General features: G+C 35.1%; 1 protein-coding gene, 1 long non-coding RNA gene and 1 pseudogene across 3 annotated transcripts; 1 reads left to right on the top strand and 2 right to left on the bottom strand.

Moving 5' to 3' along the window:
* Positions 1 to 18,922: 18,922 nt before the first annotated feature.
* LOC125649871 (uncharacterized) lies at positions 18,923 to 26,149 on the bottom strand. Of its 2 annotated transcripts, XR_008801995.1 has the most exons (5): positions 24,669 to 26,149; positions 24,310 to 24,571; positions 24,118 to 24,208; positions 22,647 to 22,725; positions 18,923 to 19,316 (listed from the first exon to the last, which is right to left on the bottom strand). It is a non-coding gene; the product is annotated as an uncharacterized LOC125649871 (long non-coding RNA). The 2 variants fall into 2 exon arrangements; XR_008801994.1 differs by having other exon boundaries at positions 24,310 to 26,149.
* Positions 26,150 to 29,895: 3,746 nt separating this feature from the next.
* LOC125675794 (uncharacterized) lies at positions 29,896 to 42,752 on the bottom strand. The gene is made up of 4 exons (XM_048913593.2): positions 42,703 to 42,752; positions 36,596 to 36,791; positions 33,418 to 33,554; positions 29,896 to 30,230 (listed from the first exon to the last, which is right to left on the bottom strand). Exons 1-4 carry the CDS (start codon positions 42,727 to 42,729, stop codon positions 29,976 to 29,978), a joined length of 615 nt encoding a protein of 204 aa, XP_048769550.1. The 5' UTR covers positions 42,730 to 42,752; the 3' UTR covers positions 29,896 to 29,975.
* Positions 42,753 to 45,477: 2,725 nt separating this feature from the next.
* LOC125676512 (uncharacterized) lies at positions 45,478 to 46,543 on the top strand (annotated as a pseudogene).
* The last annotated feature ends 25,546 nt before the right edge of the window (positions 46,544 to 72,089 follow it).

The following is a 72,089-nucleotide window of genomic DNA, read 5'->3' as shown; positions in this document are numbered from 1 at the left end:
GTTGCATTTCTAACAGAAACTTATATAAAATCCTAATCTAATTAACACTTTGCATTAGATCGGTAAAGTTGGCTACTAGTAACCAGCTACTAGTAACTGGCTACTTAAAAAGAGAAAAGTTGGCTACTAGTAGCCAGCTACTTGAACCAGGGAAAGTTAGCTACTAGTAGCCAGCTACTAAAAGTAAGAAAAGTTAGCTAGTCGTAGCCAGCTACTACAAAATATAAAAGTTATAATTACCGATAGCTCGCTACCAGATAAAGGTTAATGAGTTTGAAAATTATTATCTATCAGATTTATTTCTAAAGAGGACGAGGAGTCGTATGATATTTCATGCTCAATTATCCCCAGTTACATAACGTTGCAATGCAAAATACGAATAAACTTTTTCAACTGAGTGTTTACTTTAAAAGTGATACGGATTGAATTCAGACCTTCAATTATTTGATATACCATCCATTTTGAGATATCTGCTACTTTTACAATTTGATTGGAGTTACCCTGAAATTTCAACATAAGTGTGAATACGGTAAGAAACTTTATGTTTAACTTTATGTTTGTATTATATATCTGACGAATTTACGACTATACATATGGCAAGAAGTGATAGATGGTGTTTTGGTACGCCACGAATTTTCAGATATCGCTCTTTAGGAAATCAGTTACATTTTGATTATCGGTACAATGAAATTTCAAGATCCGTGTGAATACCATAAAGAACTCCGTGTTTATATCATATATTTAACTAACTTACAACGATACGTATGGCGAGTAGTGATATTGGGTATCGTGATATGTCATCAATTTTCAGATATCACGCTTAAAAAAGTCAGCTACATATACCTTTCGATGGCAGGTAAACTGAAATTTCAAGTTTTCGCAAATATCTTAAGGAACTCTGAGTTTGTATTAGATATCTGACTAATATACAATGATCAAAGTGAAGAAGAGTGATATTAGGTATCTTGACATGCCATAAATTTCCAGATATTACGCTTAAGAAAGTCAGCTACTTATACCTTTTGATTCCTGGTATCCTGAAATTTCAAGTTTTTATAAATATCTTAAAGAACTCTGTGTTTGTATTAGATATCTGACTAGTTTACAACTATTCATGTGAAGTGGAGTGGTACTAGGTATCTTGATATGCCATTAATTTTGAGATATCACGCTTAAGGAAGTCAGCTACTTATACCTTTTGATTGGAAGTAACATGAAAATTAAAGTTTTTTGAAAATATTTTAAGGACCTCCGTCTTTGTTTTAAATATCTGATTAATTTACCAATGCACATATGACAAAATCTGATATTAGGTATCTTGATATGCCATCAATTTTTAGATATCACGCTTAAGGAAGTCAGCTACTTATACCTTTTGATTCCTGGTAACTTGAAATTTCAAGTTTTTCATAAATATTTTAAAGACCTCTGTGTTTGTATTAGATATCTGACTAATTTACAACTATCCATGTGAAGTGGAAAGGTATTAGGTATCTTGATATGCCATCAATTTTTAGATATCAACTTTAAGGAAGTCAGCTACTTATACCTTTTGTTTGCAGGTAACCTGAAATTTCAAGTTTTCGACCAATATTTTAAGGAACTCTGAGTTTGTATTAGATATCTGACTAATTTACAATTATGAAAGTGAAGAAGAGTGATATTAGTATCTTGAAATGCCATAAATTTCCAGATATCACGTTCGACAAAGTCAGCTACTTATACCTTTTGATTCCAGACATCCTGAAATTTAAAGTGTTTTGCATATAGCTTAAGGAACTCTGTGTTTCTGTTAAATATCTGACTAGTAAACTACTATCCATGTGAAGAGGTATGATGAAAGGTAACAAGATACATAATATCACTCCTCTTCACGTGGAGGGTTGTAAGTTAGTCAAATATCTAATACAAACGCAGAGTTCCTCAAGATATTTACGGAAAACTTCAAATTTCAAGTTAATTAGGTCAAAAAATATAAGTAGCTGACTTCCTTAAGGGTGATATCTGAAAATTAATTGTATGCAAGGTGAAGATAACGAACAGTGATCAATCTCATAACTCCTACAAACAATACAAAATAGATAGTTGGGCAAACACGGACCCCTGGACACACCAGAGGTGGGATCAGACAAACACGGACCCCTGGACACACCAGAGGTGGGATCAGGTGCCTAGGAGGAGTAAGCATCCCCTGATACCTAATATCAATCCTTTTCATGTGGATAGTTGTAAGTTAGTCAGATATCTAATACAAAAGCAGAGTTACTTAAGATATTTATGAAAAACTTGAAAATTGAGGTGTCGAGGAATCAAAAGGTATAAGTAGCTGACTTCCTAAAGGGTGATATCTGAAAATTGATGGCATATCGAGATCCCTAATATCCCTAATATCACTCCTCTTCATGTTGATAGTTGGAACTTAGTCAGATATCGAATACAAACGCAGAGTACCTTAAGATATTTACGTAAAATTTGAAATTTTAGGTTACCTGCAATCAAAAGGTATAAGTAGACGACTTCCTTAAGCGTGATATCTCAAAATTGATGGCATATCAAGATACTTAATATAACTCCTTGTCATATGTGCACTGGTAAATTAATGCGATATCTAATACAAACACAGAGTTCCTTAGAATATTTGGTAAAAGATTTAAATTTTAAGCTTTTTGGAATCAAAAGGTATAAGTAACTGACTTCCTTAAGCGTGATATCTGAAAATTGGTGGCATATTAAGATATTTAATATAACTCCTTGTGGTATGTAAGATGGTAAATTAATGAGATTTATAATACAAAGACAGAGTTCCTTAAGATATTTGCGAAAAGCCTGAAATTTTAGGCTACATGGAATCAAAAGGTATAAGTAGCTGACATCCTTATGGTTGATATCTGAAAATTGATGGCATACAAATATACCTAATATTCCTCTTCACGTAGATATTTGTAAATTAGTCAGATATCTAATACAAACACAGAGTACCTTAAGATATTTATGAAAAATGTGAAATTTCAGGTTACTTGAAATCAAAAGGTATAAGTAGCTGACTTCCTTAAACGTGATATCTGAAAATTGATGGCATATCGAGATACCTAATAACACATCTTGTCATGTGTGCATTGGTAAATTAATCAGATATCTAAAACAAACACGGAGGTCCTTAAAATATTTTCAAAAATCTTTAATTTTCATGTTACTTGCAATCAAAAGGTATAAGTAGCTGACTTCCTTAAGCGTGATATCTAAAATTTGATGGCATATCAAAATACCTAATATTACTCCACTTCACATGGATACTTGTTAATTAGTCAGATATTTAATACAAACAAGGAGATCCTTAAGATATTTATGAAAAACTTGAAATTTCAGGTTGTCAGGAATCAAATGCTTTAAGTAGCTGACTTCCTTACTAGTGATATCTGAAAATTGATGGCATATTAAGATACTTAACGTAGTTCCACACTCCTGTGACGTCATAAGATTGTGCAAAGTCAATAATTTAATGACTGGAACATAAATTTTGTTGGAGTCTTTTTCAATAGTTATTGTAAAAAATCTTGTTAGCCATAAAATATTTCAAAAGTCTTAGTTATATTTGAATAGTCAATTATGCGTTTCAAAATATTGAATCCAAGGACAATAACTCTGTTTTCATTGAATTATTTATCAAGTCCATCATGCAATAGATTTCCTATATTTTTCACAAACATTTTACCAAGGTGATAAGGAATTATTATTTGTGTCTTTTCATGAAATTACATAAAATTTTAATCCATGAGCGGTTTTGAATAGCTCAGTTGTATGGTGCCAGACTTAGAGTTTTTATGGGGATATACATAATCTGGAAGCTATAGATTTGAAATTATTAAGGAAAGGTATGGATTTTGTTTCATAAATAACTATAACAGATGTACATCTACTAATATAACCAGAAAAAATGATATGTAAACCATGCTATAAGGAAATTGTGTCCATATTTGTTTGTTTTTTACCATTTTGGAGAGTAAGGCTAATTCAATAATTTTGCACTTATTATACTAAAACTTGATGAACATAGTGAAAATGACATGTGTTTTAGTTCTTGACATGTTTCCTGATAAATAAATGCAATTTAAAATTTTTGTTGTTGTTTTTATTTTAAAATAACAACAGATAACTTTTTCTTATGAATTTCATAAAAATCTACATAGGGGTACATTGCTTCAGTAGTGTCTGTAATGAAAATAAATCTGGAAATCCTTAACTAATTTGCCTTTTCTCATTACTCTGAATGTTAATCTATTGATTCCAAACAAAAAAATGCTACCTAAACCCCAAAAATCCAGGACTAAGGACCCACCTTAATATCACTCCTTGTCATATGTGAAATTGTAAATGAATGAAATATTTAGTACAAACGCAGAGTTCCTTAAGATATGTATGGAAAACGTGAAATTTTTAGATTACTAGGAATGAAAAGGTATAAGTAGCTGACTTTATTAAGGGCAATATATGAACATTGATGGCATATCAAGATGCCTAATAGCACATCTTGTCATATGTGGATTAAGGAATTAATCAGATATCTAAAACAAATACGGAGTTCCTTAAAATATTTGATAAAACTTGAAATTTCAGTTTACCTGCAATCAAAAGGTAAAAGTAGCTAACTTCCTTAAACACGATATCTTAAAATTGATGGTATATCAAAACACCTATTATCAGTCTTCGTCACGTGGATAATTGTATATTAGTCAGATATCTAGTACAAACACAGAGTTCCTTGAGATATTTATGAAAAACTTGAAATTTCAGGTTATCTGCAATCAAAAGCTATAATTAGCTGACTTCGTTAAGTTTGATATCCCAAAATTGTTGGCATTTCACGATACCTAATATCACTACTCTTCACGTGGGTAGCTCTAAACTAGTCAGATATCTAATACAAACACGGAATTCTTTAAGATATTTATGAAAAACTTGAAATTTCAGTATACCAGGAATCAAAAGGTATAAGTAGCTGACTTCCTTAAGCGTGATATCTGGAAATTGATGGCATATCAAGATACCTAATATCACTCTTCTTCATTTTGGTAATTGTAAATTAGTCAGATATCTATCACAAACTCAGAATTCCTTGAAATATTGGTAGAAAACTTGAAATTTCATGTCACCTGCAATCAAAAGGTATAAGTAGCTGACTTTCTTAAGCGTGATATCTGGACAATTATGGCATGTCAAAATACCTAATATCACTCTTCTTCACTTTTATAATTGTAAATTAGTCAGATATCTAATACAAACTCAGAGTGCCTTATGATATTGGTAGTAAACTTGAAATTTCATGTTACCTGCAATCAAAAGGTATAAGTAGCTGACTTCCTTAATGGTGATATCTGGAAAATTATGGCATATCAAGATACCTAATATCACCACTCTTCACGTAGGTAGTTGTAAATTAGTCAGATATCTAATACAAATACAGAGTTCTTTAAGATATTTATGAAAAACTTGAAATTTCAAGTTACCAGGAATCAAAAGGTATAAGTAGCTGACTTCCTTAAGCGTGATATCTGGATATTTATGGCATATCAAGATATCTAATACCATTCCTCTTCAGATGGATAGTTGTAAATAAATCAGATATCTAATACAAACAAGGAGTTCTTTAAGATATTTATGAAAAACTTGAAATTTCAGGTTACGTGGAATCAAAAGGTATAAGTAGCTGACTTCCTTAAGGGTGATATCGGAAAATTGATGGCATATCAAGATATCTAATACCATTCCACTTCACATGGATAGTTGTAAATTAATCAGATATCCAATACAAACAAGGAGTTCTTTAAGATATTTATGAAAAACTTGAAATTTCAGGTTACCTGGAATCAAAAGGTATAAATAGCTGACTTCCTTAAGGGTGATATCGGAAAATTAATGGCATATCAACACACCTAATATCAATCTTCTTCACGTGGATAATTGTAAATTAACCAGATATTTAAAACAAAGACGAAGTTCCTTAAAATATTTTCTAAAAACTTGAAATTTCATGTTACCTGGAATCAAAAGATATAAGTAACTGACTTCCTTAAGGGTGATATCGGAAAATTGATGGCATATCAAGATACCTAGGACCACTCCACTTCACATGGATAGTTGTAAACTAGTCAGATATCTAATACAAACACAGAGTTCTTTAAGATGTTTATGAAAAACTTGAAATTTCAGGATACCAGGAATCCAAAGGTATAAGTAGCTGACTTCCTTAAGGGTGATATCTGGAAATTTATGGCATGTCAAGATACCTAATATCACTCTTCTTCACTTTGATCATTGTATATTAGTCAGATATCTAATACAAACTCAGAGTTCCTTAAGATATTTGCGAAAACTTGAAATTTCAGTTTACTTGCCATCGAAAGGTATATGTAGCTGACTTTTTTAAGCGTGATATCTGAAAATTGATGACATATCACGATACCCAATATCATTATTCGCCATACGTATCGTTGTAAGTTAGTTAAATATATGATATAAACACGGAGTTCTTTATGGTATCCACACGGATCTTGAAATTTCATTGTACCGATAATCAAAATGTAACTGATTTCCTAAAGAGCGATATCTGAAAATTCGTGGCGTACCAAAACACCATCTATCACTTCTTGCCATATGTATAGTCGTAAATTCGTCAGATATCTAATACAAACATAAAGTTAAACATAAAGTTTCTTACCGTATTCACACTTATGTTGAATTTCAGGGTAACTCCAATCAAACTGTAAAAGTAGCAGATATCTCAAAATGGATGGTATATCAAATAATTGAAGGTCTGAATTCAATCCGTATCACTTTTAAAGTAAACACTCAGTTGAAAAAGTTTATTCGTATTTTGCATTGCAACGTTATGTAACTGGGGATAATTGAGCATGAAATATCATACGACTCCTCGTCCTCTTTAGAAATAAATCTGATAGATAATAATTTTCAAACTCATTAACCTATATCTGGTAGCGAGCTATCAGTAATTATAACTTTTATATTTTGTAAGTAGCTGGCTACGACTAGCTAACTTTTCTTACTTTTAGTAGCTGGCTACTAGTAACTGGCTACTAGTAGCTAACTTTCCCTGGTTCAAGTAGCTGGCTACTAGTAGCCAACTTTTCTCTTTTTAAGTAGCCAGTTACTAGTAGCTGGTTACTAGTAGCCAACTTTACCGATCTCTTTGCATTTGCTCTCTGAAATAGTTTTCAAACACAGATAATGCAATTGAACAGTTATCAAAACTTGAACGATATATGCTTCGACCAAATGCAGAACTGAAAGCGGGTTGTTTTATGTAATGTTCCGAAAACTTTAAATTTGGAAACGTTTTATATAACTACCATCAGAATTCAAAATAGTATAAGACCGGAATTTCAACATAAACATCTCTTCTTTTTTTTTTCTTTTTGTAAACTTACAATGACACACATCACTCGTGGAAATGATTTCACTTTCTCCTCAAGTCTAGAGCCGCATCACGATTTGAATGAATCGACAGCTCATTTAGATTTCGTTTTTCTGGCAATTCTTGATTTGGATAATGAAAGGTGAAGATAACAAACAGTGATCAATCTGTTAACTCCTGTAAGGAATGCAAAATATTGGCCTGGGCAAACACGTACATACCAGAGGTCAGGTCAGGTGCCTAGGAGGAGGAAGCATCCCCTATCGACTGGTCACATCCGCCGTGAGCCCTGTGTTTCGATCAAGTAAACGGAGTCAAAATCAGTGTGTCAAGAACGGCCTAACAATTGGTATGAAACACGTCGGACAGCATTTGACCCAGTGAAATGTTGTATTGGCAAACTAGATCAGTATAGTAACCATAAAATTTGCGAAATGCTGACTTTAAACGAGCCTGTTGAAGCCCCTTTAATATCAACCTGTTTGCTAGTAGCCTGCTTCGATTTAAAAATTGATCATACGCAGAACAAACTCTTGCGTATCGAATCAATTGAGAGATATAAACACTACATGCAGATGATAATGGAATATTGCTACATAGATATGGAAAGTTGACGATGGAGAAACTGAAATCATCCTGTTTGTCATAAAGTTGAGTTGTTAGTTTGCCGTTAATATTCATTTTCAATAGAATAACTAAGTACGATTCTGTGGTGTCTTTTATTTCGAATTAACAGAGATATGTCGAATCGACATACGAATGAAGATGATTATTGTTAATATATTGATTGATTGTTTTACGTCCAGTCGAGAATTTTTTTCACTCGTATCGAGACGTCACCAGCTGTAGATGAAGTACTATTGCCATGGGCTAGTAAAGGTAATGGGGGACCCCCCTAGGGATTTTTACAAACAAGTATTTTTTGAAAGTACATAGTCCCTAGATTATAAATCAGGTTGTTTGACATTTCTACATGGGGGCGTTTACGAGTTTTGGGGTAAAAAATATGAACTTTGTAAAAATCATAGCCAAAAACTGGAAAAACTCTTCAGTTCCGATATAGATGTCATTGACATTTGCCAACAAGTATTTTTTGAAAGTACATATTCCCTAGATTATAAATCAGGTTGTTTGACATTTCTACGTTGGGGCGTTTACGAGTTTTGGGGCAAAAAACATGAAATTTGTAAAAATCATAACCAAAAACTGGAAAAACTTTCCAGATCCGATATAAATGTCATTGACATTTGCAAACAAGTATTTTTTGAACGAATATAACCCTTTGTTTATATATAAAGTTGTTTGACATAAATAAGTGAGGGTATTTACTAGTTTTGGGGCTAAAACATGATTTTTTCTTTAAAAATCGATGAGAAATAGAAAACTCCTTCAGATCCTACAAGTATATAGATGACATGGACATTTGAAAACAATTATTTTCTGAAAGTTTGTATTCCTTTAACTATACATCAGATTGTTAACATTGAGACCTTTTATATTTTGAGGGCAAAAACAAAAAATTCGTAAACATAATAGCCGAAAACTGGGAAAAAAAACTCTTTACATCCGATATAGATGTCATTGACATTTACAAACAAGTATTATGTGAATTAATGTAACCCTTTGATTGACAAGATGTTTGACATAAATAATTGGGGATGTTTACGACTTCTCGGGATAAAACATGATTTTGTTCTTTAAAAATCGCCGCAAAATGGAAAAGTTCTTCAGATCATTTATAAATAATATGGACCTTTGAAAACAATTAATTTTTGAAAGTATGTAACCCTTAAATTGTGAAAAAGATTGTTTGACATTAATGCAAGGGGACCTTTTCAAGTTTTGGGGCAAACTCATGAAATTTGTAATTAAAGTATTGTTTAAAAATGGAAAAACTTCGAGAATCTTACAAACATGATATGGACATTTGCAAAAATGTATTTTGCATTAAAGAACTTAACCCCTTGTTTATATATCAAGTTGTTTGACATTAAGGCGAGGTATATGAATTACTGAGTTATTAGTAAGAGATATTTTTGCATGCAATATTAATCCAGAATTTTAATTGCATTGCAAATAGTAGTTTCAAACTCTTGAGTCTGTGAGTAACTTCTACAACCGGCCGCGACAAACTAAGTTGTTAAAACAGGTAATGACAGTTCCATCACCAAACCCTCGGCATCAGGTGTAGATGTCACGAGTCTTCGGAGATGACCTTAAAAACGGATGTCCCGTGTCGCAGTAGGTGTGTCACGCTAAAGAACCTTCACTGTTCAATGGCAGTAAGCGCTGAGTAAAGGCATAAATTTGAAGCACTTCACCGGTCTTGGTGACGTCTCCATATGAGTGAAAAATTCTCGAGAGGGACGTTAAGCAAGATACAATCAATCAATCTACAGTAACATAACATGTTTGATAGTGTAATTAACTTAGTACTTCTCGTCAGATGGTGCATAGTCATTTTAAACGTGAGGTGCTTATGTAATATCCATTTGCCATCCATAGCTGAGACACATATGTCCTGAGAGTACGATTTGGGAAACCTTTTCGCCATTAAAAATAAGATGGATTGTGTGATACGACTTGAGAGAGACATACAATGAGATATTATATACACATGTATTCAGAGATGATGGAGAGGTGGCCATGTTAAGTTATTGCATGGCAATTTTGTGGCAGTCAGAAATCTACCTTTTGATTATCATAGCAGATTCTTTGACTTGAAAGGGCTAACGCAAATGCAAACTCAATTCAGTAGCAACACATGCAGATTATATAAGTTCGCCTTCGGAGTTTTCCGAAATTCAACTTTGCTACCAAATTTTCTTTGTGTTTTTTATTTAGGTTTCAAGTTTTGTAATCACTGTTATATGAATCGGGATAAATGACAAGTATCTCTCTCTGAGCTTTGTCATACTTTCAACCACATAATTCTACACGATATTTATCTCCATATATTCAGATAAAGTCAAATGCCTTTCCATGTTGCTCAAGAATTATATTAATTTTAGGTTCTGACTTGTTTAGATCATCGAACTTAGTGTACGTTTTTCTACAGGTTGGATGAAACATTCCCCCCTTTAGCAACCAAATCAATATACTGAACTTTACTTATAGTTGTCCTTTGGGTATCTGGGTTAGAAGAGATAGGTCCTCAGTACCTTTTGCTTTTCGTAAGAGGCGAATAATGGGGCAAGGAAACCATTGTTCCGTGGAAATCCAGATTAGACTAGGTCCTCAGTACCCCTTTGCTTATTGTAATAGGTGACTAAATGGGATGGTCCTTTGAATGAGATCTCAAAAACTGAGGTCTCGTTTCACAGCAGGTGTGGCATGATAAAGATCCCTCCCTGCTCAATGGCCGTAAGTGCCAAGCATATAGGCTTAAATTTTGCAGTCCTTCATCGGCAATAGTGACGCTTCCATATGAGTGAAAAATTATCGAGCAGAACGTTAAACAATATACAAGCACCTAACTAATTTATTGTGTTATAGTCACTTTTATTGTATGCAGAGTTTTTTTTAAATGGCTTCTACTGTTTTTGTCACACACTTAACAAGTTTGTGTTTTTCCCTTGTACTTGAGTTTCTTCATCACAGAACAGACATTTATGGGCGGGGAAAGTGTCGATAGTGAACACAGGCTGAGTGAACGTCTCTTAGTCTTACAGTTCACTTGACTCGTCAATGCTCAAGTTTTACTGCTAGTAACTAATTAATATTTGTAAATTATTATAACAACAGCGATAGAAACCATGCAAGGCACCATTTAAAGCTAGTAAACAATATATGCCTTTATTATTCTTGGGACTCTGTCTTATGTGACATCTTTGTAAGTAAGCTGAAAATTGAAAAGGTGTCCAATATTACATATGACAATATATTTATCTATTTTACAATTGTAGATTAATACAACTCATTAATCTAAATTATTCATAAATTAGTTTATTGTTTGCAATGTCATATTCTCAGTAGTCGAGCCATTATTTATCAGGGTTCCCCCCATATTTGCATTGTATACTCAAAAGTAATCCATGTGCTTTCTTTTTATTGGTTATACACATTTATGGCCTTCCATACATTAGATATATCGTATGAGACATGGAAATGTGGACAACGATTTTTATGTTGAAAGTTATATTTACTAACTCAAGATTGTATATATATATCATATAAAGATGGGGTCTATGGATTATAGTATCTAGGAATGAACAGTTTTTCATACTGTTTATTTAGTATTGAACATGATAATAGGTACATGTTAGTTTAGGAATGTAGTATACACTGTATAATTTCGTAAGACATGAATTTGTAGACATTTAAAAATATGTATCACTTTCCTTAATACACTGTTTTCTATTTTTTATACTTATTTCTCACAAATGTCCTCTCTGGGAAGTCCCTATCCCGTTGTTTGTGTTTACAATATGTCGTCTTTAATGCGGTATGGAACACCGTAACAGCCATGCTGAATTTGCCAATTTTTTTTTATAAATTCAAATGGCCATATCTTGAAAACGCCCCAACATAAATTTATCAAACAACCTTCATTTACCTTTATTTTATACACACTTTCAAAACATCATAGCGTAGAAAAATCCCTAGGGGGGGGGGGGTAATGTGTTACTGGCCCATGGTCTATATGCTTAGCACTCAGGGCAGTAGCAGTGCCAACGCTTGTGGCGATACGGGACCTCCGTTTTTAAGGTAATATTTGAAAGACTCGTAATTCTCACTTATAAATGCCGAGCGTTTGGCGAAGGGGTAATCACTATCTATATTAACGTCTTAGGTTTAACGCGTCCATGGCAAGAGTAGGACTCACCCTCACGGTAACGAAGTGAATGCCCTACCACTGAGTATATTAAACATCGTTGGTATATTTAAATGTCGAGTTGAAGGCCACGGCAAGAGATTTTTTCTCATGTAGAAGCTTTTGAATAAACTTTGCTTCAAAAGAATATAAAAACAGGTCAGCTAACAAAGGAGCCCGATTCGTGCCCAATGAAATTCCTACAGACTGTTGGAAGACCTGATTACCGACGACTACGAAGATATTGTCAATGAGGAACTCCAGCATATTTTTTATTTCAACTTCCGAGTACTTGTGCGGGGAATCAGAGTGGTGTTTTACAAAGTAATCTTTTGGATGACTGGTCACTAAATACGAATATTTCCTTTTCCATTTTTGTTGAGGAAGCGACTGTCTATGATGTTAAAAAGTTTAATCTTTAATTTATCGTGAAGAATGGTCGTATAAAGTGTTAAAAAGCCATACGTTTTGATGTCGTTGGTTTGAGAAAAGTTTTGTGATTTCAAATGTACTAATTTTTTGTTTTAGACTCCACATTTGATTTACACCACTTCTGGCATATGCTGTGACACAGTACGTTTGAAGTTTCTCCTTTACAACAGTTACTATTTTCGTAAGGAACAAAGATAGGGATTGGTAGATCAATTACTCGATCCAGCGATGTATCTTTGTTTGTAAGGGTTTTTGTGAAGTTTAGGAATCCAGTATAGGTAGATAACTCATATTCATCAAACCCATTGACTAGGATATTAAACTTGTCTAAAACTGGAGCATGACTTTGAAGAATTTCATCTTTTGAAAGGGTACTTGAAGTATAAGAACGATTACCAAATGTGGAATTACTGCCAAGTTCGTTCAAAATACACTAGTAATAATGAGCCTTACAAAGACAATGCCTGTTACAAGCTTGAACCAAAACATATTCCCCTATTGACAATATCTTCGTAGTCTTTGGTGGTCAGGTCTTCCAACAGTGTGCCGGAATAATTCCGATGAGCACAAATTGTGCTCTTTGATTAGCTGACCTCTTTTTATTCTTATGAAGCAGGTTTTATTCAAAAGAAGAACAAATAATTTGCTGCAACCTTCAGCACGACATTTAGATATATCGATGATGTTTTATCTATTAACAATAATTATTTTCAATCATATGTCTATTCAATACATCCCTGTGAACTCGAGATAAAACAAAAACACCAGAGTCTTCCATATCTGCTTGCTACTTACATATTTTATTGAAAATGAATATTAACGGCAAATTAACAACTCAACTTTATAACAAACGGGATGATTTTAGCGTCTTCATTGTCAAATTTCCATATTTATGGAGCAATATTCTATTTTCTCCCGCACATGGTATTTATATCTCTCAACTGACTCAATACGCAAGAGCTTGTTCTGTGTATGATCAATTTTTAAATCGAGGCAGGCTACTAACAAGCAAGTTGTTGTTACAGGGGTTTCAGCATTCTCGTTTTAAGCCAGCATTTTGCAAATTCTATGGTCGTTATAACGATCTAGTTTGCCAATGTAACCTATCATTGGGTCAAATGCTGTCTGACGTGTTTCATATCCATTGTTAGGCCGTTCTTAGCACATTTATTTTGAATATGGATTACTCCGTTTTACCTGATCAAGACATAGGGCTTGTGACCGGTCCACAAGAGATCCTTACTCCTTTCAGGCACCAGCAGGCATGTTTACGAAACTATCTTAGGACTAAGACGTATCCTAAGCATGTTACTTACTCAGGTTATCGAAGCTTTCCTTTTAAGACTCGCTATAAATTCATCCTATCTTTAGGACAGCATAACCCTTCTCCTAAGATCATCCTAAGTTTGTATAGACATGGCTACAACCATAATAGTCAAGCGAAAAGCTCACAGAAACCGTGAAAAGATATTTAAGGACAATAAAACCTCTGGTGTTCATAGTCTGAATGTTTAGATCATTCAAACTTCAAATCATGTGACTAAACCGTGTTAATTTTGGGTTTGCTCCTAGTGGAACCCAACCAGTGGAATTTCCAACTTGATAGTTTTTCTTATTTCAACGAAACTGTTCGGAGTGCATGCCTAAACTTGCGCGTAACAACCAATCAGACTCACTGACAACTAGGAGTATTCCCTTTTCAGCGCGTTAATTTTCTAGCTTAACACAAAAACCCCAACTTTTTCCAAAAACTTTTAAGGTTTTTGATTAATCCAGGTTTTTTTCTTTTGTAATAACTTCGATCCATAACCTCCATAATTTTGTTGTTGTATAAATGTAAATAATTTAATTCTTATTGTATCCTTGTTTCTGATTGGTCAAATTCCAATTGAGGAACGCAGGTTATTTTTGTATAACCTGGTTTGGTATGGGGACACACCCCCTTGACAACCAGAGCCGGAACTATTTTTTATTCTCTCTCTAAATGTACATTCCAGCACTGTTTTCAGCCTTCTATGGAATAGAAAGTCAACGTGTACAATAAGTTTCTTCGATTTGATACAGATATCGGTTTTTTTTGTTTTTGTCAAGTATTAGCATCTACTTGTACGCAAATCACTGTTGTAAAACATCTTTCTCTGTATGTATGGTCGAATAATAGATTAAAACACAGATATTATATTCCAAGTAAGCATTACCCTGTTCATTTTGAAATACATTTCTCACTAGGGAAGGGGGGGGGTGTTTCATTGCTTGATCCGTCTTTCAACAAAGCAAACAAAAATTCATACGTCACATTTTTATCACATGACGTCAGACACATTGACATGTGGATCGCGATTTGTCACTTGCTTACATATTTTCTTGTGTCGGATTTACTATTAGCGACACCGTTGCATACAAGGGTAAGTTTTCATGTAGTGGAAGTTTTGACAGAGTTAAAAGCCGCAAATTATTGCATTTTTGATATTTGAAGACTTACTTTGGGTAGATCTAGGCTTAAACAATGCATTTCCCCGTATTTTCTCAATCTGTCGGAGATAAGCGATTTCAAAGTCGATCTCTAAAGGGCAGCGAAATACGCATTTCATGCATAGCCTACACATATTTTCTGTTATGACAAACTTCACCTTCGATACAATAATTTAATAAATAGGCTAGGCTCTGTTGAACTAAGACAAATTGACAACAATTTAAGATGGCGACTTTCACACATATGTTGACGCTTCATCGTTGTTGCTAAGTGAATCTTTGCGCGGCTCAGTTGACTTGTATTTTTCCAAGTTTATGTACATTTTGATAAACGAAGGTTAGCATCTTTGTCTCCTGCATTAAATTATAAGGAATTACTTTAATTCTGGGGCAAGTTATACGAGTATACCTGGTTTGAGTCAGTTTACGCTTTATAACCCGCGAAGCGGATTATAAAAAAGCGTCATTCCTTAAATAATTAATGGAGGAAATACGCATTAGTTCACATTACTTTCCACAAAATATATACTTTTTCTTCCGTTATACATACTGTATGGCTGTTTGTCAATGCATATGTCAGCATTGATCAAAACCACAAATTGTTGTTGACATACATGTACCAACTGGATATCTCATTAAGCCATAGTATATGTCACAACTGGACGCAATTAGACACATTATCTTTAGCTCATTACACTAATATTTTATTTAATGACTCGTTAAAACACCTCTTATGAAGTATAATTTCAACATTGAACAAGTGATACAAGCTCTTAATTATTTTATATGATTTTGTTTTTGTAATTTTCCCCGGAATTATAAAAAAAAAGGTGTTTTGTTTGCAAATAAGAGATTCTGGAGTCCAACTTTTGTTGTGATTTGCTGCTTGATATGGATATCTAATAAAACATACCTAAAAGATTCAGATATAAACGTTCTAATTGTTTAGAAGAAAAATATTTATGAAAATGAAAACGTTACATATTTGTTAGCATTTTCTAAATCTACGAATACAATCTTAAAAAAGACATGCCAGTTAGAAAACAGATATATCGAAGAAATATATTAATTATTTTAGAATATTGAAACGAAATGAACAAATTTCAGATTAATCATTATATTCAAACGAGAGAGAAAAGTACCAATCCCGATCAAAATTGATAGAAATTACTAAAAATAATCATATATGTTAACTATATGCACTGTTCATCAAGAAATTAGTTTCCTTTATAAATTCGTTTAATTTGTAAACCATTTTACATCAAGGGAATGTAGTTTTCTGATCATAATGTTCGTTATGACTACTCTTTTATAATTCCGATCGGGCTTGGTAATAATATTTCTGAATTTTGACCATTTCATTTCAATTTCTTTTAAAAATATATTTCTCTGTTGTATCTTTTTTTCTAATTGACAAGTGTTTTTTTTTTTTTTTGAAGATTTTATCCGAAGATTAAAAAATATTAGCAAATAATGTTTTCAATTTTCATAAATATCATTTTATTTCAAAAATTAAAACGTCTATCTGAATCGTTTAGTCATGTTTTCTAAGATATTCATATTACACACCAAATCACAGCGAAATTTCGCCTCTAGAGTATCTTATTTAGAAACAAAGTACCTTTTTTATCATTCGGGGATAAATTACTGAAAATATCATATAAAATACTTTTAAAAGAGCTTTTATCACTCTTTCGGTGGTAAAATCATATTTCATAAGAGGTGTTTTAACGAGCCAAAAGATACAATTTAGTCTAATGAGCTACCTTAACTAGACGAGAAAAAAGATTATTATTGTCGATATGGCACGAGTGTTGTCTTGATGAGAATACAATCGTGACTAGACGATAGAAATGTGTTGACCAAAAAGATTTGTGAATGACAGAAAAAACACCACCACATTGTGAATTTCCCCAGTAAGTGCATACTGATTTCCCTATATCATTAAAGTGGTCTGGAGGCTGTACCGATGGTGACACAGATTTGGGAAGATATTTACGTAGATTGGGTAGTTGAGGGACAGAATGTCCATGAGTGTAAATACGACTACAAAAGAGATAGAGGCTGGTCGTATTTATATGATATTGAGTGATTTTTCTTATGCTTTTGCTCCAGCACGTGCTTAAAATTTGAAAGAGAGGGAGAGAGAGATTGGGATCGTCCCTACTGCTAATTTCAGCGAGATACTATGGGTATTTGAAGACTGTCGCCATGGATAAGCACGAGTAGGATGTACTAGCTTGGAATTTCGTGTAACAATTATGAAATCAGTCATGAAATAAAAAGATCGTGTCAGCAAAGGTTATGACTGACATCAGTGTTAAATTTCGTGTTCCAGCGATACGCAAAGGGTGCAGGTTTTTATCATGCTATTGTATTATTGTTCTCTAGTTCGATGCATGGCGGCTGTTACGTTTAGAATAAGTATCGGTTGTTAAAGTTAAGTACTTCGTAGGGTACAGAATTAGACATGACCGTTATGGGTCTCTCATGTGTCCTTTAAAGCAGCTGATGTCCCGTGTTATGGTAGGTATTGATATTACTTGTGGGACTTCATCTACAGCCGATGACGTCCCTTTGAGTGGACAATTCTCAAACCAAGAACAAACAAACAAACAATTGTTGATGTATGATTTTCATCTTTTCTTTCATTTGAAATCGGTCAGTGTTCAAATTGTTCAATTCAGCAGAAATTATAATCATACATAGAAATTAAAATTTAAAAAAAAAAATCAGATGCACTTGTAATGTGTAGGTCTTTGTGTTGATAAAGTTAGCGCTATAAATCTACGATGTATAATACGGGATTATCGAAGAGTGTGCAGTCATCGATATATACGTAAAATACATAAAGCTAACGCTTGTGTATTTCCAATCGGAGTCTGGATAATAACCCATGACTGGTGACATGTTGTGTACTACATCGGTGCACGTGTTGGCGACTTTGGTGCAGAGAAATACATCGAAATATAGCGCTTAACTCAGTTTATTAACAAAGAATACCTGCAATCAACCATTAATGTTTCCTTACCTTGTTTGTATCAATTATAGTCACTGGCACTCAACGCTTTTACGTATTTTTGCTGTATTTATAACTTATACAGCCTACCGAATCGACATTGGTAACTTCATACTTCCGGTTGCTAAATTTGGCACGATCACCAAAGAACGTGACGTCATGTGTGCAGTACGTCACTGTGTACATTGGTAACGTTGGGTATCCGGTGAAAAAAGGTATATATACCGGCGCCAGACGACACTCGGGGGATTGCGTTGGGGCATTGCGTTACGTTGAGTTGAACGCCATAGCAAATTAGCAGAGATAATTCAACATGTAAGTTGGGCAACAGTTATTAGACACCAATATCTCTTAAATTCTGAAATGGAAATTATTACCAAATTACTATGCAGATGCTACTTCGTTGGGTGCCAGTCGACCTTTTAACCCCCCCCCCCTCCTTTCCGTCCTTTAAAAAGGCTTTTATATAACGTAACATGAATATTGCTCACCAACTGAGACCAATACATATTTTTATTGTTAACCTGTAATTGTGTTTTTACCTGAGCACTGTAATAAATGCAGTAAAATTTCGGAGCTATATTTTTATTTCCTCATGAGAGAGATAGACCTCGGGCACGTTACAATTTTTGGTGGCAGCGGTGGGATCCTAAATTTTTAGATAAGGATCCTGTGATCGAACTCAGCGCTGTTGGAACTTTTTGGAGGATTTTTTTCTCTGGAATTTATTCTAAATAAACTCAGAAAATAAACTAGATTGATCTAACTCCGGATCTTTCAGAATTTATTGGTCAAATTTTTTTTTAAATCTATCCTATATACAAATGACTGACACAAACATTATTCAAGAATTTATTTTACAACATTATGACTGACTCGCCAGATTTAGAAGTGCAGTTTAATCCTGCAGTCCAGGATGATAGCAGACAGGAGAGGGGTTTTTGTCCTGATGCACACATAGGCCAGGGTGATGATGATGACACACATACTATATGTGGTCAAGATGAATATTTGAACAAGTTTCTTGCTCCAGCCTCATCACAGGGTTATGCAATAAAACGTCCTCTTTCTCTCAAGCCAGAGAACTTTGATGGTACGGCTGACTGGGACGAATATATTTGCCATTTCCGTGTTTGTGCAGAATTGGGGAACTGGAATGAAAGAGAAAAACTTTTAGCATTATCTGCAAGTTTGAGAGGTGCTGCAAGAACATTTTTTATGAGTTTGGCAAATTCAGAAACGTTAACATTTGAATCATTAATCAAGAATTTAAGTCAAAGATTCGGAAGTTTGAGGCAACAAAATCGGTGGCTCGCTCGATTTGAATCCAGGAAGAGACAGTTAGGAGAGTCAATTGCGGCACTGGGGGATGACTTAAGACAAATGGCACAAAAGGCTTATATAGGTCTTGATCAGACAGCAATCGAGGCCATTGCATTGAATCAGCTATATAAAACTATCTCTCTAGACATGAAATGCCGGTGCATTGATAGAGATTGCCGAAATGTTTCCGAGGCTGTAGATGTAATAGAGAGATATGAGGGAATTTTCGGTGAACAGATTGTAAAAAAACCTGTTGTGCGTGCTACCTCTGAGGGAAATGCTAAAGGGGAGAGTCTTGAAACACAAAAGATGTTTAGAGAACTGATCGATAGGATTGAGAAACTTGAAAGAAATATCAGCAGATCCTCAATTGAGAAAAATTGTTTCCTATGTAAGAAACCAGGGCATTTCCAGAGAGAATGTCATCTGAACCGTAAGAGGCAGGGTCCAATGGAAAATCAGAGGTATATGATCCAGGGTTCTCAAAGTAATCCGTATAACAGAGGGCCGATGCAGGGAAACGGGAGACCATCCCCTCAATGTTAGGCCACGGGGGGATGGATGAAAAAGGGCCTGCTATGGAGGACTGCCAGCGTTCGAATGTCAGATTGGGATCGTCTGGTGAACAGTTAGGAGAATGGGATAATGGGTTTTATCTAACTGGACTTGTATCTGGGGCAGATGTTTCATTTTTGCTTGACAGTGGATCTACTTCATCACTTTTATCTTCAAAACTGTATCAGTCTATTATGAAGGAGCACAACCTTCCCTTGAAGAGTGTTGCTAGAAAAATACGAGATGTTAACGATAATGAGTTGTCTGTCTTAGGAAGATTAGATCTTGAAATTCAGTTCAAGGAAAATAAGTACCCACTCACTGTTTTAGTTTGCGATATATCCCAAGATGCAATTCTCGGCCAAGATTTCCTATTAGAGCATGTCCAGAAAATAGATTATCGGAAATTACAGGTTTTTATAGGAGATGAAATTCTTAATTGCTGGACGGGGGGCAATGCCGCTATGGTGTGTCGAGTGACGGTTAAAGAGGCAGTCACTATTCCACCATGTTCACAGATGACAATTCCCGTGGGCATTCCGAACGCTTGCAGACTCTCTAAAGCAGCCCTGATCGAACCATCAATAAAATTGATGGGTAAGAAAGGTGTTTCAATTCTACCAGGAATAATTGACAGCAAATCTAGTTGTCATAAAGCAAATATTGTAAACTTTAGCACACAGGAAATAAAGTTGTTTCCAAAAACAAATTTAGGATTTTGTAAATCTTTATTAGAAGAGCCTATAGATTGCACTACGCATAGATGTGCCAGAGTACAGCTGGAGGACCCATGCAAGAAGAATGACAATTTTCCAGAACATCTTCAAGATCTTCTTAGAAGAAGCAGCATAAATTTAACAGAGGAAGAGAGGGGTAGATTTAAACAACTTTTAATGGAAAACCAAGATGTGTTTTCAAGAGATAAGGACGACATAGGGAGAGCAAAAGGGATAACTCACAGAATTGAAACTGGAGATGCACAACCTATGAGAACTCCACCCCGAAGGCTACCAATAGGAAAAAAGGATATAGAGCAACAAGAAGTGAAAAAGATGTTAAAGAACGGGATAATTGAACCTTCAAAGAGTGCCTGGTCTTCCGCCATTGTTCTGGTCCCCAAAAAGGATGGCTCTACAAGATTTTGTGTTGACTATCGTAAATTGAACGAGATAACCATTAAAGATGCCTATCCTCTTCCCCGAGTGGATGACTGTCTTGATGCACTTGCCAACTCTAAATGGTTCAGTTCAATGGATTTAAATTCAGGATTTTGGCAAGTGGGAATGGCAGACGAACACAAGGAAAAGACAGCATTTTCTACCAGTCTAGGACTTTTTCATTTTACTGTTATGCCATTTGGATTATGTAATAGTCCAAGTACCTTAAGTAGACTTTTGGAAGATGTTCTTAGAGGACTGCAGTGGGAAGAGTGTTTACTCTATATGGATGACATCATTGTACCAGGATCATCCTTTGAAGAAAGCATCAAAAGACTTCAAAATGTTTTCCAGAGATTAAGAAATGCTAATCTAAAGCTTAAACCTTCTAAGTGCAGTCTTTTCCAAAAATCTGTTGAATTTCTTGGTCATATTGTGTCTGAACAAGGGGTCCACACTGACCCGAAGAAAACAGAAGCTATCGGTAATTGGCCCATACCAAAGTCTGCCAAGGAGGTCAGGTCCTTTTTGGGTCTTTGCTCCTACTATAGGAAATTTGTATCAAATTTTGCAAAAATAGCTAGACCCTTACACAAAATATGTGAAAAGAACTCTCAATTCTCTTGGAACCTTGAATGTCAAGAAGCATTTCTTCAACTTAAAGAAGCCCTTATGACTTCTCCTATATTAATTTATCCAGTAACAGGTAAAAAGTTTATATTAGATACAGATGCCTCCGACCGAGCAACTGGTGCTGTCTTATCACAAGAACACGATGGACAAGAACATGTAATTGCTTATATGAGCAAAGCTATGAATAAATATGAACAGAATTACTGCGTAACCAGAAAAGAGCTGCTTGCTGTAATAAATGCCCTGAAACATTTCCATCCTTACTTATATGGCCAGGAAGTTATCCTGAGAACAGATAACTCTGCAGTAAGCTGGGTAAGAACTCTGAAGAATCCAAGTGGACAGGTAGCCCGATGGTTGCAAGAACTTGGGAATTACAATCTCAGTGTTACTCATAGACCAGGCCGGCAACATAGAAATGCGGATGCTTTGTCCCGAAATCCATGCAAAGTTTGCAGTAGACAAACCAGAGAAGAAGGTGAAGAGTATTGCACTCTTGTCCAAGGAAAGGAGTGTGAAGCTGTTAGAGTTGTCACGAGGGGGCAGACCAGCAGTGACCAACCAAACACAGAAATGCGAAAGGTTCAGCTCTACATTGAGGGATGGGAACCAGTAAACATAAGACAAAAGCAAGTTGAAGACTCAAACATAGGACCAATTCTATTAGCAAAAGAAGAAGATGACAGACCTTCATGGCAATCTATATCCAATAAGTCTTCAGTTCTGAAAACCTTATGGCGCCAATGGGATCGACTTCATGTTATTTCAGGGTTACTTTATTTACAGTGGATAAATGAACAAGAATCTTCTTACCTTCTTATTGTTCCTAAGTCACTGCAAAGAGAGGTTCTTCATAATTATCATGATATACCATCCGCAGGTCATCTGGGTACTGAAAAAACATTAGAGAGGATAAAACAAGGGTTCTATTGGCCTTCAATGAAAGACACTGTATTAAGCTACTGTAAGTCATGTGACCATTGTGCAGCTCGCAAACAAACAAAGAAAAGTAATCATGCCCCTCTTGGTTCATACCATGTTGGAGAGCCTATGGAAAGAATAGCCATTGATATCCTTGGTCCCCTACCTTTAACGAAAGCAGGAAATAAATACATCCTAGCAATGATAGATTGTTTTTCCAAATGGGTGGAAGCTGTTGCTCTTCCAAACCAAGAGGCAAGCACCATTACCAAAGCTTTTGTTGAAAACTTTGTGTGTCGCTTTGGTACTCCATTGCAGATCCATTCCGATCAAGGGAGAAATTTCGAATCGACCATATTCAAAGAAATGTGCAAAATCTTACAAATTGATAAAACAAGAACTACTAGCTATCATCCACAATCTAATGGGAATGTGGAAAGGCTTAACAGAACTTTGGGTGATATGTTGGCAATGTATTGTCATAAAAATCAACATGAATGGGATATTTTCCTTCCCCAGGTACTTATGGCATACAGAGCTTCAGTACAATCCAGCACAGGACAGACTCCTAATGCTATGATGCTTGGGCGAGAGGTAACCTTACCCATGAAGGCTTTTATTCAAGAACCTGTTGTTAGGAACAGTACAGATGAGTTAGATGAAGAAAATTATGTTTCTAAATTAAAAGAAAAACTTGCCAAGATTCATGAGTTGGGAAGGAAGAAATTAAACCAGAGTATAATATATCAAAAGAAACAGTATGATATTAAAGCCAAAACAAAATCTTACAAAGAAGGACAAGCTGTGTGGCTGCATGATACTTCAAGAAAGGTGGGGGTGTGCCAAAAACTATCCTACAGATGGAAGGGGCCTTATGTGGTCATTAAGAAAATTGATGATCTCACATACTTGATAAAGCGATCAAAGAATGCTATTGCCAAAATTTATCATGTTGACCGACTTCTACCGTACAATGGTGGTAAATCCATAAAATGGTTCAAGCAGTAAGGGAGAGATAAAAACCATTCTCAGTTCCTGTGATCTATGTATTAAACGCTCTACATGGATGAAGTTATTTTTTTTAAATTTTATTGTTGAATTGGCCAGTAATTAAGTTACTGAGTCGGGTATAGGGGCTGCTTGAATTGCAAGAGCCTCGGGAATAATGCTGGCGGTTTAGGGTAGTGTGAGGCGCCACATACTACTCTGTGTACCCTTGTGGTACGGGTAGACTTATACAGTGGCCTGATCATCCACTTGGTATAAAGTCGAGTTATTAATCATTTTGTAATCTTATTTATTTTATTTTTCCAATGAAGAGGAACTGAGGTGTGTGAGCAAAATTTTTACAAAAGCATCTTACCTAGAAGTCGAGTTGGTCCTTATTTGAACCCTGTTCATCAATACGCCCTTGATTAAATACTGGCATCCAACAGCAGTAGCATCATGGCATCCTTGAAAGAAAAAAAAAAAACAACTTACATTTTATGTTTAAATTATATCCTAATAATCATGTTGTTATAGGTGGGACTGTCGGGCCTGTAGAAGGACGTACCATACTAGGAGACAGATGATGCGTCACTTCCAAGATATACATGGAGACGTCATTAAATGCAGTCACTGCCAATACGAGCTCCCAGGCAGCAGGAAGTACCTGATGGCACACCACTTTGAGAGGCGTCATCCAGGACAGAAGGTATCCTACTCCTTCACTTCTAGATCTGCAACAGAGAATCGCTCCCCCAGTCCTGTATTTCCAGAGTACCATCCAAAACAGATTTCCCGCTGCCGGTCTCCTGTTTCCTCCAGAAAGTCAACTACAAATAGTAAAAGTCCACCCAAGACGAAATCTCATTTCAGGCCAAGACCAAAAGAGCAAACAGACATGCCAGAAAAGGAAGCCTGTCCACCTACTCTTTCAACTGGGACCCATCCTGAGCTGACCCCTTTACGCAGTCCTTCTCTATCAGTATCCCTAAGGAGCAGCCCGGCACCCATATCCCTATACGGGTTGGACCCAGACACAGTTACCAGCCCTTTGTTATCGATGCCAGTGATATTTGAGCCTCCACGAAAAGTTGTGCGGAAAACCCCTGATGCGGTTCCAGATGCAACAGCCATGAGTGAATCTGCCTCTGTACCCCAGCTTTGCTCTCCTGAAACCAGTGCCATTCTCTCCTTGTTTGAAGCCCAAATTCCAAACTTGTCTCCTTTGAAGGATTCCGAGTTAGACCATCGATGTCCCATAGAAGTGCTTCCAGCCACAGAGAAGCTTGAGGGAGTGCTCCCTACTGCTACGTTGGAGCCTGGACCTGCTGTTGTCCCGGAGACATCACTTCCCAAGTCAGTGGACACTTTCTCCTCAGCTCCACAGTATGTCCTTCACAAGTGTGAGACGACTTCCCCTACGGACGTATCCTCCACCCATGCTCATGATCCAAGGTTGTTCTTTGCCGGAGCCCCAAGCAGCACGAGAAATGACTTTGTTGCATGTCTATTGAGAAGAGCCAACATTGAGGCAAGGAGATCATCCGGACGCACTGTTTCTTGGGTTCCTTCAGGGGCAGCATCCATAACGAAAGTGGAGGAGCTTACTTTTCCTGATGGTCGGGTATATCGCCTAAAGAGTATTTTCACACCTGACCCTGAATACACCTTGACCGCGGAAGCCTGTTCTCAAACTTCACCAGCCTGTCAACAACAAGTCTTCCCTGATAAAAAGGATATGGCCACACAAGTGTCTACAAAACAGACTTATACTTTAGAGTGAATACTGATTGTGAAGTGCGAACTTTATTGACTGTAACATTATGGACTTAGTGAACTTTCAAAATTCTCATTGTATATATACATGTATTCCACAATTTATTAGCATATTGTTAACCAAGATTCACTATGTACAGTTCATTGTCTTCATCATCATATTGTATATATTAATCATAATGTGAAATATCTGGTGAGTATGTGTAAATGCTCTATTTACATTGCACATATTGTATATAATCATAATGTGAATTGTTTAATGAGCATGTTGATAATTATAATTAATTTCACTTACATTGTATATTATTGTTATGACACGAATATCTTAGGTGGTGAGTATTTTTAATAATTAATTGTAACATTCGAGGACGAATCCTTTTATTTTTGGAGGGGGATAGTGTAATGTGTAGGTCTTTGTGTTGATAAAGTTAGCGCTATAAATCTACGATGTATAATACGGGATTATCGAAGAGTGTGCAGTCATCGATATATACGTAAAATACATAAAGCTAACGCTTGTGTATTTCCAATCGGAGTCTGGATAATAACCCATGACTGGTGACATGTTGTGTACTACATCGGTGCACGTGTTGGCGACTTTGGTGCAGAGAAATACATCGAAATATAGCGCTTAACTCAGTTTATTAACAAAGAATACCTGCAATCAACCATTAATGTTTCCTTACCTTGTTTGTATCAATTATAGTCACTGGCACTCAACGCTTTTACGTATTTTTGCTGTATTTATAACTTATACAGCCTACCGAATCGACATTGGTAACTTCATACTTCCGGTTGCTAAATTTGGCACGATCACCAAAGAACGTGACGTCATGTGTGCAGTACGTCACTGTGTACATTGGTAACGTTGGGTATCCGGTGAAAAAAGGTATATATACCGGCGCCAGACGACACTCGGGGGATTGCGTTGGGGCATTGCGTTACGTTGAGTTGAACGCCATAGCAAATTAGCAGAGATAATTCAACATGTAAGTTGGGCAACAGTTATTAGACACCAATATCTCTTAAATTCTGAAATGGAAATTATTACCAAATTACTATGCAGATGCTACTTCGTTGGGTGCCAGTCGACCTTTTAACCCCCCCCCCTCCTTTCCGTCCTTTAAAAAGGCTTTTATATAACGTAACATGAATATTGCTCACCAACTGAGACCAATACATATTTTTATTGTTAACCTGTAATTGTGTTTTTACCTGAGCACTGTAATAAATGCAGTAAAATTTCGGAGCTATATTTTTATTTCCTCATGAGAGAGATAGACCTCGGGCACGTTACACACTTGTGAAAATTTAATTTTGTGTGATCAAATGTTTCACGTGTTGATCTAATCGTACAACGTTTCCTGAGCTGGATGATTGTGTTATTTTTTCTGCAATAAACACATTTTGTTGTTGTTTTTTGTTTTTGTTTGTTTGTTGTTTTTTTTTTTGTTTTTTTTTTTGTCTATGACTGGTATTTTCGGATTAACATTTTTTCCCCGTATTGATTCTTTGAGCCTCGTTGAAACGGAAAAGAAAGGCAATCCTTGGATGCTTTATCTACCGGGAAGTCTCTTTTTTTCTCGTTCAGTGCCGTCCATTGCATAATTCTATTTACGTGTTGTAAAAACATTTTTTTCTTCATTTTTTTAAACTGAATAATGTGCATTAAATATAGAAGCACAAAAATCCCTTCAATTTCACCTGATCTTCAAACAAAACTTCCTTTTTAAAAATTTGAATTTATTTTTTCAAGTTATATAATTAATCAAGTAAAGAACAAAAATATTCCTTCACACACGTTTACATGACGCGATAACACTGTCTCATTTTTTCTTTCAGTTGATAGAGTAGTGATAGTAGAACTATCCCCCGGGTATCAAATTGGCTATTTATCCCCCACGAGAAATATTATCTCCTACACGCAGATTTTAGCTTGCTTCAATTTGATTAGTTGATCAGATTCTATGAAATTCTCAATTGCGTCATTAGACCGCTGCTTTCTCAATTGTTGATTTCAATTCAATTTTTCATCGGAGGTAACAAAAATCATAAAATGACAACTAGTCGCATCATATTATAGGATTAAACATTCTTTTTGAAGAATTTATCGATGTGTAAACTCTGGACATTTTACTCACAAACTGAATAAAAGTGCGAAGTACTTTTATGTTAAGTTTGTGAGTAAAATGTCCGGAGTTTACACATCGATAAATTCTTCAAAAAGGATGTTTGATTCTTATAATTCCAATTCATTCACTTTGTTAACAATTGCAAAAATTTGAATAGTTTCGCCGCACTATGTTATTTGTTTTAAGGCGTGTATGAATACATCGCGTTTTTCGGATTTATTGATGTATAAACTCTTGTTCAGCTGTATTTTTGTCCAATCAAAACAATTGTAATAAATAACATTGGAATTATTGAATTATATTTCGGCGTATCTTACTTTATTTAGAAACTGCATAGTTACCTTGATCAATCCATTCATACGACCATTAAAGGAAGTGAACATGAAAAAAATATTTGTTGCATAATAAACTTAAAAGACCTCCTGAAACTAAATAGTGTGGACTGAATCTAATTTGCTTGTTTCTATTACGAGATTTGATCAATTAAACGCTCTAAGTTAAAGGTTTATGGAGGTCATCCATTATTTCCCAGTATGCATCTGTGCTCTGACGTAGATGAGACACATTGCTGTTGTTGACTAGGTCACTATTATACAGCAGAAATTTATGGATTCATATTAGAATTGATGGATAAGGTTTTGGAGCAAAAAGAATTGAAATCAAATTTAATTACAATGCATTAAGAAAAAGAAGAAAACACTCCCTCAAAATATCTCCAGCTCCTCCAACTTTTGACCTTACTCAGAAGCACTAGTGCTGTTATATTTCAAGATTCCAAATCAATTTTATTAGATTTTAAAATATTTGGAGATAATTAAGGTGACTGTGTCATAAAAGTACAGCAATATAGGCATATAATTTATATATTTTATAATAATTGATGTACATGGACCACACATAAATTTCGGAGATGCGATTTACAGTTATATCATTTAATTACTCTAATAAAAATTACTTATTCAGAATCTGTATCAAAGTCTGAGGTTTCAAGAAATCCTTTATAACTGCAGTGCTTTTAGGAAACGCTCCCTTAATTTATGTCACAACAAATGAGGGTAAAACTACTCTGACCCCCCCCCCCCCAGGCTGACTGCGTCTGACCTAGTTGATAAACTGACGTCTGTAGGCCATACATTTTGATACTAGCATGCCTGCAACAGAATTGTTACTGTATTCTATCACGTGTGTGTGTAATTGGAAATATTTACACACAAATGCCATGTTATGTTTTGATTTAAAACATGTGAATACAGAAGGTATTTTTCATTTTCGTGTTTTTCTTACTTGTTTAACAAGTTGTTATCCAAGTCCTCTGAGACCCTTCCTCTCTGGATACATAAATCCATGGATAAATGTAAGCTGTATCAATTATAACAGGACTTAGACACACCATGTCAAAATATGGGTGTAGAGAACTCCACTTGATGTGTATATCCATGTAATCTGACACAAAATGTTCAAACTCATGACAACAAAGACACCCCTTGAATGTACGTAATTCCTCTCTCATTAAAATAAATTGCTGGTAAAGAAGAATTATTCATAGAAACAATTTCTTCCTCTGTAACATCAGGTTCAAACTGATATCCCATATTTAATTCACTTTCTGCTGATGACATTTTAACGTTGATGCTTACAATGTGCCAAAAATACACAATGTGTCCTACTGACATCAGCATCAGTGCTGCCCTCTAGTGGATGCTAAGAGATAACCCAGCAGGGAGGTAATAATTTTTTCAATATGGCAGCTCCCAAGGATTGAAAAGATTAGTTAATCTTTATGAAATATCTCCCTGCTAAAGAAAGCTACATCTTAATGATTTTCAGAATTCATTATATTGCGAAATGTGCATCTGGTGCATCAAAATTGGTACCGTATAAGTTTTACATACATCAAAATGACAAATTTAAACCCTTTGTCACATTTTCATGATCACTTCCTTTAAATGTAGAAAAGTTATTGTAAATATTTCCCACATAAAAGTACATCAGTATAATAGAGGATTCATTGTTCACAGGCTTTTGTGGAGGATAGCTCATTTACCAATCATTCAGAGAAAAGAGAAGCTTTCCTTAAGAGAAACCTTCGGAAAATACATGTGTTGTTCTTGCCTCGAGTTTGCCAAATGACCACAACCCCTCACACAACCAGAGGATAGGTGTACTTTATAATCTTGATATTCAACGGCGATTTCATATACATGTATATTAGAATGCGAAAATGAATATCCGCAATTTTGTTTTTAATTTCCAAACTTCATATACATAAAACAAATCTTCATATCCTGATCATTTTCAGTAGAACAGTTGAACAAACTTAGATATCTTAGTCTCTTTTTACAAAATGAGATGCTCCTATATGTCGAATAAGGAAGGTCGCAGGGAATTCGTGCGGTTTTCTGGTGGCTGTTAGGAAAGGTCGAATCGTGTGACTTCGAGCCCGATCACGATGTCTTGGACGCCCTCTAATTCGAGTAATACTGGGTCTTGTGGAGGAAACTGGAGGGGAAAATGTAGACTGAATCACTCTCTCCACGTGCATCACTCTCCGATGGCTATGTGTGATCAAGAAAACGTCCCGCTACAATTTAAAAGTGTTAAATGCTTTCAAAAATCAGTTCTACTGAAACTGTAATTTCACAGTTAATGACTTTTCTTTAACCAAAAGATGCTGCAGAAAACATGTACACACTTAGATACTTTAATTTATTCTAATAAAAAATTCTTTAAGAGAAAATAAAGCTTCAACTTTCCACACTAGGACCTTTGGTCCTTTGATTTACTGTAGTAGATCGCTTGGGGTTTCTTCTTCTTCAAATTTTGTCGTAGTAAATAGTATCATTTGAAACAATAGAACGTGACATGTTTTCAAGCAAAACTAAATTTCAATATTTTTGATATGTGTTAGGATTACTTGATCTAATATTCGATAAAATTTGTTATATCTTTATGTTACGATCACATAGTGATAAAGAAACAATGGATATATACATGTACATATACACACCATGCTTTTTGTGTTCTGCGACCGTATCTCAAACTTTATTCATTTAGGAAATAATGATCGCGTTTTCGTGTACATTGATTTATGCTCCAGGATAATTTCCGAGGTCGACGAATGTTGTTTTTAAATATAAAAGCCAAGGCTTTTATATTTAAAAAGCATTTCGAGACCAAAGAGGTTATCCTGCAATGTTCACGAAAACAAGAACTTTATTTCTATTCCACTTCAGCTCAGAAATATATTTTTTAAAAATATTTTTTTTTTTTTTTTTTTTTTTTTTTTGCTGACGAAAATGATGAGATGGTAGGGGTATTATAAAACTATTTTGAAAAAATATTTCAAGCATTAACTTAGATGTTAACGGATTATATCAATTGCCTTCAATATAGTTCAAGAAAACTTGTCTTTGTATCGCCATGTTTACATGTGTATCGCTCTCGGAATGCAGACAATTGGTTTATAGTGAATGACAAATGTTCTTCAGTCACCTAAGAATTTTTTACAACATATTGATTGGTTTTTATGATAATGAAATTGAATTATCAGTCATCGACTTTATTGCTGCTTTAGCAAAACGCGAAGTGCAATCGAGATGTGAATCAATTTTCATAATCAGTTAATACATATGAATGAAAGGTGAAGATAACGAACAGTGATCAATCTGATAACTCCTACAAGCAATACAAAATAGATAGTTGGGCAAAGACGGACCCCTGGACACACCAGAGGTGGGATCAGGTGCCTAGGAGGAGTAAGCATCCCCTGTCGACCGGTCACACCCGCCGTGAGCCCTATATCCTGATCAGGTAAACGGAGCTATCCGCAGTCAAAATCAGTGTGCCAAGAACGGCTTAACAATCGGTTTGAAACACGTCAGATAGCATTTGACCCAATGATAGGTTGTATTGACGAACTAGATCGTTATAACGACCATAGTATTTGCAAAATGTATATCGTCGAAAAATGACAGCGGCATTCCTTTGATATTTGCAACAACCGTGGTAGAATATCATTTTTATCTCAGTTGCAATGTATGCGCTTTTTCAAACTTAAAAAACCGTAGGAAAATTCTAAAGTTATCAATTTTATTCACTCAAGAAAAGGAGAGAGCGTGAGACTCCATTCACTATATTACATTCATGGGATAATATCTATCTTTTGTTAAAAATCATAATACAAATTCTAAGTTATCTATCTTATTCAAATGAAAAGAGATTTCAGCAAAAACAAAAACAAAACAAAACAAAAAAAACAAAAAAAAGAACAACAAAAAACAACTGTGAAATAAGCTATAAAGGATTCATTTATATGATGCACGTTGAATATCTTATTTAGTTTTCAAAAAAAAATAAAAAGTTGAAAATTTTACATGCAATAATCGAAGTGAAAACTTTGACACAATTCAGAGAAGTAAACTTGGAATTACACGTTGTATATAAAATCCTCATTGATTTCCTGTAACAGACTTTAATATATTTTGATTTATCATCATGATAATCAGAATGATACTCAGATACAAACAACAAGAGTTGCATACATTTTCATTTATCACGGTAAACTATACTATAAAAGTAACTAACTATATAGATCCCAATGTCATTCTTGTTTAGGTTTTCTGAGTTGTAGTTTTGACACTCGGGGATCTCCCTATTACAGGGTGGTAAATAAGGTGTCAACTTCTTCAATCGTCATTAATAAATAACAATTTCAACCAACAATATGTATTCTGTAGTTAATTGCCAAGAAAAATAACAAAGCTTCAGGACATGAGAAAACCGGTTTCTTCGAATAGGATTTTATATTCTTATAAAAATGGAGAGCATAAATAATATTTTGTTAGGGTTAGTTGCTATTTTTTTTTATATTTATCGTACGACAGTCTGAAAGAAAAGTGATTTGATAATTGATCTATCGAACGATAACACAATCTATTTACAGACAGACAGACAGACAGATAGATAGATAGATAGATAAATAAATAAATAAATGGTACCAAATTTTGAACGTTGTTTGGATTTATATTTCTAATTATTGGATACATATACCATAATTTTTTCTCATTTTTTAATTTCATTCTACATTTTGATCTCCTATGAGACTAATGACGGTCCGTAAATTTTCTCACATGATTCATGTAATATGGTCACCTTTGGAATGTCGTTTACAGTTCAATCAATATATGGAGTAATATCCCACATGGTGTGACGTCAATGACTAACAAGTATTCCATTCCAAGTAAGTGATCAGCTGGTTAAGAATAGGTAACCAATGTGAATACTTTTGGCAAAATAAGAAATTTTCAACATTGTTTAGCATTGTATTTCTTCCTTTCTGGTATACAACATTTGTATGTCCCCTACTACTTTGAAACATACCTTTAGTGGTTCTTCTAACAATCGGAAATTTAAATGAACAGAAAAAAGGATAAAATTAGCCAAATAAAAAGTTTATAAAGCAATGATAATACTACTGGAAAGCAATGAAATTCAAAAATGCTTCAAATTTTCCTTCACAACTTGATTGCAGATCTCAAAGTAATGCAGTTTATTGCGTGGGCAGATGGATACAATCGCTGGAGGGTCCACACGGAATCAACTGTCACCACGCAAATGTCTTGGGTCTGTCGACAATGTGTAAGGAAGATGGCGTGCTTTTCTATATCATTCTCAAGGTAGTTGTTGGTGCGATAAAATCTTTATGATATGGTATGTCACTTACTCTCTGAAATTCGATTGTAGGTTAATATAATGCTCAAAGTACTCACATGAATGGAACCTTCCTCACAAAACTCAGATAAAGTTTCTATTGAGCATCCAAATTCATTATAACAGCACATTTCTACTATTCCAGTGTTAGTCTGACGCTTTTCAATGAAGTTATTCATCTGTTTTCCAAGCGTACCTGTTAAAAAGACCACAATACCATTACATGGGAATATTATATATAAGGCTAGCGTGATTCCCAAAATTTGCCTCAAATTCCGTTCATATTGACCAGAACAGCTCAAAAGTGTTCAATTCTTAAATATACATGTAAATGTACTGTTTATTTTCGTAATTTTGCGACTGTAAATGAACTTGTATCCTCTTTACATTAAATCTAGTAATTCGAGCGGTTTGAAAATCGACTCAAACTATGTTTTAAAAGATGCTAAATTACACTGATATATCACTTATGCTTAGAATGCGACCGAAATGTGCTCAGGGTTAGCAGTCAACACAATTTATCCAGAAAAGTATAAAGGGAATATTAGACACATGAAAACAAAAGTACGTACCACATGTCCTTCTATCTTTAGTAAACCAAAAATGATAAAAGAATTAGACATGTTACATGAGAAATATGTTTTGGTTCTAGCTGACAAAGCTTAAACATTTTGACTACGGTTAACTCCGTTTACCTGATCAAGATTTAGGGCTCACGGTGGGTGTATATATTTAGAAATCTCGATAACGTTTTATCTATGAACAATAATCATTTTCATTTATATGTCGATTCGATACATCCCAATGAACTCGAAATAAGAGATACCACAGAATCCTCTACATCTGCTTTGTACTTACATACTTTATTGGAGATAGATGTTAATGGCAAACTAACAACTCAACTCTATGACAAACGGGTCATGACTTCATCTTCATTGTCAATTTCCCATATTTATATAGAAATATTCCATTAGTACTTTTATATGGTGTTTATGTCTCTCAACTGATTCGTTACGCAAGAGCTTGTTCTGTGTATTATCAGTTTTCAAATCAAGACATGCTACTGACAAACAAGTTCATGTTACAAGAGTGTCAACATTTTTGTTTAAAGTAAGCATTTCGCAAATTATATGGTCGTTATAACAATTTAGTTTGCCAATGCAACCTCTCGTTGGTTCAAACGCTGTCTGACATATTTCGTACCAATTGTTAAACGTTCTTCACACACTGATTGTGATTACGAATTGCTCCGTTTTTCTAATGAAGATAAAGTGCCCATGGCGGGTGTGACTGGTTGACATGGAATGCTTACTCCTCCTGGGCAACTGATCTCATTTTTTGGTATATTCAGGGATGCGTGTTTCCCCTACTCTTGATTTTGTATTCTTTATAGGAGTTGTGAGATTGATCATTGTTTGCTATCTTCCCCTTTTCATTTAAAGACATTGGACTTCACTGAATAACCACTTTAAACATATTGGAAGCTATTGGATTACCACTTTAAATACATTATTACTAGATCGTTCCATTGCACCAAAATGGATTGGTGTTTATATTTTATATTTTCTTTCGATCATTCTTAAAGAACTTTTTAATCCATACTTTACATCACATATTTTGGAGGAGTTAATCCTTATTTTGCAATTACTTCTTTTAGGCTTGATCTGCAGAGAATGAATTGATTGGTATACTTAAAATACATGACGAACCATACATGACTACAGGGTACGTATATAAAGAATAACATGTGTTTTTCCAATTGCTTATTAAACATCTTTTGTGACATATTAATGTCAGGTTAAATCTACTTATATCAAAATCACTGTCCGACAGTTATGTAAATATATTCGCACGCTTCGGCGAGGGTAAGATTTTCCCGTTTTCGAAGATTCTCACTCAGTGCAGTCAGACATATAGGTATACTAACCCGCCCACCCATGTGAGATGAATTTTGTGTAACTATGCTATAATCTACTATTTTCTTTTGTCTTTGTAGATTATGAAAATCACAGATTTATTTCTATGCAATACATTGTAAGAAACTGCACTTCCGAGAGCGCTTTTATACCTACACAGGTGTGTATATTTATTTCATAAATTACTTATGATAGTTTAAATGAAACGAATAAAAACATAATTATACCCCCGAACGAAGTTCAGGGGGATATATAGGAATCACTGTCAGTCTGTCCGTCCGTCTGTCTGTTTGTCTGCAGATTCGTGTCCGGGCCATAACTTCTTTGTTCTTTGACATAGGCATACCATATTTGGCACACAGGTGGATCACCATGAGACGATGTGTCAAGTACCTTCATGACCTCCATATGACCTTGACCTTTGACCTCAAGGTCAAAATTAAAGGCTTTTTTTACAATGGATTTGTGTCCGGACCATAACTTCTTTGTTCTTTGACATAGGAATACCATATTTGACATGTGAGTGTATCACCATGAGACAATGTGTCGAGTAACTTCATGACCTCTATATGACCTTGTACTTTGACCTCAAGGTCAAAATTGATTATAGGGTTTTGACATAGTCATACCATAAGACATGAGTGTATCACCATGAGACTGTCATGTACATTCATGACCTCTTTATGACCTTGACATTTGATCTCAAGGTCAAAATTATAGGTTTATACCATGGATTTGTGTTCGGACTATATCTTCCATTTTCTTCTACAAAGACATACCATATTTTTACACTCAGGAAAGAGGTAATATATACCTATAGAAAAATATACCTATTATTAGATTGGGGTAAGCAGGGGGTATTCTTAGTGAGCATTGCTCGCAGTACCTCTTGTTATATTTTGTAATGAAACTCATGTATATAGGTTTTAATTGCCAATTTGAAATGTCATTTACGTGTCATTGTTTTCATCGAACGATCAAAACAATAAAAAAGAAGAGATGTATTACTTTCAAAACATTTGTAAATATAAATTTAAAAAATTTAAAATATTTGTAATGTATACTTGACAAATCATGTTACTGTTTTGTTTTATTTTTAAAAATATGCACAGTACAATTGTATCACCTGCAGACCATTTAGTACAATAAGGGGACACTCAGTTCTAAGTCTGTTCGTCCGTTTCTCTGTCCAGATGAGGGCACAAAATAACGTTTCTGCAGGCAACATCCTAATTACGGAGTATATCGCACAGGAGAATATTGTTTGTAACTTAAATCAGTGTAATTTTGCATTCAGAACTAATTTTACCCATATGAATACCTTCGTCCCTTTTCTTTCGTGTTTCGGCGTATCTGGATCCACACAGACTTTGTAAACCAAGGCGCAAGTCCTCTCCACAAAGTCTGTAGTATTCAGTGTTGAAGGTGAGAGGTTCGTTTGCTAATACCATATGACCAAACTGAATAGTTAGGAAGCACAGCACAGCAATGGAATTCCACAATTCGTTAGACTTGCGCTGAAAAAAGGAACATGAAATTCAAAATATATAGATGTATTAAAATTGGAGAGAAATCTGAATAGTGTGGTATTTAAGATATGATGCCATGTACGTTATGTGCAAAGAGTTGTGTGTAAAAAATGTTACTTGAATTTTGAGTTTGGGTGTTGTACTTTGATAAACTAACTTTAAAAACTACTTGAACGTGCATCATAAGTATACTATCAGATCCTCAAGAGCAATTAACTGAATGTAATCGTTCTTTACAGCAAAAATCATATTGTTAAAAGGCTTGTCACAATCATACATTGGGTTGTTTGAGTTCGTTTTGAACACCATCTTAAATTTCCTAAAACTTAGGGATGACCACTGCAATCAAGAAACAAACAAGAGTAAACAAACAATATCAATTTATTTGTAAATGTACAAAATTAAAAGGTACGTTTCCGGACGACACTAAAGTATCATATGCAAAAACAACAACTGACAACGCCTTTGAATTTTCAGTTGTTCAACGTGCAATACTTACTATACTATTAGTGACAATCTCTCTCGCACTCTACGCACTGCACAACCATCGCAGTACACCGGATAGAGACGACACAAGCAAAACCACTGGTGCCAGGTGACACCCCCCCCCCCCGCACATTCATATCCTACTACACTCCCCTCTCATTTAAATTTTATGTGCACTTCAGCGCCTTAAGATTATATACATAGTTTATAAAGACATATGTATGGCAAAGGAGTTATGGTATTTAAGGCCATGTCTTATGGAACAAGTCTAAGTGTATCCTCTCTATGCACTCCAGAGTGGTGCTTTGTCATTGGGCATTACTGCAACTGTTTTAACAAAGTTCGTGATGTCTGATTCATATTATACCAATAGATCGTCTATTTCACTCTTAAATACTTCAATCATCTTGTACAGGTTCAATACTTCGAGTAATCTTGTTAACTGACTCTGTGGATCCTTGAAGTAAAGGATTCAAGTTCGACAGCATTATGATGCATGTAATTCCTGACTATCAACTATAAACTCTACCCAGCAAGTAGGAGCTAAACTGCTATATGACAAGTTGTAGATAACGAACAGTAATCAATCACATAACTCCTATAAAGAATACAACAGTCTCGTTTAAAGTCAGCATTTTGCAAATTTTATAATCGTTATTACGATATAGTTTGCCAATACAACCTGCCATTGGCTCAAATGCTGTCTGGCTTGTGTAAAACTTATACGGTACCAATTTTGATGCACCAGATGCCCATTTCGTCAAATAATGTCTCTGCAGTGATGATCAACCAAAATGTTTGAAATCCGAAATAATGATAAACTTGCTAGAGCTATTTTAGGGAAAAACAGTGTGCCAAAAAGTGGAGTCAAATTCGTCAAAGGATAAGAGCTATGCGTGAGGGAGATAATCCTTAATTTTGAAATGAATTTCTAAATTTTATAACAGCAATCAAATATACATCCTTATTTTCAAGCTAGTAACAAAGTACGTAGATACTGGGCTGTAGATACCCTCGGGGACTAACAGTCCACCAGCAGAGACCTCGACCCAGGGGTCATAATGTAAAACTTATACGGTACCAATTTTGATGCACCAGATGCGCATTTCGTCAAATAATGTCTCTTCAGTGATGCTCAACGAAAATGTTTGAAATCCGAAATAACGATAAACTTGCTAGAGCTATTTTAGGGAAAACAGTGTGCCAAAAAGTGGAGTTTATTACCAATTGTTAGGCCGTTGTTGGCACACTGATTCTTACTACAGATTACTCCGTTTACCTGATCAAAATATATGGTTAATGGCTGGTGTAACCGGTCGACAGGGTATGCTTACTCCTAGGCACCTGATCCCAACTCTGGTATATACAGAGTTCCATGTTTGCCTACCTCTTTATTTTATTTTATGCAATAACCAATTAATCTTTCGGAATATGATAAGTGATATCCTGTAGGCGAGCAATGAAGTTTCGAGTTTTTTAATTACAAAAATCCTTCTTCCTAGAACTCCTCATATATTTTGCGCAATAACCAAATTATGTTTTGGAAGATAGCTGATGGTGTCTTGTAGATGTAACATAAGTTTTCGAAAATTTCATTTTCACGCTTGGGGCAAAATGGGGGTAGAAACTACATTTTTCTTCAAACATCAGGTTCCCAGAACCCCTCTTACATGTTATGTAGTAGCCAAATCATGTTTTGGAAGATGATTAGATATGTAACAAGGTTTCGGAATATTCATTTTTATCCTGGGGACAAATCTGGGTCTTTACGAATCCTGCTTTCAAGAACTCCTCTTACAATTTGCGCAATAGCCAAATCATATCTTGGAATATGATTGGTGATGTCCTGTAGATGAGCAGTAAGATTTTGAAATTTTCATTCTTGGGTCCATATGGGGGTAAAAATCGACGTTTTTGTCACAAAAACAAAACCCTGGATCCTAGAAATCGTCTTAGATTTTGCGCAGTAGCCAAACCTTTTTGGAAGGTAATTGCTGTCGTATAGTTGTACAATAATGTTAAAGAATTTTCATTTTCCCCTGGGAGCCAATTTGGGGGTTGAAAACATTTTTCTACAAAAAAAGACCTGATTCCAAAACTCCTCTTATATTTTATGCAGTAGCCAAATAATCTTTTAGAAGATGAATGGTGGTGTCCTTGAGATGTGCATATTAAGTTTTTGAAATTTTCTTTTTCTCCTTGGTGGCAAATGGGGTTAATTTCTGGCAATGTAGTGGTAATGTATTCCTCCCAGAGACCCAGAGGTCATATTCTCACCTGAGCATTTTATGCTAAATTCTATCATGTATATTCAAGTAAATTATGAAATAGCTATCGTGACTGCTTTACCAGTTACACAATTACGACGTAGAGTATATGTATACCTAAAGGCAATCATGTGCGTGCGGGTAATACTGTCTTACGCCAGCATCTAGTTTGTTTCACATTCCTTTGAGAATTTTTCACTCACATTGAGACTTAACCAGCTGTAATTGATGTACCACAAATTAAGATCTATGCTTGGCGATCAGAGCTGCAGCAGTCAGGTTTCACTAACTCGCTAATACCTGCCGCGACACGCGAGTTCGATTTATAAGGTCATGTCCGAAAGACCCGTGATACACACTCCTAAATGCCGAGTGTTTGGCAAGGGAGCAAGTACTACCTATGTTTAAGGCTTAATTTTTACACAGTCATGGCACGAGAGGGGCTCGAACTCATGACCTCCCGATAACAAAAAATGTTTAATGATCAAAGCCATAGCAGTGAGAATTCTTTATCGTCTCGACGCCTGCCACGATACAGGACCTCCGCTGTTTAGGTCATAACCGAAAGACCGAAGATTCTCACTTCTAATGCCTAGCGTTTGGCGAAGGAGCAATCGTCACCCATGTTTACGTTTTATATTTCATGCAGCTATGGCACAAGCAGAGCTTGAACTCACGACATCCCGGGTTACAAAACAAACGCTCTACCACTAAGTTACCGTTGCCCTCGGCTCTATAAAATGCTTCAAATTTAACAGCTCTCTGCATGGCCTCATTAAGACATCATGTATCCCAAACTCGACCTCAATTCGACACACGTTCATCCACATGATCTAATGAATATAAAGGAGTTATGTTTCGGAAGAGACTCATGTCGGCTTTATAATTCATTTAAAAAGTACCCATTTCCAAGGGATATCAATCTTCATATTTCTCTGCTTTACCAAACCTAATGTGCACATCACCTAATTCGATGTCTAGATTCCTTTTCAATAACAATTCTTATTAACCACGCTTTTAAACATTTCTCCCATTTTAGCTCACCTGAGATGAAAGCTCTGATAAATACCGTCCGTCGTGTTTAACATATGTTAACTTTTCACATTTCCACTTCTTACCTAGATTGATCTGGCAGTCTAATGGTGAGAGTGCTCGCTTCTCATAGACTCCTCATAATTTTTTTAAAGATTAATAACGATATTAACTCGACGAAATTGAAGTGCAAAGGTAGTCGGAATAGAAAATCGTTACCCGATTGTCGTTCCTGATTTCCTGAATTTTTGACGTCATAAGAGACCACGCTCAGATTTGAGAATAAAAACAAAAACACACCCATAGACAATGTATTCGCAACTGGAAGTTTTTTAATGATGAACCATAGTTTGTTATACAAGGATATCACTTTGAACTCATAATTAATGCAAATACCAGCCACATCGACGATGAAAAAAACATCATCCCCGAACTCTTGCATGACCGCAAAAATGGGGGGTGGGGTGATAATGCAACTTTCAATATATAATTGTTAGACCTAATCATCTTCAATTTATTTACTTATATATTCAGTTTCAAAAAATTCTGATCAGAACAGCTTCATACGACTATTTCATAGTCAAATTTCATTTCTAAGTTTCAAATCAGATCATGTTTATACTAAATTATGAATATCTGTACTACCGTCATTATACAGTCAACGTTTTGCAAGATTTTCTCGTCTTCACCGTGCTTGCAGTTGGTCTGTAGACGAAAATAGTTAAAACTGCATCTGGTGGAAGATTTAATTTCATAAACCCATTAGTTTTTGCCAAAGTAGAGTGTATACAATAACGCAACTGATCCTCAACCCACTGAAAATGATTGTCAAACAATTTCGAGTTCTGTGTTCTCGGTGTAAATTTCACAGCCAAGACTTTCTGAACGTTAGATCATTTAGACAAAAGTATATAGAAATACCTGACTTGCTATATTACAGTTGAATGTAAGCACATTGAACATTTTGACGGCTAAAACCTGCAGATGTTAGTATAAACAAATACACATTTTGCGTCAGGCTGATCTCGTTTGACGTCATCAAGCAAGGGAGATAAGTCATCTTACTATTTTGATACTTCACACCACAACAACATTTGACGGTCTGTAGCGTCTGTTACCTTACGATTTTTTCTGAATGACTTATTTACATATGTTAAGTAATTAAAGAAGAACACATTTTCGTGCAAAACAAATTTTTTTGACAATCGTCTCCTATGACCTTTAAGGACCCTATTTTGTCAGTCGTGTAACGTCATGGATTCTCTGGAATTTGATTTAGTACCTCGATTACTGAGCAACATAAATATATTTATAAAATGCATCTTTGTTAATGTTACGTTTTGATGATAGTTTCATCAATTTCTAATTTTCGTACACAAGTATAGGACTATGCTATCTTAGTGTACACAATTTGACAAAGCTTATATAGGTATGTTTAACTTATTTTCGTACTTTTTCAAATATAAATGTAAAGTAGAAAATGAGAAAATTTGAAATAATGCCCATCAAAATCGATAACACAATGCTGAAAGCTATATGATGCGAAAATCATTCTAAACTAGACAAAATGTAAGGTTTCGAAACTTTAAGAATGAGTTTTGCACGACTTTTATATTAGACAGGTTTCAAAGTAGATCCTTTGATGTCTTGATATCTAATTTCAATTTGACACTAATCTATTTTAATTTTTAAGAGTTTTTAGAAGCACAGAGGTAATTTGTCAGAAAGAACTTTATATGTTTTGTAAACTTGCATGTAGTAAATCAGAAGTCGTGTAAAATAGAAATCGAAATTATTTCTTATGGAGAGGGAAAAAGAAATAGAGTAGGTACACGTATTTTGATGAAGGTACTTTCTGTAGGGAAATACAGGAAAATCTTTATCATTAGATTTATTTAAAATCTTTAAAACCTTTTTATAACTGACAATTATTATATTTGGTCCTATCTATGTTGTAATTCCAATGTAGGACACGATGTAGATACTAGTTATCATGTTAAAGAAGAGAAATATAACATGTGTTGATGGCATAACTACCATTATAGAAACAACATTTATTTCTTTTTTTTCAGAACTGAGTAAAGATTACTTTCTAACATCTTAAATGTACTCACTGAAAAGGCCTCTATTCTCCATCCCATCTCCTTCTTTTCCGCCAATCTACCTGATGTACACCAATACCAAGGGCATCAGATATATATAGGTTTATATATATATATATACACACACCCATGTATTCACCGAGGTATATTAGAATCCTCCTACATCAATGCTGAGCAGTGTTAAATTCACAGTCAATTTAATTGTTTTCAGGAAAGTCTGCTTTATCAAGAGATTCATAAAAAAGGTTTTCAACGTTTTGATTATGTTGATTATGAGAAATAAATCAATGAACACGTTAAAAAGGGGTGGAGTGTGGGGGTAAGAATTTATCCTGATGAATATGCTATGTAACTGCTTTTCATTCAAAAAAAGGATACATTAAATCAGTTAATAAAACACCTTCTGAAGATATGGTGGTTATTCTCAACAGAGGAATGGATTTGCAAAATTATAACTTTCTCAGACTTCCTTATGAGATTAAATTCTACCATTGCTGACACGAACTTTAATTTCTTTAATGATTCTGTCCCCCTTTGCATTAATATATCCGGAAAAGAAAGATGTCAAAAAAGATTACTCCATTTTTTTTTTAAATTCTTCATTATAATGTTCATACGTGGATCTAAAGGGAGGGGTAGGAGGGGATAGGTCGGGCCCAAACCCATCTTTATAAAATTTGCAAAGTATATACATGTATAACATCAAGAATTATGAATAAATGAGTTATTACATTTTTAAGCCACGCAATGAGAACAGAACCAAATCACAAAAACGGTTTGAAGAAACGAACGGTTTTAGATGAGAACGGATTGATTTGGGCTAGGGACGGAGCACTGAACAGTTTGGTGTGGGAACGGAACGGTTTTCATCGGGAACGGAACGGTAATGGAAAGGTTCAAATGGTGTAGTAGTACTATTCGGGGTCTGTGATACAATTAATAAAGCTATGAAAGATATAATATAGTTTGTTTTTCTCTGTTTTTCTCTAAAATAGCTCTAAAACTTTATTGTTATATCGGATTTCAAACATTTTGGTTGATCATCACTGAAAAGACATTATTTGTCGAAATGCGCATCTGGTGCATCAAAATTGGTGCCGTATACGTTTTACATTATGACCCCTAGGTCGAGGCCTCTGCTGGTGGACTGTTAGTCCCCGATGGTCTCTACAGCCCAGTAGCTAAGTACTTCGTTACTAGCTTGAAAATACGATGTATATTTAATTGCTGTTATAAAATGTAGAAATTCATTTCAAAATTAAGGATTATCTCCCTCACGCATAACTCTTATCCTTAGACGAATTTGACTCCACTTTTTTTTTTGGTAAATAGCTCTACAACTTTATTGTTATTTCGGATTTCAAACATTTTGGTTGATCATCACTGAAGATACATTATTTGTCGAAATGTGCATCTGGTGCATAAAAATTGGTACCGTATAATATTTACATAGTTGACAATTATCAATCTTATAATTCCTATAAAGAATAAAATATTGAAAGTAGGCCAAGCACAGGTGCCTGGAACCACCAAAGGTGGGATCGGGTTCCTACGAATAGCTAGCATTCACTGTTGACGGTCACACAAATACATACACACTTTTTGCCAAATGTTTACTTTAAACAAGATCGTTGAAACTCCTACAATGTAGTATAAAGTGACTGACCACTTTTCGTTATCAAGGGATTTTAAGAGCTGTTATTTTTAAGCATCAAAATTTTCATTTTCACCGATTTTGCTGAAATTTAGCATATAGTGATTACTTGATCCCTTCTATTAGAATTTGGTACCAAAATTCGTAATTGGGGTATCGTTGCCATGGTAACAAAAGCACCTTGATAATACCTCCCAAGATGCTTTAAAATGCTCGATTTTGGCCCATTTTTGATTAAACATGAATCAATTTTACTGGTGTACATTTCTGTATTGCCTGCTTAAAGATTAGGTTCAGCATAACAAATACATAATAAAACATCAATAAATCAATATTGGATTACCTATTGGTCCTGAAGTTAAAAAATCACTGTTTTTGGCATTTTGTCTATTTTTGAAAAAAAAAGGAACTTTAAGCAATTTTATGACATCATTTATGGGAAAACCCAACAACACACATCTAAAGTAAATTATGATTTGATTCATCCCATTCAAACGTCAACATGCTCTCAGATCCAAGTCGTAACTTTGTATTAATAAACCTATCATTTAATGAACCTTTTATATATAAATCATGATGGTTATAACGCCTATACCATTGAAGTCCTTTCTATATATTAATACAGCTTCGAAAACAATTTTGAAATTTTAATTATGTTCAAAACTATGAATTAGAAATCAAAGTTTTGAAATATACATTTCTATATGAGTGTATAAGTGTACAAGTTATAAATGTACATGTATAATCGTATATTGTACAGTTGTTTTTCTTGTTGAATCGGTAGTCCCTCTTTCTTTCAATATCTATTAACCCCCTTCACTATTTTTCTCTTGTGCTTTGCTTGCAACTCTGTACACAAAATCATATTTTCAACCACTCAAACTCTCCTTATTATTGTTGTAATTTTTAATGTTGGTGATCTTCTTGCAATATTTCTTATCATACCTCACTATGAGAATTATATGCAACGCGTAATCTGATTGATCTAGACACTCACGTGCCAGGAATGATAAAACTTAATATTTCCCTCTCAAACATCATATCCCCCATCATATTGCACCCCTTCAGACGAAGTTTATTTTGACGTCGCAATAAGTCCGTGTCATTGTACTTTCATAGTTCGTAAGACACAATATGCGGGTCTCTGATAAACACTTTAATTGCCAGGTTTTGGTTGGTACAAAATCAAGGAAGTAAAACAGCATTCAAGGAAAACATATTTATAAACGTTACATGTATCACGTGCGGTTTTTTGTTTGTTTTTTTATATCGGTGTTTATATTTTTACAGCCAATTCTTGATTGGTTGTAAAACGGTATTCGTGCGTATCGAAGTTTATCTGAGTACAGGTTTAAAGTAATGAAATCATTCGAGAATTCGCTGCCCATCGTGCAACAGACCTTTTTTGCCGAGATGTCTCGACAGTTCAATACTAATTTCCTTGCACCATATAGAGAGATTGATGAAGAAAATTTGCTCTAAGAATCTACTGGAGAACATACTGATGTATCTGTACAACAATCTGCTGACAAAGGTCCAGAAAGTTCAAACCTTGCTGATACATTCAATTTATTCCGAACATATCTCGATTCGAAGCTGGAAAGTCTCAAAGAGGAGCTCTCTGTTTCGGGTAATGCTATAGATAGTAGTATTAAGTCCATTAAGCGAGAGGTGTCTGTTAAGTTCAAACATGAAGGGAATAGAATACAATATAACTTTAATTCCGAATTACTGAGCGACCTCACAAAGCCGCAGAAACGCGTGTCAGATCCCACCGCTGTAGGGTATGTTACGGGGCGTATAAATAAGCTAAATAAGAGGAACAAACTGATTAGAATTGCAGATAAGTCCCCAGCAGGTTGGACCACGGTCAGAGAATACGAAAGTGATGATTTTGCATCAGATTCCGAAGATGAAAAAGTTTTGCGCCAAGCGGAAAACCGCGGCTTACGATCAATTAAAGAGAAACGCCGAGTACATCCCTACCGAAAACCAGCCTCGACTGCACCCAGTTCTAATGCTAAGACTAATTATTCTCCTCCCCATTGCTTTCGTGGTTTCAAATTTAAACAACGCAAGGAACCCTCCGCATTCTACATGTGTTTCAACTGTCACCAATACAGTCACTGGAAATCATCCTGTCCAGCCCCGCCAAAACCATCCAACTCCAACTCGAGCATGTCAGGAGCAACACCGTAAATCTGTTCATAATCAGTAAGTATCTCCGTATTTTTCTGATTCACTTTTCTATGAACAGATTGAGTTATTCTTTAATGAAATTTATTTTGTAGAAAAAATGCCTACAATAATAGGTAAAGGAGTAAAAGGAAATCTGTCAAAACACATTAAGTTTTGGGAATATATTGGTGCTCATCAATTTGTTTTAGATACGATTAGGAATGGTTATTTTGTACCTTTTGAAAGTGTTCCACCTTCCATGCATTCAAAAATAACAAATATGCTCTAGTTAACGCTGAATTCGTTGACAAGTCTGTTTCAGAGCTTTTAGAGATCGGATGTATTCAAGAAGTTCCATTCCGGCCTTATGTGGCCAGTCCACTGATCGTCGCTATCAATAAAAGTAGTGGAACACAGAGGTTGATTTTAGATTTGAACCAACTAAATCCTTATCTTCAAAAAAGAAAGGTCAGGTTTGAAGATTGGAACAATGCTATACATTTCTTCAAAAAAGGTTGCTAATTATTCAAGTTTGATCTTAAAATCAGGGTATCGCCATATAGACATTTGCAAACAGCAGTTAGTAAATTTTTCTTTTTCATGGGGAAACAAATTTTATTGTTTCAACGTGTTACTATTTGGTCTGACTTCAGCGCCTTATATCTTTACAAACTGTTTGAGACCTCTTGTCAAATACTGGAGAAACAATGGGATAGACATAGTTTTATACCTAGATGATGGTTTAGTTTTGGGTCCAGATGTCCAGACTTGTTTACAAAGATCTAATTTTGTAAAAATATCTTACTTAAGGCAGGTTTTTTTTATATCAATGTCGAAAAATTCTTTTTGCAGCCCGTACACTGCTTATAGTGGCTTGGGTAAACCTGGAACTCGACATCTTTAAGCATTCCATGTAGAAGAATTGAAGATGCCATTTGGTTCAATAAAATATTTAATCGATAGATTTCCTCTTTTTACAACAAGAGAATTAGCCAGAGCAGCAGACAAGATCATTTCTATGTACCCAGTCGTGGGTAATGTTTCTAGTTTAATGACACGACAGATTCATTTAGCCATCGAAAGTAGATGTTGTTGGAATCGTCTTTTTTTTTAATGTTTTCTCGCATAGAAGCAGTTAAAACGAAATTATTATTCTGGTTAGACAATTTAAGAAAACTTAACTCTAGGCGTATCCTTCAGGAGTTTTTTTTCTCTTGTATTAGTATATTCTGATGCAAGTGACGTTGCTGCTGCAGCTTACACGGTTGAATTGAATGAAAATATTTTTCACAGAAGTTGGCGAGATAGCGAGGTAGTAATGAGTTCTATGTGGAGGGAGTTTAAGGCAATTCAGTTAGCGTTGGAATCTTTTGCAGGTAGTTTTACAGGTAAAAATGTTTGGTGGCATACAGATAACCAGAATTGCGATCAAATTGTTCAGAAAGATAGTACAAAGCCGCATTTACCATCGTTAGCGTTTGCCATATTTTCAAATGTGCTGAATGTTCGATCGCTCTTAGAATTATCTGTATTCCTAGAAATTAATCAAAATACAATTGTACAAAAGCAGATTATATCTCTAAAATCGTTGATTATGAAGAATGGCAAACTACTTATGAATTTTTTCAGTTTATCAATTTTTTTCTGGGGACTTCATACCATTGACAGATTTGCTAAGATCTATAATGCTAAGTTACCCAGATTTAATTCTTTGTTTTGGTTTCCAGAAACTGAAGGCTTTGATGCTTTTTCTCAAAACTGACAATATGAGAACAATTGGTTGGTTCCTTCTTTTGATATGCAGGACGATTAAATACATGATCGCGTGCAAGGCATCTGGCACTTTGATTGTTCCTAAGTGGCCCTCCAGTTCTCCCTGGACTATGTTATTTGGCAAAGAAATGTTTTTCAGAGAGTATGTTGTTGATGTTCTAGAGTTTGCACCAAATCAGAACATTTTAGAATATGGTCGTAATTCAAAATCCTTATTTGGTTCGCAGTATTTTACTTCCAGAGTATTGGCAGTGAGAATACGTTGTTAGACAGCAAATTATACATATCCTTCACATACACTGATTTTAAATCTATCGCAGACAGACTGCTCGCTATTCATTTGTGGTGATCAAGATTAAGATTCTTTTATTCCCGACAAGGCCTATGTAGTAGGCTTGGTCAGGTGTATTTATGACAAGGCCTTTGTAGTAGGCATGATCTTGTATTATTTTGACAAGGCCTATGTTTTAGGCACGGTCATGTGTATTTTTGACAAGGCCTATGTTTTAGGCACAGTCATGTGTATTTTTGACAAGGCCTATGTTTTAGGCACAGTCATGTGTATTGTTGACAAGGCCTATGTTTTAGGCACGGTCATGTGTATTTCAGACGAGGCCTATATTTTAAGCATAGTCATGTGTATTTTGACAAGGCCTATGTAGTGGGCACGGTCATGAATATTTAACAATGATTATGTGTGTAGTGTGTTTTGGACATATCTTGTTATAGTGCAAGCAAGTTTGCCGATTGCCATATTTCAGTATAGTTTTTCAGACATCTTCAAAACCGGGAAATGGACTTCTTCTTGGAAAACATCTGATTCTGATTTAGTTCCTCTGGCGGAACAGCTACCTGATATATGTTTGTGTGCAAAGGCTCCGAACACTAAGAAGAAATATGAATATGCCTTATATAACTTCTGTAAGTGGTGCATTTCTCACAATATATTTTTCCCCATCTTCAGATTTTCATGTAGCTTTATATTTGATTCATCTTAGAAATTTGGGTAAAGCTACAGGGTCAATAAACGAAACATTTTATGCTATAAGTTGGGCTCATGAATTGGCTGGAATGTTGGACCCTTGCGCATCGGACCTTATCAAATCAGTGAGAGAGGGATGTAGCAGAGATATTGGATGGAAAGTGTGTAATTAAAAGCTACCCATCACTCCTGATATTTTAAAGAAGCTTTGTGTACTTCACGGAAATGAGTCTTGCTATTTATTAGATATTCGCATATGCTATATATTTTTACTCGGTTCCGCTGGTTTTTTTAAGAATCTCGAAGCTGCTTAACATAAGAGGATCAGGTATTGTTTTCCATGTTGATCACATGTCTACATTCAAAGAGAAAAGCAGGACTGATTGTTATAGAGAAGGAAGTTTGGTTGTTATTTCACGCACACATATAGTTTCTTGTCCAATTAGTATGGTCAATGGGTCATGAGATATCTCCAGTTCGCGAATATTGCAAATTCATCTGTTTAGACCGACTGGTTTTAGGGTGTTTTTGGGGTTTTTTTGTGTGCAAAACTATAAATCATATGTTTTAAGAGGTGAAAATAGAATTTCTTATTCAACAGCCCGAAATATCTTCAGACAATTGGTTTAGACAAATCCAAATACGGTTTACATATTTTGCGATCTGGTGGTGCTTCGTCTGCTGCTAACCAAGGTGTTTCCGATATAATTTTTTAAAAACATGGCCGGTGGAAATCCGATTCTGCTAAAGACGGATATGTTTTAGAAAATTTGCATATTCAATTGTCTGTAACTAATAACTGGCATTTGAGGTGGGTTATATACATTTTTCGTTCTTTCTTTATTTTCGAAGTCGCGCAGGCGAGCTGTTCCTTGTTTGTGTTAGAGTTTTAGTTTATATATGATTCATGTTCGTTTGAAATGGTGAATTAGAACATAGATATATTTATAAACGTTACAGGTAACACGTGCGTTTGTTTTTTAATATCAGCGTTTATATTTTTACAGCTAATTCTTGATTGGGTGTAAAAAGTTATTCGTGTGTATCGAAGTTTACCTGAGTACAGGTTTAAAGTAGTGAAATCATTCGAAAATTCGCTGCCCATCGTGCAACAGACCCTTACCCACCCTTCTTTTAGCATTTCATGTATTTAACGTTGTTATTGGGATTACGTTTTTTCTATTGTAGAATGTTGAATGAAATGAAGATAAAGATTCATACATGTGCATTTGAATAGAGTAATAAAGTATGTTGCACTTGCGCAGGCGAGCTGTATTTGTGTTTGAGTTTTAGTTGATGGATTTAATTTATGTTCGTTTGAAATGGTGAATTAGAACATAAATGGAAATACAAAAACTGGTTGTCATGTCACTGTATTTCGTTGTTTGTACCAATGCAGTTTTGTAATCTTGCTTTGTTTCAGTATGATAAACAATCTATTGTACGAATGTTCGAGCGATATGAAGATTTATTCACCCAAGAAAAATCATATTCCCCTCGGTCCTTGCCCTCGGGAAATATGATTTTCCTTGGGTGAATAAATCTTCATATCTCCTTTACTATCATGCAATAGATGTATAATATTAACACAACGAAAGGTGAAGATCTCACAACTCCTATCAGCATAAAAATAGAGATTTGGGCAAATACGGATGCCTGGATATTCCAGAGGGGGGTCAGGTGCCTAGGAACCGGTCACACCCGCCGTGAGCCAAATATCTTGATCAGGTAAACTGAGTTATCTTGATCAAAATCGTTGAGCCAATAACAGCCTTACAATCTGTATGAAACACGTCAGACAGCATTTGAACCAATGGTCGGATGTATCAATACATACGATATCATTATTTATTTTACACATTATAATGTCTCATTTATATCAGTATGCGGACTTTACCTTGTAATATGTAAACATGTTTCTCCTTAAGCCATGGGAATATTTAAAACAATCCGTAGTCTACTGAAGACAATGATACACGAGGACTATTCGATATGTAATGTGTATTGTACCACAGCGCGATAACGCTTTGCACAAATGTCATCGCTTTCAATATTTTAAAATGAGGGAATAAATCTGTATTTTACTACACTATTAAGTCCACTCAAAATTCATACACCTATAATTCAAGTTAATTTCCCACGATTGCATCTTAGAGTTCAGTATTACAAGTGCAGAAAAAGAATTGTGGCTTCATGGCCCACATGTTTCATAATGAAGAAAACACATTCACGTGTGGCATATATGTCTTCTCGTTTGTCTGAATAATGTGAAGAATCTGTCCTTTTAAAAATGAGAAAATATGCACGCGCTCTTAACTCAAATTTGAAAAACGAACATTCAGACGATGATAAACATGTTTCTCCTTAAGTCTTGGGAATATTTAAAACAATCCGTAGTCTGCTGAGGACAATGATATTAGAGGACTATTAGATATGTATTGTGTATTGTACCACAGCGCGATAACACTTTGCACGATTTCATGGATGATGATACTCTTGAATAGCTCTATTCAATACCTTTCCAACGGTATAAACACGAGCCTTCAGTTCCACATAATTTTAAACTTATAGTCATTTTAATAGAGCCAGTCGTTGACCACTGTTGTAAAAATGGTTGGGAAAGGGGTTGAGAATATTGAAGAAATTAGAGCTTATATAAACGTTCGCACTATACTCGGTCATTCAGTAATGTAGATTTTTTCTGAATTGGGTCTAGTAAGGTATCTTATGAGACAGTTCGTAGATGGAGAAAGAAATTTCTGAATGACACAGAGTCCGTCAAAGATGCAGCAAAAGCTGGCCGACCTGTGACTGTAATAGACAAGGCAAATGTCTCAAAAGTCAGGGAAATAATTGAAAGTGATGACAGATACACGAATCGTTATATTGTCAAAGCTGTTGACATATCGTTATCGCGGGTGCATTTCATTTTGAAGCGTATTTTGAAAATACGAAGGATTTCTGCCGGATGGATACCGCATATATTGACAGATGACCAAAAACGGGTACGAGTACAAACCGCTATGCAATTGCTCAAAATGTTTCCCAAATTCAATCAAAGACGATTTGCAAACATAGTTACTGGTGACGAAACATAGGTTCACTATCTCGAACCAGTAAGAAAAATTGGAAACAAAATATGGCTAACTAAACACGATAGAAGGCCTGTAATTATCATAAGAACCATAAGCACAAAGAAGGCTCTTTAAAATATTGCATATTCTTCTCATATGGTGGTATAGCCGTACAAATTCCAGTGCCGAAGAGCAAAAGTGTTACAGGTCGGTATTACCGAGATGTTATACCAAAAAAGCCCAAGAAATATTATCATAAACGACGCCCTGTGTCAGGATTTAGGCATATTCGTCTACTTCATGATAATGCTCCATCACATACATCTGAGCTTGTGAAGCAATTTTTGAAGTCGGAGAGGGTTACCGTCTTGCCACACCCATCATACTCTGCATACCTAGCCCCATGCGACTTTTTTCCTTTTTCCAAAACTTAAAAAGTTCTTATTTTGTCGTTGTTACAAATCCCGACAAGCCCTTGGCTCAGCCATCAGTCAGTGCCTCAGAGGTCTACCTCAATCAGTGTACCGTGACACATTTCAGAAATGGATTCAGAGATTGAAATTATGTATTTCAAACCGCGGATATACTTTGAAGGGATGTAATGTTCATTTCACTATTTGAGTCGAATGCTTTTGAGATATCGTACAATACACATTACATATCGAGAAGCCCTCGTACATATAAAAGCATCGGTTTTGTGAAGAGAAAGTTTTAATAGATATCTTAGAAAACTTTAGAGGATTATTTATTGTGTCACAGTAATAAAACAAATTGTGCTTTTATCTGCATCATACCAAATGAAAACTTTAACATATAATCATTGATACCTGAATTGCCAATAAGCAGTTGAAATTGAAATTTTATTGATATACTTAGAAAGAAATAGAAATCCTTAACATGAAAAGTGTTGGGATCAAATACATACTCAAACTAAACATGCTATAATTTAACAACATATCAACAGTCATCAGCGAATTACCGGGGTTGTCGACATTCCTATACATATACTGTTAATGTACAAGACAGAAATTGCTCCCTGCACTTTTCAAACACATGAATATATCTAGAAAATATTTCAGTAAAATTCATATTGTTTTATAGCAGATGAACCTGAACTTTGCCACTGTTTCTCTAGTATGATATTATTTATGTAGATCTACATAAGGGAATTTTTAAACGCATCAGTCATTCAGACTAGGGGCGATTTCAAGGTCACAATATAATATGAATATCACCTTCGTGCATACTATATATTAAAAATGGAGACTGATTTGATATCATAAAGGAACAATATTATATAATCATTTGACAAGAAATGTTTTCACGTATACAGCTTACCACTTGATAACAGTAGTAAATAACGACAAAATGTTATGACACTATCCCCGCGATGCAACTATCAGAACCTGTACGTTGTGACGTACTTTTTCGTTGTTACATCATATGATGCGAAGTGCACAGAGGTAAATTTATAACAGCACTGTGATTTTTCTCGGATAGCATTAACTGAGCTGCATAACGTTTTCCGAAAACTTGTGTATCATTATTTTTCACATGGTTACATTCAAACTTTTTGCACGTGGTTTTTCATTTTAAAAAAACAAAAATTAAGAGAAAATATCAGATTTACAACAATCAAGATTATTTGATTTTATCTTTATCAATATTGACATACCCCTTATGCTGGATTTACGTGACCTATAATCTGGTCCCCGCCCCCGCCACTCATTGATGACTCGTTTGCGTGAATGACGGGGGCGTGAACCAAACTACGCGACCTAACCTGCATACGAACTAATTTTATTCATCTACGCCTTAGTTTGTACTCTTTGACCCCAATCATTAGGCAGATTTAACCCAAGCAAGGTGGATTCAGTTATTAATATACATGTATTAAATTATTTCAGTCCATGTTCATGTGAGCTGTTGAAAACATTTTACAGCCACGTGAAGATTCATTGAGGCTGCTGAGCGTCGCTAATGCTGGGGCTCGGGTTTAATGACTGGTATGGCAAATGGAAGAACAAATTTAAGTTTTTCAAAAGCTATGAAAAACCTAGATGCTTTCCATATATTCAAGTTCCATGACTAAAAGTGCTTTACCTACTTCACTGGGACTTTATATGAGATTTGCAAATGAAAACATTGAACATCATTGCTAACCGTAATTAATGAAATTATTGGACATTTTTTTATACTCTAGCATATGATATTTTGTTCATCTGATTTTTTCTTTTGAATAACATTTTATTGCTAATTTTTTAAATAACCATGCATGACTTCATAGCGAACAATGGAAACGCCGATGGTCTGTAATGCAAGCATTATCTTAAAGGAAAAAAGGTTTCAATTTAGCAAACGGAGTTTATATATGATGCAAGTTATATACATAATATACATGTGACGTCGGTGGCCTAGTGGTTAGGCTGTCAGACTCTCGGCCAAAAAGTCGTGGGTTCGATTTCTGGTCGCGGCAGGGGCGAGGTTGTGCCCTTGGGAAAGGCACTTTACACGAATTTACTCACTCCACCCACGTGTAAAAGGGGTACCTGGCTATAGACAGTGAACTATGTTGTTAGATTGTTAGTGCTCTAGCGCCTGTAACGGCAGCTTGCACTGTACGCTTCCCAGGAAGATGAGAAAGTTTTAGATTGATATAAGGTTTACCAGGGTAATAATGTATTGTAAAGCGCTTTGAGCAACATACGTTGGAAAAGCGCTACATAAAAACCAATCATCATTATCATTATCACTATATGGAATTTTTTTTCGTTAACTTTGGAAGTCTTAGTTGTTTTTCTCTATATAAATAAATTTTCTCGATTGTAACTGTTAAAATAATTCAAGCTCCAGGGTGTAAATTCATTTATCATTAAAATATATGAATGAATAGATTAGTTTTCCTAAAAATAATTATGTTATCTGATGTTAATTTCTATCATAGTATTTTAGATTAATTACAAAGAACAGGTATCTGCGGTATTCAAGCATATATTGATATAGAAATTTCCTCTCCGGTTAAACGTTGACTTGATTTGATCACACAAAAGGGAAAATACTATTTTGTCTTCACAGTTTTGGTAGAAGGAAAATCATTGGAAAACAGATTTCATTGTACATAGATGCTTATTAGTGGTATTACCAAGATCAATTCACAACAAAACGTCAGCGAAGCAATTTGTTTCACTAAGTCGATTAGGGAATGTCAAGAATAATTTTGTTGAAATTGAAATACCTTCTAGAATCATTAGAAAATAATCGTCTGACCTGCTGACACGATTTTAGTGATCAATGACAGAAGAACGCAAATGACTAAACGTTGGACACGTTCGGGAGACAAAGTGCAAAACTCCTTTTAGCTCTCATGTAAGTATTCTAAATACCATTAAATATCCAGTGAATTACGAAGAATTTAACATTCTTTTTTGTTATTATGATTTCGTCAAAATCCATATAGTAGTACAAATATTTGTACTGGGAACAATATTCCATGCATAGATATTACAACCCTGTTGCTATGCACCATGTTTGTCATAACAACGAGTTCGAAAGATTGTTTTGATTTTGCGCTATTTTGAATCACCAATATTACTTCTTTTCTTTTTTCTTTTCTTTTTTTTTTTGCAACCTAGAACATCAATATTCATGAATTCCTAGAGTACGTCCCAGTTCCCATAGAAAGTTCACGCTTTCAGTGATTTTTAGTGACTAAGATATTACAATGGCAAAACATTAGAGAAAGTAACTAAAATGACAATTCTAACTTTTATCCATTATCTGAAATAATTTCAAAGAGACTTCTTTCAGAACCTATACATATCAATGACCAATAGTGCTCAGGTTCCGGGCATTAGTGTCATCGACGTTATCGAAACAGAAAGAAGTGCTAAAATGAAGTCAAGTCCACAACGAAATATTTGAATTATTGAAACGATGATTATCATTGCTATAGGTCCCAATACACTGATCAAATTACTCAATATGAAACAGCTTGATTTGCAAAGCGCAATAGAGAGGAGTACGCTTTGTAAGTTTTATAATCATTTCAAATCTTCCTCATGGTAACAATGATAATCACCAAATATCTTTACTATGCATTTACCTCCAGGAATATATAAACACTGAGGTTCTATGTCACTGTGTGATGATTCAAAATGGCGCAAAAATATCATGACAAACATGGTGTATATCAAAGGAGTTTTGGTATGATCACCTAGCTGGTGGAAATTTATTTTACTCTTTCAGGTTTGTAATCATTTGCGTTATAACCATAAAGTGATTACATAGAATGCATGTTAAACATAACGTACATCTATATTGTTTGTGCATCAATATATTCATAGTCGGGGCATACAAAATACATAATCAAGTAAAAATTCTTAAGAACAGTGCTATTTTCAAAAACAATGTGATATACCTTTGTGAAATTCTTTGTACAGGTATTATTATTGTGGAAACATATCAATAGATCTATGGTAATGTTCCCCTTTACAATCATTTTTATTTTAAACAGCATCTCCTAAAGAATCTTCTGATTTCTGTTATTCATTAACGTAATGAAAATCGATTAATTACATATGCATTTGATATCTTTACAGATTGTGATGACAGTCATTTCCTTATGAATGCGCTGCAGTTGTGAACAACGTGAAAATGAACCTTGATAGATAAAGTACTTTCATTTTAACAGCCCGAAATTCTGAAAGGAATGAAAGTAGAATGTAAATATAAAAATAAATTCAGTTTTGAAATACCTGAGGGTATGATTTGCAAGGCCGCACACCGACATACTCTTAATGTATCGGCATGAAGTGGTGCGATTCATACCCTCATGTATAATTTTTCAAAAATGAAATCCATGTCTTACAATATCTGAATATCTTCCCTTTATATGTTCCAAAAGGTAATGTAGTTTGTATATATATATATATATACAATGTATATATATATATATGTGTGATCGATTGAGAACACGTAGCCTGCATTTTCTGTATATCCACTGACCTTGCAGAAGAGGTTTGTGCTAGACACTGGATGGTACTGTCACGAATACGGAATACTGTTGGTTATTGAACGTTTTAAATTTCGTGTTGTACAATATAACTCCTATAAGCAATACAAAATAGATAGTTGGGCAAACACGGACCCCCTGGACATACCAGAGGTGGGATCAGGTGGTTAGGAGGAGTAAGCATCCCCTGACGACAGGTCACACACCCCGTGAGCCCTATATCCTGATCAGGTAAACGGAGTCATCCGTAGTCAAAATCAGTGTGCCAAGAACGGCCTTACAATCGCCATGAAACATGTCAGACAACATTTGACCCAATGATAGGTTGTATTGACGAACTACATGTATATCGTTATAATGACCATAGAATTTACGAAATGCTGACTTTAATCGAGACTGTTAAAACCCCTGTTACATCAACTTGTTTGTCAGTAGGTTGTCTCGATTTACAAACTGATTATAAGCAGAACAAGCTCTTGCGTATCGAATCAGTTGAGATATATAAACACCATATGTAGGTGATAATGGAATGTTCTACATAAATATGGGAAGTTGACGATGGAGAAGCTGAAATCATCCCGTTTGTCATACAGTTAAGTTGTCAATTTGCCGTTAATGTCTACGTTCAATAAAATACCTAAATATGAAACAGAAGTGGACGACTCTGTAAAATGAAAGAAAGATATATTTCGTGACGCACCCCCGGCCCCCGACTTTTTATTGCGATAGAATTGAATGATATGAATAAAATAAACGAAGTTATGAAGTGATTCCCTGTGTTCTCTCCATGATTCAAATAAATTGTGATTGGGAAAATTTTCTGAGGCAAAATAGATGAGACGCTATTACCAACCTACCCCCCTTGAATTTTGAAAGGTGTCAAAAATATTTATAATGAGGTATAAACTATAATGAGTCGTATGTCACTACTTAACCCTCCTCCGTTTATTTGGAACCTGAAAAGATGTTGAATATCAGTCAAAAGTACATATAAGGTATTGTTTGTTTTGACATATTTATTTATTCTTGTCAAGAATTTTATATTGCGAAGAGATCTTCTCCGACTACCCCCCCCCCTTCCTCCGCTCCTGAAAAACGATGCTAAGTGCCTTTTTCTCTCTCTTACATAAATCCGTATTACATCCCTCTGCCACACTCTAATAACACTGGTTCTTAAATTCGGCATCAAAACCAGAAAGTAAAATAAATGAACGAAATCGTCTGATAGTTAACTAAACCGGAAAGAAGCATGCCTAAAAAATCGTCAAATCACGTGACTTAGGTAGATTGTAATACACAAAATATGCACGGAACGAAAGAACTCGAAATTTAAATCCCCTATTGGAACTTAGTCTATTTAATAGAAAACGAAATTTGATAGGAAATTTTGTATCATTTATTGAAAATCTAGGGAAATAAGGAATTTCTGACATATTATCAAGCAAATGACGATTAGTGACGGTTATTATTGCAATTGAAGCATTTGATTGTAATTTGACATTATTATCAGAATATATATAAAATACTTTTTTTTATCTCGTCTTATTACATATATTTGTTTATAAAACCCGACGTTACCAGTTTTACCTAACATTATAATCGCTACCAGATTTCCAGATTTATTTGAATTTACGATCGCTACCAGATCTTAGTCAAGACCAGGCTTCTCTCGATTATTCAAAATCTATTAAAGTTATCTTTTCCTCGAACTCACACAGGCGAAAACGCTGCAGTATCTGTCGTGTCAGTAATATTTTAATTCGTATCAGCTGGTCAAGCTATGATATTTTCTGTTATTATAAGCAGATATTTGAATTTCAATTATTTCTTTGCTGACTAAGTGACAAAAATTGCTTCACAGACATTTTGTTATGAATTGTATCATAACAAATGATTTGAAGTTCTCAAGATAAGATCAATCTTACACAAAGCAAAAATATTAGCTATCAAGCGTATCAGATTATTTAATAACCATATGCTCAGCACATCCAATAAAACCCTGTCTTTACAAAGTCTTTGCGTTGAGGGGATAATATGCTATGTATGACATAATTCTCATTAGATTATAACCTCTTTTCACTATACCTGTTGATTTAGAATAAACACTTGATAGGTTTCGTTCCAGTTGACAACAGTTGTAACAAAATTGACTTTGTTGGTAAGGCTCATAATTACAACTGTAGAGTTTCAAACGAACTCGGCATTAATTCAACATTTGGTAATCCTGCTTATACTCCATCTGCTTTTCAAAGCATAAAATTCTTCAAAATCATGCTTCATTTTAAACGCATTTGATACCCCCAGTCCATGGGATGAATGAATAGGTTACCGTACCTATTCTCGATCCCTAAACTTCACAACAACCCATACAGACATGAATACATTGTTGGATCTTGTAAATGCTCTACCAAGCCTCGGTATTTGCTTCTCACAAAATATTAACAGCTGTGGAGAAGGAAATTGAAACGTAATGTGCCATAGCATATGCCAGAAGTGGTGTAAATCAAATGTAGATCTTAAAACATTCTAAAGAACTTTTAGAAAATTCGAAATCAAAAAACATTTTTCAAATCAACTACATGTACATCGAAACGTAGGACATTTAACACGGCCTATTCTCACCATAAATCAAAGACTTTTTGACATCATTGACAGATGCTTCTTCAATAAAACACTCTGTTGGAATTCCCATGGGCAAAAATTGTATTCCTTCGTTAGTTTTCCTGTTTTTATATTCGTATGGGATATAATTCATTCAAAAGCTTCTACATGAGAAGTAAACATATCTTACTTTTGCCCTCAACTCGACATTTAGATATATCGAGGACGTAGTAATATTGTGAAAAATTATGTTGGTTAGAAATAAATTAGTCAGGACTCTATTAGTTTTATGTAATAAAGTACAATATACACAATGTAGTTTACACAAGCATTTTCGAACAGTATTTGAAACTATTATCGAGGATGAACAGGTGGATCCCTGCACTTATCCCTTTTCCCGTCTCCTTTTTTCTCGTTTTCTGTTCTCTCTTTCATATTTGATTTTATCTGAAACAACTCAACTGTATGAAAAACTGGATGATTTCAGCTTCTCCATCGTCCACTTCCCATATTTATGTACCGTAGCAATATTCCATTATCACCTACATATGGTGTTTATATCTCTCGACAAGCTACTGACAAACAAGTTGATGGAACAGGGGTTTCAACAGTCTCGATTAAAGTCAGGATTTTGCAAACTCTATGGTCGTTATAACGATCTAGTTTGCCAATACAACCTATCATTGGGTCAAATGCTGTCTGATGTGTTTCCTACCGATTGTTAAACCGTTCTTGGCACACTAATTTTGACTGCAGATAGCTCCGTTTACCTGATCACGATATAGGGCTCACGGCGGGTGGTGATGATTACTCCTCCTAACCAATTGATCCCACTTCTGGCGTGCCCAGGGTCCGTGTTTGCCCAACTATCTATTTTGTATTGTTTATGGGATTTATGAGCTTTATCACTCTTCGTTATCTTCACCTTTCATATACTCCTCTTCTCTCCCATCTCTCCCCTTCTTCCTCTTCCTTCCTTGGCTTCCACGTCTTCCTTTCTCCAACTTCTTCTCATTTATTTTCTTTCCCACCCGTTTTCCCTGTTCATTCCAAATTATCATATTTTTTTTTAAATCTATCTGAACAGAAAATATATACTGATTTAGGAAATGTATACGTATTTCACAGCCCGGGGATAAGAAGAATAGATCGTGAAGACTATACTGAAGTTGTTGAGCATTAAAGCGATATGCGTCCGCAGTCTAGATCGAACTTTACAAAAATAACCCTTTAAATTTACATTTCTGATTGATGATTGATGAAATCATAAGAAAAAAAGCAATAAACCTGTGTCATACCAAAACTAATACAATGCCTTATGAATATTCATTATTAACAAACATGTAATCCGGGAATTTAAAGGGAGGTTTATTCAAATATTTCTTCTTAGCTTTGTTCTGCACATTAAGAAATAGTCTGGTCACCGCCCCGCACTCTTCGATCACTCGTTTAGGGACAATAATGCAGACTAATTTTAAAAAGTATTCAATGGATATTGAAAGGATGAGCAAATTTGAAGGATTTAAATTAACATAAATGTTTATTGTTAGATATTAATAATAGTGGTGTGCATGAAATTCACATGACTGGTAAATGATTAGAAGCTGACATTTTTGCACTTGAGACGTTTTTGAAGAGTTATCTGCCTTTTGTAAAATTGATAAAAATCTAATTTTCTAAAAATGTGTGTGGTAAATAATAGATTTCAATTCATATTTTCATAAAGAGAGATCGTATGTAACGTTAAACCAAGAAATTTGTATAAAAACATTTTCATGAAACATGTTCTTCCGATATACTTAAATGTTAAATTCTACATGAAATAAATCAAGCAGCAAACAAAATATTGAAAATTCCTATGCTGGGTTATTTTTATTTGATGAGGCTTTCAAAATGATACCATGATTACAAAACTCCTACCATCCATTTACTAGATATGAAATATGGTCGTTATACATTGGATATCTTTAGAAGGAGGCGGATCAAAGGGAGTGTGGACCTAAATATCAAGTATCTGTGTACTGTTCTGCCGAGTTTAATGAGGAAATGAAAATACCGTTCATTTCACTTGAAAGAATTCGAATAGAATATTATATCACTCCCACAAAAACCTGTTGAAGCTCTACAAATGGAAATGGCGGATTTATGGTTAAAAGGGTGCGATGGCACTTTAAGGTTTTGTAATTAATCGACTTACAAAGAGACGTTAAAAGAAAAAGTTTGATATGTAAAATCAATATAAGCGACACAACTGATGTACAAGTAGGTAATAAGGAAAGACATCAATTTATGGCATAACCACTATACTGATGAAGGAATTATGTACATCAGGGATCAGGGTCCATGCTATGAAACGTTTTACGACTAGGACCAATGTCTTTAATTGGTGGGGAAAAAATATCAATTTCTATGTAAAAGTTACGATATGGTTGTGTATACCCTGCCCATCTATCCTTCATCTCGTCGATGTTGTCAGCAAATATTTTCGTTTGAAAGACACAACACTGAATGAAATCCTAAAGTGATTTTGGTCTTAAAGGAAGTGTACATCCAAACAATATTTGTTGCATGATAAAGGACGTGTGACCTGAAACTAATTTACTTGTTTCTAGTACGAATTTTGGTCAATCAAACACTCTAAGTGGAAGGTTTATGGAGGTAATCCATTATTTACCAGCATACACCTGTGAATTAACTAGATGAGACACATTCCTGTTGGTAACTGAGTCACTGGTATAGCTGAAGAAGATTGTGGATTCATATTAGAATTGGTGGAAAAGCTTTTGGAGCAAAAAGAATTGAAATCAAATCTAATAGCAATACATCAAGAAAAAGAAGAACACACTCTCACAATATATCTCCAGCTTACTTGTGAACTTACTCAGAAGCACTGTATATTGCAAGATTCAAAATCAATTGATTTTATTAGATTTTAAAATATTAAGAGATAATTAATTCGTGTAAAAGTACTGCATTATTGCCATGCAATTGATATATTGATAATAATTTATGCACATGGACAACAAATAATGCTTGTTGATGCATATTACACTATGCATTATATCATGTTTTTAAAATGAACTAAAACAAGAATACATATTCAAAATCTACATCAGTGTTGCAAGAGATACTTCATACTTGCAGTGTTCATTAGGAAATGTTTCCTTAATATTTGTCACAACAAATAAGGGTTAAAAAATTCTTATTTTTCCCCGAGAGGCTGACCTCGTCTGACCCAGTTAATGAACTGCCTGTAGGACATCTTGATTGCATGTCTGCAACAGAATTGTTACTGTACTCTATATCATGTGTGCGTGTGTGTGATTAGAAATATGTACACAAATGGCATCTCATGTGCAGATTTTAATATATGTGAATACGGAATGTATTCTTAATTTTGTGCATTTTTTTTACTCGTTATTCAAGTCCTCTGCGGCTCTTCCTCACTGGATATATCAAACACAATATCAAAATAGAGAGCTGCACTTTATGTACATATATCTACGTAATGTGACACAAAATGATGAAACTCGTGACAACAAAGACATGCCATGAAAGTTCATAGAATAAAATATACCACAGAGTCCTCCACTTTTGCTTCATACCTAGATATTTTATTGAAACGGCAAACTAACAACTCAATTTCATGTTGCATACCGATTGTTAAGCCGTTCTTGGCACACTGATTTTGACTACGGATAACTCCGTTTACCTGACGAAGATATAGGGCTCACGTTGGGTGTGACCGTTCCATAAGGGATGCTTACTCCTCCTAGGCATCTGATCCCACCTCTGGTGTGTCCAGGGGTCAACTCTCTATTTTATATTGCTTATAGAAGTTACGAGATTGATCACTGTTTGTTACCTTCACCTTTCATAGATACAATTTCCACAAACACACCAATGTAGAAATTTTTTTTGTCTCATTAAAATCAACTGCTGGTAAAGTAGCATCATTCTGAGAAACAATTTCTTCGATGAATGATCACTTAATATGATTATTTCCTTTTTACAATTTTGTTGAAAAAGCAACTATCTATGATGTCAAAAAAGTCTAGTCTTTAAATTATCGTGAGAAGTAGTCGTGTAAAGTGTTGACAAGTCATATGTTTTGATGTTGTTGATTTGATAAAAGTTTTGCGATTTCACATTCACTAAACGTTCTTTAGAGTCTTTTAGAACCCACATTTGATTTAAACCACTTCTGACATATGTTGTGGTACATTGCGTATGAAGTTTCCCCTTCACAGCTATAATTATTTTGTGAGGAGCAAAGAGAAGGGCTTGGTAGAACATTTACTTTACTCAGCAATGTATGTACGTAATATAGGTTTGTAAAGGTGTTTTTATGAAGTTTAGGAAACCAGTATATTTACGGTAAATCCATATTCATCTATCCCATGGACTGGGATATTAAATGAGAATTTCATCTTCTCAAAGGCAGTTGGAGTATATTACGGATCTAATGAAAATCGGCTGATCCAAATGGCGTTTTTATCGCTTAAACGTAACTGATTCTACAGCTTCTATTGTACGTTGGGTAGAAATAGAAACAATCGATCATCTGTCGTTTGGATATATAATAAGTAAATGGGTTATATAAAAGAATACTTTTGAACCATTTCAATGTTCTGATACTTGTGACAAAATTCTTGCAATTTTATTTGGCAAATATCATGTCATATACAATGCTGTAATATTATACAAATATTGATTCCTGTATGGAAAATCTTCATTCGATAATCTTATTTATACGCGAACATTTCTATTTTTATTCGATATTCTTATTCATATGCGAAAATCGTTATTTATATTCAATAATCATGTTATTTATAAATCTTGATTTCTAATTTATATCAGCAAATCTTGATGCATGATCAAATTTCGAAATTACAAAATTTTATAAATCAATAAATCATGAAGCACGTTCTATGAATATTGGTATTTATAAGCGAAAATCTATACATATATTATATAGATCTTACAAAGACACATTGTTGAATCCAGTAAGTGTTCTACCAAGCCTCTATCTTTCCTCCTCACGAAATTATTAACAGCTGTAAAGGAGAAACTTCACACGTACTGTGCTACTACATATGCCAGAAATAATGTAAAGCAAATCAGAATTCTATGAAATTCTAAAAAAAAAAAAAAAAGAAAGAAAGAAAGAAAGAAAAAAAGCTTTTGTAAACTTGAAATCGCAAAGCTTTTCCTAAATCAACAACATCAAAACATGTGACTTTTCAACACTTTACACAACCATTCCTCACGAGAAACTAAAGACTATACTTTTTTTTTTTTTTTACATCAAAGACAATTGCTTCTTCAACAAAAATGAAAACAGAAATACCCATACCTAGTAATCAGTCATCCAAAAACTTACTTGGTTAAACACCACTCTGATTCCACGCACAAGTACTCTGAATTTGAAATACAAAATATGCTAGAGTTCCTCATTGCCAATACAACATATCATTCAGTCAAATGATTTCTGACGTGTTTCGTACCGATGTAAGACTGTTCTTGGTACACTGATCTTGACTACAGATAACTCCGTTTACCTGATCAAGATATAGGGCTTACGGCGGATGTGACCGGTCGACAGGGGATGTTTTCTCCTCCTAGACACCTGATCCCACCTTTGGTATATCCAGGGGTCCGTGTTTTCCCAATTCTCTATCTTGTATTGCTTATAGGAGTTATGAGATTAATCACTGTTAGTTTTCTTTACCTTTCATCTCGATGTCTATTCAATAAAATTTTATGTATCTTCAAATCAAGATTTATCACATATAGATTGTACGATTATATCCATATAAATTATAATTTATTGATTACACCAAGAACGCCACAGAACATATATTAACAATAATATGTTATATCACGTTATTTCATTGCTCGTACAAATCATATCCAAGATATGATTTGTACGAGCAATGAAATAACGTGATATAATAATAATTTCGTCTATTTATTTACCCCCTCAATTCTCATCACTTACTTGATATGTGTATCAAGCGGATCTGAGTATGGGGAAACCTACTGTGTATATTCAATCATGCAGTAAAATGGGCGGCTGTCCCACCCCGCGGGTAAGCAAATTGTTTTCTACCTTATTGTGTACAAGAGTTTTCAATGGGAAGAGAACTCAGACGCTTTTCGAAACTTGTGTATTGATAACTCGGTGCGTTCGTTAGCTTTGATAACGGTTCATTTTGTATTTGAATCTGTTGATTTGTTTCAGTTGTATTTTGTTTATAATTATTCATGTGAGGTACTAGTACTTGTATATGCGTTTTATCACCCTTTGCATTTGAACCTTTTGTTTTCTTCCAGCTTCATATTTCGTTATTTTATGTTCATTTTGTTTTTTGTTTTGTTTGCATTTTCAACCATTTTACCGTTCATACATGGACATATTTTCTCAGGTTTGGTAACTAGATATGTAGGAGTCCTTAAAAATAAATACAGTCTCAAACGATGACATAATACACATATGACACGAAGATCCATTCCTCTTCAATAAATATAGCACTTTTAACAGCCCCACAGGAGAACCGTGTGTTTAGGGTGTTGACACTGCATGTAGTCTTTAGAAAGCGTGTAATTAATGCCAGACAGTCTGGCATCAATTCTTTATAACTTCAAGGCAATGTCCTATTCTTGTATTTCTCATAGGGTTCCCACGACACAATCCTTACCTTGCTATTTTAATCTTTCATGTGGCGCAAATAATAAATGTTCTAAGAGGGCTCATGATAGTTACAGGAAGAAAGCCAATGCAGAGATACAAAATGATTTGGTGCAGATTACGTTTCATAAATTGCGAACATCTTAAGCCAGATCATTTCATATATGCATAGCTCCTATCCTTGGACGAATTTGACTCCACATTTTTGGCACGCTGTTTTTGGCTATATTTAGCTCTAAAACTTCATAGTTATTTCGGATTTCAAACATTTCGGTTGAGCATCACTGAAGAGACATTATTTGTCGAAATGCGCATCTGGTGCATCAAAATTGGTACCGTATAAGTTTTACATATGGCATATCAATACTTGCTAACAACTGGTTAAAATGTATTGCCTTACAACTGAAAGGTTCAGGTTCGATTCTCGATCTCGACGACCCGTCAAGTGAAAGGTGAAGATAACGAACAGCGATCAATCCCATAACTCCTAAAAGCAATACAAAATAGAGAGTTGGGCAAACACGGACCCCTGAACACACCAGAGATGGGATCAGGTGCCTAGGAGTAAGCATCCCCTGTCGACTGGTCTAAGATGTTCAAATAGGCATATAGAGTGTCCCTTCCCCATAAGGTCGACATTCCAGGTATAAATTAAGGTCCTGATCATAAAAACGGAGGTTTCATGACAGGGAAGGCTTTGGCACGACAAAGAATCCTCACTGTTAGTATGCAAGCCATCATGCACAGTTATTAACCATTCAGATTTCGCTGTGTGGCTCAATTTAAGCAGCCACTGTTTCCCTGCATGAACCAATCTTGTTGCAAACTTTTAAAAGAAATTCTGAAATCGAAAAACTGCGTATTTACACATTTTGATTAAAAGTGCAATAGTAGTTGTTATCATCTTAAAGATTTATTATACATGTATTTAAAATATGCTGAGCTATTTGTTTAGGAGACAAAAGTATATGTAAGCTCTCACAAAGTAGCCATAGTAATGCACAGGGGTTAATTTTGTAGATGAAAAAGGCAAATATAACTAACAGTGATCAATCTCATAATTCCTATAAAGAATAAAAATCGCGAACAGGACAAACACGAACCCCTGGACACACCAGAGGTGGGATCAGGTGTGTAGAATCAGCATCCCTGTTGAATGGACACACCCATCATAATTCCTTTATCTTGATCAGGTAAACGGAGTCATCCGTTGTCAAAGTCAGCCTGTAAAGAATGGTCTAAACACTGACATAAAGCATATCAGACACCCAGTGAACTCGAAATAGCCTTTCACATCTGGTCATACTTAGATATTGTATTGAACATAGATGTTCACGGCAAACTAACAACTCAACTTGGATGACTAAAGCTTCTCCGTCGTCAACTTCCCATGTTTATTTAGCAATATTCCATTTGGTGAAACACCCAAATATGAAACAGATTATGGTCCGTGTTTGCCCAACTATCTATTTTATATTGCTTATAGGAGTTATGAGATTGATCACTGTTCTTTATCTTCGCCTTTCATTAGGAAGACTTTGTGGTTTCTTTTATTTAGAGTTCACTGGGATATATCGAATTGACATATTGATAAAAATGAATATTGTAAATAGATGACATGTAACGGACGTATGTCAGAACTATTCAAATCTAGTGATTAGTCATCTGAAAAATTACTTTGTTAAACACCACTCTGATTCAGAGTGCAAGTACTCTGAAGTTGAATTTAAGAATATGCTGGAGTTCCTCATGGACAATATATTCGTAGTCTTCGGTGATCAGGTCTTTAATGCCACATCTATATCGACGACGTTTTATCTATTAACAATGTTAATTCTCACTCATATGTCGATTCGATATATCCTCGTGAACTCGACATAAAAGACACCACAGAGTCGTCCACTTTTGCTCCATACTTAAGTATTTTATTGAAAATAGATATTAACGGCAAACTAACAACTCAACTTAATGATAAATGGAATTATTTCAGCTTCCCCATCGTCAACTTCCAATATTTATGAAGCAATATTCCATTATAACCTTCATATGGTGTTTATATATCTCAACTGATTCGATTCGCAAGAGCTTGTTCTGTGTATGGTCAGTTTTGAAATCGAGGCAGGCTACTGACAAACAAATTGATGGCGCAGGGGTTTCAACAGCCTCGTTTTAAGTCAGCATTTTGCAAATTATATGATCGTTATAACGAGCTAATTTGACAATACAACCTATCATTGGGTCAAATACTGGCTGACTTGTTTCATAGCGATTGTTAGGCCGTTCTTGGCACACTAATTTTGACTACAAATAACTCCGTTTACCTGATCAGGATATAGGGCTCACGTGACCGGTCGACAGGGGATGCTTACTCCTCCTAGGCACCTGATCCCACCTCTGGTGTGTCAAGGGGTCTGTGTGCCCAACTCTGTATTTTGCATTGCTCATAGGAGTTGTGAGATTGACCACTGTTCATTATCTTCACCTTTCATCTAAATGTCGAGTTGAAGGGTCTTTTCTTCTCATATAGTAGTTGTTGAATAAACTCCGACACACTGAACAATTTTTCAGTTATCTGGTGGTGCCCAGTTTTTATTGGTGGAAGAGAGAACCCAGATACAATATACCTGGAAAGAGACCAACGACTCTCCGAAAGTAAACTGGGAAACTTTCGAACCCGCGCCGACCAGAGGTGAGAGACCGTGTGATTTTGAGCGCGTTGCTCTAACCACTCAGCCACGGAGGTCCTTGTTTCATTAGAACATAAAAACAGGTCAGCTGATCAAGGAGCATTATTTATGGCCATGGGAATTCCAACAGACTGTTGGAAGACCAGATCACCAAAAACTATTAAGATATTGTCAATGAGGAACTCTGGCATATTTTTTTTTTATTTCAACTTCAAAGTACTTGTGCGTGAAATCAGAGTGGTGTTTAACAAAGTAAGGTTTAGGATGACCGATCCCTAGATACGAAGATTTTCTTTTTTCCATTTTTGTTGATAAAACAACTGTCTGTGATGTCAAAAAGTCTAGTCTTTAATTTATCGTGAGTAATGGTCGTGTTAGTGTGGGAAAAGTCATATGTTTTGATGTTGTTGATTTGAGAGAAGTATTGTCATGTAAGGAAATAGTTTGGTAAATGTAAATATTTCCTACATACATTGTTGTTGCACCCATACGGAAGTATAGTACCCAGAGGTTTGATCCAGTAATCTTCTCGTTGTCTACGGAGAGGGCTACTGAAAGTTGCATTGATGATATAATGGTTTTTTCTTCTAAAATTCTGACCTTCGGGGAGATAAGTCAACGTCAAGTGCCTTCCCGCTGTTACGTTTAAATAACTTGCAAGTCAATAATATCTATATTTTATGTACTTGAAAGTATCTATGTTGAAAAATACGGAAAATTCAAACGATGAAATTCCTCGAAATCATGCTTCAAATTTAAACATATTTAATATCCCAGTCAATGAGACGAATGAATATGAGTTACCGTAGCCATACTGGATTCCACATCTTCACAAATTCCTAATAGAGATACATTGGTGGATCCAGTCAATGTTCTACCAAGCCTCTATGCTTCACACGAAAATGTTAACAACTGTGAGGGGAGAAACTTCAAACGACATATGGCAGAAGTGGTGTAAATCAAATGTGGATTCTATAAAATTCTAAATATTTTTAGTATAAATCTGAAATCAAATTAAAAAACCTTTCTCATATCGACAACATCAAAACCTACGACTTTTCAACACTTTATACGATCATTCATCTCGATGAGTTAAAGATTAGAGTTTCTCACATCATAGAGAATTGCTTCTTCAATGAAAGTGGAAAAGGGAAATATCCATATCTAGTGATCAGTCATTCAGAATTTTTTTTTTTTTTTTTTTTTTGGTTAAACACCACTTTGATTCTACGCTCAAGTACTCTGAAGTTGATATTTAAAAGATGCTGGAGTTCCTCACTGTCTCTATCTTCGTAGTCTTTGGTGATCAGGTCTTCCAAGAGCCAGTTGAAATTGCCATGGGAACGAATTGTGCTCCTTTATTAGTTGACCTGTTTTTATATTCTTACGATGCAGAATACATTCAAAAGCTTCTACATGTATTAGTGTGGCCCTTCAGCTCGACATTTAGATATATCGACGGCGTTTTATTTATTAACAATAATCATTTTCATTCATATGTCGATTCGATATATCCCAATGAACTCGAAATAAAAGATACCACAGAATCTTCCACATATGCTTCATACTTAGATATTGTATTGAACATAGATGTTAACGGCAAACTAGCAACTCAATTTTTTGATAAACGGGATAACTTCGGCTTCTCCATCGTCAACTTCTTATATTCATATAGCAATATTTCATTATCACCTGCGTATTATGTTTATGTTTCGCAACTGATTCGATACGCAAGAGTTTCTTCTGCGTATGCTCAGTTTGTAAATCGAAGCAGGCTACTAACAAATTAGTTGGCGGTACAGAGGTTGCAACAGTCCCGTTGAAAGTCTGTGTTTCGCAAATGTTATGGTCGTTATAACGATATGATTTACCATGCACTAAAACCTGTCATTGGTTAAAATGCTGTCTGACATGTTTCGTACCAATTGAAACTGTTTTTTGCACACTGAATTTGATTACGAAATACTCCATTTACCCGATGCATTCTGTTCAAGTAACTAATCTCCTGAAATAGACTTGCATATACGTGTATATATTTGGGTTACGATTCGTTATATACCGATATCAAGAGCCAGTTCTGTCTATGATCAGTTTTTAAATCGAGGCAGGCTACTTGCAAACACATTGATGTGACACGGGTTTCAACAGTCTTGTTTAAAGTTAGCATTTTGAAAATTCTATGGTCGTTATAATGATCTAGTTTGCCATTACAACCTATCATTGGGTCAAATACTATATGACGTGCTTCAAAATGACTGTTAGACCGTTCTTGGCACACTGATTTTGACCACGGCTTACTCCGTTTATCGAGACATACTGCAGGCGCGGATCCAGATTTTTTTTTCCGGGGGGTGGGGGGGTCGAACCATCCGTACCCCCCCCCGACCCCCACCCCCTCTAGATCCGCGCATGCATAGGGCTCACAGCAGGTGTGACCGGTCGCCAGGGGATGCTTACTCCTCTGGAATTACAGCATAGAAGGGATTTATCATCATTGGAAGAGCATGAAAATTTTGCAAATGAGTGACCCCGGTTTACAAGACATGAAATCAACTTTAACCTCTCTGAAATTCAAACGGATTGACCTTGAGAAAACGCATATATGCATCTGAAAATATAACTATCTGAAGAGGTAAAAAAAAAAACAAGACACGTGATTTCTTGTGTTCATCCAGAATTTAAAGCAGACTGAGAATAAAAGAGATGTTAACCGTGTTCGAAACGCCTCCCAAACTATTTTTAGATGAA

This window comes from Ostrea edulis, chromosome 3 (assembly GCF_947568905.1).
Source record: "Ostrea edulis chromosome 3, xbOstEdul1.1, whole genome shotgun sequence".
Classification (NCBI taxonomy): Eukaryota; Metazoa; Mollusca; class Bivalvia; order Ostreida; family Ostreidae; genus Ostrea; species Ostrea edulis.
The sequence above is the reverse complement of the archived record's forward strand: the minus strand, read 5'-3'. Positions and strand labels throughout refer to the sequence as shown.

Coding starts and splice junctions, on each gene's coding strand:
- LOC125675794 (XM_048913593.2), bottom strand. CDS start 42,729: ATGGGATGGAGAATAGAGGCCTTTTCA. Junction 36,792..42,702: donor GGAGAATAGAGGCCTTTTCA/GTGAGTACATTT, acceptor TCCTTTTTTCAG/CGCAAGTCTAACGAATTGTG. Junction 33,555..36,595: donor ACGAAAGAAAAGGGACGAAG/GTATTCATATGG, acceptor TCTTTTTAACAG/GTACGCTTGGAAAACAGATG.